Raw genomic sequence first — 72,089 nt, 5'->3', positions numbered from 1 at the left:
AACATATCAAGAAAATATATTCTTGATAGTTCTATTCTCAGTGATTCTGGTAATTTGATAAATCAAATCGTGCTATAATGTTATTTCTTGTTTAAAACATTAAATTCATTCAAAACTCCATATCTACGAATTCTGGACCATCACCAGAGATGTCCAATCATAAAAAGAAGAAACGAAGGGACAAAGCTCCAAAAGAAATAGAAAATTGGAGTATAAATCGCAGCAAAATAGGAGAGAACATTAACTGTGGATGACAATGATTATAGAAAATGGAAGCAGGGATTTCAAAACATAAAGGGGAATATAAAGCTCGATAACAACACATAAATTACAAACCGTGTATATCAATGTTTATCGCAACATAAAGATACGGGAGAATTAAAAAAACATTATAACCCCAAGGGCGAAGTAGAAGAAAATAGATTCCTCCTGTGGTAATTGGAAAAGGAGAAGGATTGTTGCGATAGTGAGGATAAGAACAAGAATCAGAACTGGATTAAGCATTTTCACAATCTTTTGGATGTATGAACTAAAAAAGAAAGTATAGGAATGGTGAGAATAATGGAACGGAAGAAGTTTAATTTATAATGGAAATATCAGACCGAGTAATCGAGGCAGATCACCGTATTTAATTATAAAGATCTTAATCTCCTTATTTACCGAAGGGTCAGATCTTATAGATTTCGAAGATTTTCTTTAAATCCCTTGAATTCCGGAATTCAAACCAGGACAACGTCAGAAGTTAAGATGCATCTTATTTTCTAAATTCAACCATGACTACATCAAAAGTTATGACGAAACTTATTTTCCTTAGTTCACTATTTTGTGATAACTTCACTCATACACTTCGAATAATCGAATTGTTTTATCTGTAATTCTCAATAATGATAAAACTCTATTTATCAACTCATATGCGTCATGAAAACATTTTTATTGTTAGCCATGACCACCTCACTCAAATTTCGGGACGAAATTTCTTTAACGGGTAGGTACTGTGACGACCCGGAAATTTCCGACCAAATTTAAACCTGATCTCTATATGATTTCGACACGATAAGCAAAGTCTGTAATGTTGAAGTCTCAAAAGATTTGAAACTATATATATGAAATCAATTACCCTTTGACCGTGCTCGACAATTCACGAAAATTATGAATAAATAATTATGTAACTATAATTATATATATATATATATATATATATATATATATATATATATAAATATAATTATAAGTGTATAGATAATATTAAAATTGACAAAGTACACTTAATTAATTGGAATTAAAAATATAAAATAATAATTATAATAATTAAATTACTATTAAGATAATTTATGTATAAATATATATATAGATATATATGATATTATTATGAATCTATATATGATTTCTACTAATAATTATTAATATATTATAATATATAAATAATATTTATTCAATCAAAGATACTATATAATCTATTGTATGATATTACATAATTAATAATATATAATATAAGTTAAAATATAGTTATTAATATTATTATTATTATTAAGATAAATATTAATATTACTATTAGTATTAATGGTATTATGATATAAATATGAAATTTGATTTATGCAAATTGTCATATTTTTATTATTAATATTTAAACTTATCTTTTATTTTAAACTTCCATTCTTAATATTATCATATCAGTATTATATTATGTTATTTGATAATATTATTATTTAGAATTATTATTATATAATTGTTGTATTATTATTAGAATATCGATATTTTTATTATTAATAATTTTATTATTTTAATACTAATAACATTATCAACATTACTAATACTAAAGTTTACAAATTATATACATACATAATCAAATGTATAAACAAATATATAAACACACACACACACACACACACAGACACACACACACACATATATATATATATATATATATATATATATATATATATATATATATATATATATATATATATATATATATATAAATATATATATATATATATATATATATATCTAAATATATATAAATAGATAAAAATGTATAAATACTAATAAATAAATATATAATTATATAAAAATATGTATTATACAATTATACTCTTAAGATCCTAAAATTAGTATTATATCACTAAATTCAGTTCCTAACCTGTAGCAAACGTACCAGATTGTTGAATTTAGATATCTGTTTTATTTTTTTTACATTTACTAATTATTAAAATTAAATTTAAATTAGGAATGATATTACAGAATCAAATTCTTTGTTTAATGTCACGATCCAACTGTTTTAATCCCTTGTTTTTATCCCTAATTTGTTACCAGTCTTAATCCAATCCAGCATATAAAATTCAATTTTCATCAGATAAGTTAAAATCTGTTACAAGTCATATAATACTTTTAATTTTTTTATTGTTCCTGATTCTGATTAAAAATGGTGTCGAGTCAATTACACTATCAAACAAGTTACTTTAATTGTAATTATATCTGTAAACATCTATATAACACACTGCTAATGCAATCGATTGAAAACAACATAAATCAAAATGTATTTTGAAGAACCCAGTTTTTTTTTCTCTGTTTTGGTTCCAATTTTCAAAAGCCTGAATAATAGATGAATTACAAAAAGTAGAATTGCATATTTGTTGTAAACTATATTCTTAAACTATCTGGAAAGTTACAAACCCCACTTGTTTATAACGAATCCAAATTTTGGAGTCAAACATAATTCTTAAAAAGTCAACAAATCTGTTCTTGATGAAAATTCAAGTTTGATTTTATGTTTTAAGTCAAATTGATGATTCAGTTAGTTTCTAGGAAGGAAGTGCAAACCTTTTCATGTTATAAGTTTTATCTCAAACAAACTAGAAATTAAATTTTGAGTTTTGGATTTGGAATGTTCATCGTGAATGATACAGTAGGTTTCTTTTATTTTTTTAAACGAACCAATATTTGTTGCAGATGTATTACAACTTAAATTCAAACCTTATTTTAAAAAAATATTGAATATTTGATTGAGTGTGGGATTTTCTTTCTGGTTGATTAATCAATCTGAGAAGAAGAGAAGAATTTTAATCAGAAAAAGACGAGTTATATAATCTGAGTATATATTCAAATCAGAAAGACGTGGTCAGTTCAGTGGGTTAGGGACATGGTGTGTGAGCGAGTGGTCTTGGGTTCGAGTCCTGATCGCGCCATCTTTTTTTCTTAAGGGCTTCTTAAAGGTAGTTTTCTATATCAAATTATTATTATCATTATTGTTATTATGATTATGATTATTATTATTATTATTATTATTATTATTATTATTGTTATTATTATTATTATTATTATTATTATTATTATTATTATTATTAAGTATTAGAATTATAATCGTTATTAGTATTATTATTATTAACCATTACGAACATTTGTTATTATTATTATTATTATTGTTACTAATACAAAGTATTAGTTACCCTTTATTATAATTATTATTATCATAAATCTAGTTACAATTACGATTATTATTGTGATTATTGTTATTACTAATATTAATATCATTATAAGTAATATTATTTCATTAGTATGATTATTAATAATATCATTATCAATAAGATTTCTATTATTATTATAAGTTTTATTATTATTATTATAGTTATTATTAACATCAGTATTATTACCGTTATCATTAATACTAGAAGTATCATTATTATTAATATTAAAAGTATCATTAAAATTATCAATTTATATAAAATTATCATAATTATTATTATTATCAAATTTAATAGTATTATTACTCTTACTTTAATATTTTCATAAAGATAACTAACAAATGATATCCAGATAACAATATACTTAGTACACATCATAAAACTATATTAATATCTTATTTATTAAAATATATAAAATAAATATACTTAATAAGATATATAGTCTATTAATATAAAAATTATATCACTAATAATAATATATATATTTATTACGATTATATATTAATGAATACACAAATGTTATAGGTTCGTGAATCCGAGGCCAACTCTGCATTGTTTAATGTCGTAATATGTATTTTTACTACAAAATACAGTATGGTGAGTTTCATTTGCTCTCTTTTTACTCATTACATTTTTTGGGCTGAGAATACATGCAATGTTTAAATAACTGTTTTTGAAATATTTATATGCGTGAGTTTCATTTGCTCCCTTTTTACTCATTACATTTTTGGGCTGAGAATACATGCAAATGATTTAGTAACTGTTTTACAATAATTATATGCGTGAGTTCCATTACTCCCTTTTTAAATGCTTTTGCAATATATATTTTTGGGACTGAGAATACATGCGCTGTTTTTATAACTGTTTTACGAAATAGACACAATTAATTGAAACTACATTATATGGTTGAATGATCGAAATCGAATATGCCCCTTTGTATTAAGTCTGGTAATCTAAGAATTAGGGAACAGACACCCTAATTGACGCGAACTCTAAAGATAGATCTATCGGGCCCAACAAGCCCCATCCAAAGTACCGGATGCTTTAGTACTTCGAAATTTATATCATGTCCGAAGGAGGATCCCGGAATGATGGGGATATTCTTATATGCATATTGTGAATGTCGGTTACCAGGTGTTCACCATATGAATGATTTTTGTCTCTATGTATGGGACGTATATTTATGAGAAATGGAAATGAAATTCTTGTGGTCTATTAAAATGATGGAAATGATTATTTATGTAAACTAATGAACTCACCAACCTTTTGGTTGACACTTGAAAGCATGTTTATTCTCAGGTACGAAAGAAATCTTCCGTTGTGTAATTGCTCATTTAAAGATATTACTTGGACTCATTCATGCCATATTTCAAAAGACGTTGCATTCGAGTCGTTGAGATCATCAAGATTATTATTAAATCAATTATAGTTAGATATATTATAAAATGGTATGCATGCCGTCAACTTTCGTTGTAATGAAAGATTGTCTTTTCAAAAACGAATGCAATGTTTGTAAAATGTATCATATAGAGGTCAAGTACCTCGCGATGTAATCAACTGTTGTGAATCGTTTATAATCGATATGGACTTCGTCCGGATGGATTAGGACGGGTCTCTACAGATCTTAAAGATCCTAGACTAGAAAGTCTAGATCTAGTGTTCTTAAGTTAAACCCTAAGTTATAGAACTTGGATCTTTACTTTAATAAAACCATAAGTTATGAAACTTAGATTTTAGTCTTGTAGAATGTATATAAGCTTATAAGCTTTTGTTTTAGACAAAATTGGAAGACCATAACCTATAGAAACTTAGATCCAACATAAGTGTATGAAGTTATAACTAGAAAGTTTAACTTCCATGTTCTTGAACTTACAAAGTTTAACTTTAGTTTCAAGAAAAATGAGATCAAGTTTAACTAGTAATACTTGACCAACATATATAAATCATGAATTTAAAAGAAAGAAAAGATGAAGAAATAAACTAAGTACAAGTAACAAGTTCATGTTTATTTCATACATAAGAAGATTCAAGCCAAAGCTTGGACCTTAAGAAAATAAACCTTGAGTTTACAAAACATGAACACAAGTAAGATCTTAAAGCTTATGAACTTTAGATCTTTATAATATCTCAAGTGTAGAACCATAAGTTAACAAGCTTAGATCCTTGTTCTTGGTTCTTCATCAAAGCAAAGGATGGAAGAAGCAAGATCCATGAAGATACAACTAGAAAGTTTGATCTTTAACAACAAACAACAAACTAGTAAATTGATGATGATACTTGGTATTTTTAAAGGAAAAAGAAGAAAGAAAAATAAAGTTGTTACTTACAATTTAGAGAGAAAAAGAAAGAGTGAAAGTAGTGTAAGAATGATGTGTGAAAAATGAAGTGTAAACTAGCAAATAAGTAGCAAAAAAAAGAAATGGAGCTCACTCCCCTAGCCCCTAATGCCGACGATTTGGAGCTCCAAAAAGGGGTGGTCAACTTGCTCTTTCATGTGTGGGAAGATGGTGCATGCTAGGAAGAGGTATAAAGTTAAATGCATGGGAAAGTGATCATGCATGCTTGAAACATTTGTATCCTCACTTAACTTAATTAATCCTTGTTTAGCTTAATGTATCATTAGCATAAAGATGGGCTCATTAAGTTGTCCATTAAGTGATGTAGGTTGGGCTTGATAGTCCAAGTCCATTAATATAAGCCCAAGTATAAGTAAGCAACAAATTAGTAGAATGCCCAAGTAATTAACTACTTACATTAGTTAATTAGAAATAATTAATAACAATTAATTATGAACGTAAATAATATTCAAAATATTATTCATGAAAAGCATGTATCGAAAAGACAAGTCGGGACATGAAAAGTCAAATACGGTAACAAGTAAAATGTATAAGCATACATTTATTAAAGCGCAAGTATTAATAATAAATATTATTAATATAAGTTGGAAAATCCAGAGTCGTTACATTCTCAGCCTAAAAATATATATAAAAGGGGAGCTATGAAAACTCACGATACTGTATTTCGTATTTCGTAGTAAATATGTGTATGATGTCACTGAACAAGTGCAGAGTTGTCCTCGGATTCACGAACCTATATCAAGTATATATATTAACACATATACTTTTAATCGAATAAGTTTATATATATTATTTCACTTGTTATATATTTCTATATATATATATATATATATATATATATATATATATATATATATATATATATATATATATATATATATATATATATATATATATATATATTCTATGTATAAGTATTTGTTTGATAAAATGACTTTAATAATATTAATGAATAAAGAGTTGTATTATTTTGTAATAACAATAATAATACTAGTAGTAAAAATGATAGTAGTCATAATAAGGTTTTAGAAATAATAATAATAATAATAATAATAATAATAATAATAATAATAATAATAATAATAATAATAATAATAATAATAATAATAATAATAATAATAGTAATAATAATAATAATATAGTTTTGATGATAGCAAAATGTTACTTTTTGTAAAAATGATAATAACGATAATAATTCTAATAATAACAATACTAATAATAATAATTATACTTATGTTTAAAAGGATAATAATAGTATTATTAATTATAAAATGATACTAATACTAATATTAATAAATTGTGTTATGTTCATAATAATAATAATCATAATTATAATAATGATAATAATATTTAAAATGATAATAATGATAGTTTTAATAATAATACTAATAATCTTAATGATACTAATAATAATACTTATAATGATGTTAGTAGTAATAATAATAATAATTATAACAATAATAATAACAATAATAATAATAATAATAATAATAATAATAATAATAATAATAATAATAATAATAATAATAATAATAATAATAATAATAATAGTAATAATAATAATAATAATAATAATAATAATAATAATAATAATAATAATAATAATAATAATAATAATAATAATAATAATAATAATAATAATAATAATAATAATAATAATAATAATAATAATAATAATAATAATAGAAATTGAACTACCTTAGAAAGCTTTTTCTAAAAAAATTGCCCAAGACGGAGCTCGAATCCATGACCTCTTGCTAACCCATCAATAACCAAAACCATCACACTGCTGCTATTTTTCTCTTTTATTTTATAACCCAATTTTATTTAACTTGTATCTTTCTGTTTCAGTTTTTCATCTTCTTCTTCATATTTAGATCGAACAGACACTTTAATTCACCAATACAACCATTTGAAATTTGGTTTTAGAATTCGTATTGGAACAGAAACAACTCGTTATAGATTTATTGAATTAATCAGTGAAGGAAAAAAATAAAATTTAAAATTGAGCTCGCTGTTTTTGAAAAAAAACTTAATCATTGATTTTGATTTTAAAAACATTTTAGGTAATGATTCCTATATGAAAAAGTTTGTAAATGATTCCAAGAAACTAATGGATTCATCAATTTAACTTGAAACATCACAACGAATCCGAATTTCTCGATGAACACTCATTTGACTTTTTTAAAAATTAAACTTTGACTCTAAAATTTGACTTTGATTTTGAGAATTAAGAACTGAAACTTTGTAGATAGTTTGAGTAAACGATTCCTAACAAGGCTGCATTTATAGATTTTGAAAAATGATTCAGATTCAGGGTTTTGGTAAATTAAGTCAAGAACAGGGTACCGTTTATTTATTTATTTATTTATTTATTTTCTGTTTTAATTCAACAAATGCAGTAGGATTTATATGATCAACTAACAATACTTTGTTTTTATATCTTAATTAAAGTCGATAGGGACCAGCATTCGAATTAAAAATATAAAGCAGATATGAAATTCAATGATGGTTTATAAAAAAATTAAAAATAGATACGATTTATATAAAAGATATAGATAAATATATAAAAGAACTATGAGGATCAGATACGATTTAATTAAAATAGTAAAAGCAGATTTGGAAATCATGATTCAATAAAAATAAAAACAGACCCAATTTTAGGTATTTGTCTGTACATTTATTTTATTTTTTTATAAATAAATATAATACTAATAATAATAATAATTATTATATTAATAATAATAATACTTCTAATATTATTAATAAAAATAATAATACTGTAGATAGTAAGAATAATGATATTTTACAATAATATTAATAATAATATTTTTTAATAATAATAATAATAGATAAAGATCATAATAATAATGATAATACTTATAATAATAATATTAATAACAAGGTTAATGATAATTATTAATAATAATGTTGATAATCATAACAATATTATTAATAATAAGTTGTATTAATTTATCAATAATGATATTTATAATAATTTTAATAATTTTAATGATATTTATAATAATCTTATCACATTTAGTGAAAGTGATAATACTAATAATATTAATGTTATTAATAATTATTAATAATAATAACATTAGTAATAATTGTAATAATAATACTTGTACATGATAATGATGAGTGATAATAATAATATTAATATAACAATTTAATATTATTACATAATTATTTACAAATAATGGTTCGTGAATCGACGGAATTAGTTGAGGTTAAATGAAATCATATAAGAATTAGGTTTAAATTTAGTCGGAAATTTCCGGGTTGTCATATAAATCAACCGTTAGATTAAGCGATTGGACACCATGATTACGATTAATGTATGGCATAAAGCTTCTGATAATTTATGCCATAGAAAAAAAGAGTAACTCTAAAACGATATAACCAAATAACATAAATAACGGAGGTCTCTGTTTCTTTTACCAACCCCCTAATGTAATAACCTAACGATAACAAACCCTAAAAAATAAAGCAATCAGATACATACAAGGTTTCAAAATTCGCTATTCTAGGATTAATCGATCAGGACTTTGAAATGATTAATCGGTAATTCGGGGATTAATCGGATTGTACTTTATACATTAAATATTAAATTTCAAAAATTATATGTGTAAATATAGAAGAAAATCATAAACATAAACATAAACTTTAATATAATTGTCTAAATTTGTTCATTTTATTTAAAAACTATAAATTTCTAATTTAAATTCATGTTAAAATGTTGATCAATCTCGACTTTGACCGAATTTGATTACCAAAATCGATTTTGACTCATTAATTGACGTTGACCAATTAATTATATGGATTTTGGAAAATCGGAACGCATTGCTCTTAAAATTGATTAATCAAGGATTACTCGGCGAGTGATCGGATTTTTTACAACATTCGATACACATACATTCATACATAACCATTACACTCCTGATTTCTGAAAATGATAAAGAAACTAATGTCAATAACAAAACCAACCAATAATATTGCAGAATAGACATACAAATCAATCAGAAATAATCAATATACAGGGGGAAGTGCCTTATGATTTCCCAAATCGTCACAATTTATAGCACAAGCTTTATATGGAAAATTGAATTAACATTTGCAAAAAACATATTCATCCTTTTAAGAAATAAAAAAAAATCAAAAAAGTTTATAGAACACATTATGAAGTAGTGCTATAAAAAATGCTACTGTTAATTTTCAACATAATGGCTAACATAAACATTGACACCGATTATGAAGTGGTGTTATATAACCATTATCTTAATATAAAAAAAGAGTAATGATTTATCTTCTACTTTTTAGTAAATTATTTTTTCCTTTTCATAATAACAACTAAATAATTATTTCGTATTATTTTATAACGAACGTGATTATCTTTTACATCATATCTTATTCTTTTCTTTTTTTCAATCATAACAACTAAATAATTTGTTTGACTATAATGCCAAGCCACTGGCTGATATTGTGTGATATATTTGTGTGGTAATAACAAATTTCTTATAACATACTTAAAATAAAATTTCTTAAACACAACAAAATATCATTCATTAGTCAACTTTTTAAACACAAAATATCGAATCACTTTTTAAAATAATTAAATATCTTATCATAAATCATAAATAAAATTAATAATAATCAAATTTTAATTTAGTCAACTTACAATAATTATTAACCTAAAATAACGCTACACTTACATTCTTCAAATTTTGAATCCATTCTATAAAAACAAAAAACACCTACAATCTAAAAAATCAAGTGGAATCGTGATTAATAAAAAAATCAAGTGAAGGAAGACCGATGAAAAACACGAAGACCGTGGTTGACAAGAAATCAAGGGAAGGAACACAAAAGAAAGAAAACAAAACCAATGACAAGGAAAAGGTTAGTCATGATATCGTTACTTTCACCTACTCACAAATATATATATATATATATATATATATATATATATATATATATATATATATATATATATATATATATATATATATATATATATATATATATATATATATATAGTAGAGGGATCAAATAAGAACTTTTTTGTGTGAGAACCCTAAGAACTAAAAAATACACTGAAATTCGAGTAAAAAATGGAAATTCGAGCAAAAATAGGACACGGGCGAACAAAAAAAGAGCAATTTGAGCAAAAAATGGGACAAGGGCGAACAAAAAACGAGCAATTCGAACAAAAAATGTGATATTCGAATAAAAAAAGGCGGGGGAACAAATTTGTGTTCTACATTTTTGATAGTCGAACAAAAAAATGTAGAACACACGGGTAGTCGAACAAAAATACTGATATTCGAACGAAAATGTGTTCTACATTTTGAAATTCGAACAAAAAAAAAATTTGCTCGACTATGAATTTTTTGTTCGTCCTTGTTTTTGATTTTTGCCCGAATTTCTTTTTTTTGCTCGCCCGTACACCTTTTTTGCTCGAATTTCAGTGTATTTGGAGTGTTTTTTGAGTTCCTAGAGTTCTCACACTAAAAAAATTCTCACTTGATCCTCTCCCTATATATATATATATATATATATATATATATATATATATATATATATATATATATATCATTTGTTTAGAAGCTTATCAATTTCATACATTTATATTATTCATTAATATCTTTAATTACCTTTATAGATATTCTATCAACATCATGAACGTGGAAAATCTACGCATATTGTCGTGTATCTATCTATAGTATCATATAAATCTCTAAAATAATCATGTCATGAATAAGGATTATCCATTCTTAAAAAAATTCAAAAATAAAGAAAAAATTATAAGCCCCTCACCTCATGATGTAATTAAAATAATTAATTATATTTAATAAAAATATTAACATGTTCATTGTATAAAGTATGAAGTATTATGTATAACATTATGATAGAACACACTCATGACTATATATGCAATATTTGAAGCATTATGTACAACTTTATGGCAAAACACATCCATAACCATATGTACTGTAACGACCCGGCAAAAGCGTCATTGACAGCGTCGTTAACTTAGGTCCCGTTGCGTGGTCATAGTCCCTAAATGAGACGCGTTTGATCAAAATTATGTCACATTCATTTGAAATGTGCAAGACTTACAAAGTTTAGTTTACCCAACGGTTCGACAACAAGTTTAAGTTTACAAAAGTTATAAAGTATAAATGAAATAACTTGCGACATAATTAGTTTAAAATCACGGTTGCTATAAATAGCGTAAGTATGTATGCTTTAAGTTTGAATCCAAAGGTACTATCATTAGCGTATGCATGTATGCTTGACCCCAAGAAGTAATCAAAGTGTGCGGAAGCATGTATCAAGTAGCCAAGTATGAACCTGAGAAACATATAGAAAACTGTCAACGAAAAACATTGGTGAAATCATAGGTGTATTTGTAAACGTTGTTTTTAAACCACAAGAAAGTATAAAGTTGATTATCTAAATCGTTTGCATTCTAAAAGTTGTTGTTTGTATCACGAGCACCCAATTATCAAGACTTAACTGTTTTATACCCAGTTACGTAGTGTTAGAACATACACTATACTCGAAAATATATTTCAACCGCTAACGGTAGCGAACAGTCCGAATGAGGGCTCGTCAAGCCCATGTGATCACATAACATAAGTTCACGTTTACACCCTGCAAGTGTAACTAATGATAATTGAATTGAGGCTTTTTTGTTCTAACTCGCACGTGGAATATTTGTTTTCGTACTTGTTGTGACGACCCAAAAATTTCCGACCAAATTTAAACTTAAATTCTTATATGATTTCGACACAATAAGCAAATTCTATAATGTTGAGTCTCAAAATTTTGAACTGTTTTCATATATTAATTTTCCCTGTGACTATTTTCGACGATTCACGAACCTTTAATTATAAACAAAAAATGTATATATAAATAATTATATATGTAAAAATTTATATAATAAATTAAATATATTAATGAACTAGTATATGATTTAGTTATTATAAAAGATAATTTGAAATAACTAAAACTTGTTATGTTAAATATATAGAGTATACTGAATATAAATGATTTCGAACATAATCTGTCAACGTTAACAATGTATTAAATGTATAATATTATACTTTGTGTTATTTGTTTCAATATATACAATTAATATATTTATCCAAGTAATAAAAACTGGATATTTAAAACATAATTATACATAGTAGTTTGAATATGTATGATTTCTATACATAACTATTACCATATGTATATTGTTAAAATATATAAATAAATACATATAATTTATAATTAATAATACATAATATTAAGATAGGTAATTACAAATTAAAATATAAATGTTACATTAATATTATTATTATTACTCTCATTATTATTAATAATATTATTATTAATATTAATATCAGTATACTATTATTTTAATATTATATATAGTTGTAAATTTGTTATATTTAGTTTGTTATATCATTATTATTATTATAATTAATAGAAAAATTATAATGTTAGTTATTTTTATGATTATTATTATTACTAAATATTATTTTAAATTATCATTATTATGATTTTTATTATTTTTACCATCATTATGGATATTACTAGTATTATTTGATATTAATATTATTATTACTAATAATATTGAAAGTATTATTATTATTTATATAATTATATTTATTAATTACTAATATTAATTATATTATATATATATATATATATAATCAAAGAAAAGGATCGAAATTCTGTTTAACGTAGCTATCAAACTTTTTCATAAATTGATTAATGTCTGTAATCAGGTACAAATTGATTCCAAATCTAATTAATCACATTACAAAACAAAAATCTGTGTGGAGTCGATTTCATATTTATTTATTTTTTTTGATATTTCACTTTCTTATTCTTGTCTGATTGAAAATTCTATCGACATCCCATAAAATGATCAGTCTAGTTGTTAAACACTTCAAATGATTTTCATTCTTCATTACCATTCACACAATACAATTTAATCAGAGTTAATTGATGAATTTATCAGAAAAGTCTGAAGAAGAAGTTTCAGTCCTCTGTTCGTGCTCATTATATTCAATCCTTCTAATTCTTAACAATTTTAAAAATATTTAAATGCAGTAATGTCATTAATCCATCGTTCAAACTATCTGGAAAGTTTCACTTTCCAATTTCTAAAAACGAACTTGAATTTTAGAGTCAAAGTTATATGTCAAAAAGTCAAACGATATGTTATTGGTAAAATTCGAAGTCGTTTTTGAGTTTATGGAGAAATTGACGATTTGTAAAGTTTCTATTAATGATTTAAAACATCTTTTATGTTGTAAGTATGAGGTAAAACATTCTTAAATTCGAAAAATGGAATTTAGTTCTTGACGGGTTCACAGCTATATTTTTTTCTGTTCTTTTCTTTTCTGTAAATCCTACCCACTTCAAATCAATGTTTATGTTTCGTTTGGTTAGTCCTAAATCTAAATATTTAACAAGTTGATATTTGATCTGATTTACTGGTCGAATTGTTTGTGAAGATGAAGTAGAAATAGAATAACAGAATAAACGGGTTAAGTAGATTATGGGTGAGTATAATTTCAGAAAAACGAGTCAGAGCAGATGGTTTGTGGTGTTTGTGTGTTAACGAGAGGTCTCGGGTTCGAGCTCGGTTCGGGGCGTTTTCTTTTTGGAAGAGCTGTTGAGGTAGTTTCAATTTTTTTAAAAATTATTATTATGATTGTTAATATTATTTTTATCATTGTTATTATTGGCATTAAAATTATTATGCTGTTGAGGTAGTTTCAATTTTTTTTAAAATTATTATTATTATTACTATTATTATTATGATTGTTAATATTATTTTTATCATTGTTATTATTGGTATTAAAATTATTATTGTTAGTAATATAATTATTGTTAGTATTAGTATTAAGTATGATAAATCCTAGGGTATTATTAAGATTATCATTATCAATTATTGTTATTATTACAAGTAATATAAGTATTAATACTATAATTATTACTAATATATGTATCACTGTTATTGTTAATATTAGTAGGATTATTATTAATATTATGATGAAAATAATAAAAGTTATTATTAGTTATATTAATGTTAGTACTAATATCATTTTTGAATTATTACTATTATTAAGCATTATGATAAAATTTTCATGATTATAAATACAAGTATGAATATTATTATTATTATCACTAATGGTTGTATTATTATTATTATGATTAGATTAGGATTATTATTATTATTATTATTATTATTATTATTATTATTATTATTATTATTATTATTATTATTATGATAAACAATAAAAGTTATCATTTTTTTCATTAATATTAGTATTAGTATCACTTTTGTAACTACTAGTATTATTATTATTATAATTATTATTATTATTATTATTATTATTATTATTATTATTATTATTATTATTATTATTATTATTATTATTATTAAACAAAAGTATTATTATTAACAATATCATTATTATTATTATTAATATTATCATTTTTAATAAAGTTATTATTATTATTATTATTAGTAAGTCATTAATATCAAAACTATCATTTTTTAAACAAATAAATATTTTTGTACATAAAACATGCTTAATATATATGCTACAAATATATTAATATTTCATATAACTATATATATATAAATCATATTAACATTACTTATACAAAAACTTACATACAACAAATTAGGTATTTTTTAATATAATCCTAAATATATATAGATATTAATATAACTATATTAATCACTTTAAAAACATATACAAGATAAATACATAAAACATATAATTTAAGATATAACATAAAGTATATGTTTTTAAATAAAATCTAGTATAAATTTTATATAACTATAAAATATATATAAATAATATATATTAATAAATGAAATTATGATATTTCTATTATATGTTTTAATAGAAATGCAATTAATATAGGTTCGTGAATCCAAGGCCAGTCATGCATTGTTCAATGTCGTCATATGTATTTTGACTACAAAATATAGTATTGTGAGTTTCATTTGCTCCCTTTTTAAATGTTTTTGCAATATATATTTTTGGGACTGAGAATACATGCACTTTTATAAATGTTTGACGAAATAGACACAAGTGATCGAAACTACATTCTATGGTTGAATTGTTATACCGGATATCGCCCTTGTTGAACTTGGTAGCCTAAGAATTGGTGTTTATTATAATTGCCACCAATTGACGCGAATCCTAAAGATAGATCTATGGGCTTTGACACGCCCCAGTCAGAGAATTTGAACTGCTTTAGTACTTCGATGTTTATATGTTCGGGGATATTCTATATGCATTTTGTTAATGTCAGTTACCAGGTGTTCAATCCATATGAATGAATTTTAAACACTTATGAGTGTATGATTATTGAATAAATGAAATCTTGTGGTCTATTAAAATTATGGAAATGATTGATTATGATAAACTAATGAACTCACCAACCTTTTGGTTGACATTTTTAAACATGTTTATTCTCAGGTATGAAAGAAATCTTCCGTTGTGCATTTGCTCATTTTAGAGATATTACTTGGAGTCATTCATGACATATTTCAAAGACGTTGCATTCGAGTCGTTGAGTTCATCAAGATTATTATTAAGTCAATTATAGCTGGTTATATTATGAAATGGTATGCATGCCGTCAACTTTCGATGAAATGAAAGTTTGTCTTTTAAAAACGAATGCAATGTTTGTAGAATGTATCATATAGAGGTCAAGTACCTCGCGATGTAACCAAATGTAATGTATTCGTCCAGATGGATTAGGACGGGTCCTTTCACTTGTGTTCAAAGCATAAAAGTATGATACGTATATGTTTCTCATCCCATGATTTAAAAGTATAAAAGTTGTTGAAAGATAGGACTATGATCTCACCTCGAGTGCACGAGTATAAAGGTACTTCACAAAGTAAACGTGTGCATGAAAGTTGTTTAGTCTTGACCTAAACAAGTAAGTTATATCAATACCGGGTAACACACAAGGTCGGTCAAAATGTGTTCAATTAGTCCTATGGCTCGTTACAACTCGATTATATAGCATGTGAGTCACGTTGTCAGGTTTCATGCAAGAATTATATATATATAAGAAGATTAGAACGATTGCATAAGTATTTGGTTAAGTTTGACTAAAAGTCAAACTTTGGTCAAAGTCAACGAAAAAGTCAACGTATTCGGGTCGGGTCTCGGACAAATTTTCTGAGCTTCATAATCATATATGAGCATGTTAGAACAAGTTTCATGTTAATCGGAGGTGCGTAGCATAGTTAGAATTAAACGAAAAATTGCAAAATTGGACAGCCCGCTGAACAGGCTTAATGCGCACCACGCATAAAAGTGCGCACCACGCAGTTGTACATAAAAAATAAAAGTGCGTACCGTGCATAAAAGTGCGCACCGCGCAGTTGTACACAAAAAATGCTGTTTACTGAAAAGTCAAGTGCACGAACCAAAACTCTTTCAATCACAACTTATGAACCGAAAATACTCAAAACACGTATCTTATATCGTTAGAAATGTAATTTAACGAGGAATACAACTAAACACATATCATCAATCAAATTCATCATTTACAATAACCGAAATATTGCCGAATGATCATTATTTAACGTTTCAAGCTTAAATGCGAATGGTGATTCGAGAATCCAATTTACACATACGATATACCGTTTCGAAGGTAATTAAACATACATTGCAACTAAACACTTATCAACAATATTAACAAGCATTCAATGCATCAAAAGTTCGTTTTAAGTCTATCAAACTCTAACTAAAAATCATAAAATCAACAATCATGCTAACGAAGTTTTTCTAAATCAACCTACATACCAAAACGAAGCTAACGATGCTAGTAACACATTTAATACGTGAACTTTAACATTTAAATAACATTTAATCATCCAAAACTCAATTTCAAGTTCATGCTAGTTTATGCAAAACAACAAGATCGAGCAAATAAATCACATATTCATGCTAGACTCGAGCCATAGACACTAACTAACACCATTTCAAGTCTATAAAACGAATTTAGAGAAATCTGGAGTTTTAGAAAAGTTACCCAAAAGTGATGAAGTTAGTATCAAAATGTAGAGGATGAAGAGAGGATTCCAAAAGTACAATTTGTTTTGATGTTTGCTTCCTTGAAATGATTTAGATGATAATTGAATGAATTGGGAGTTTGAGAGCAAAAACGGAAGTAGTGGAGATATTTGGGAGGTGGAAATGAATGAGTGGTAGAAGGGATAGGTTGACTAGTTCAACTAGTCAACATCTAGTTACATGTTTGGCCACTTGACAAAGTTAGTCCCTCGAGTTTAAAGGCGGGTGCGTGAATTAACCAAACGAATTATTTTAAATACGCTAGAGTAAACGAGCGATGTTATAATTAAATAACAAAAATTTTAAAACGCTAGTCAACGGAAGATACAAATTTAGATAACGAAAGATATTATCAAAAAAAAAAGACGGCGTTAAAATAAATTAACGGAAAAAGGCGGGATGTTACATGTACAATATTTGAAGTAATATGTACAACCTTATGATAAAACATCCACATGACCATATGTACAAACTTTAAAAAAAAAAAATTATACAATCTTTTACAAAAGACTCCATTAACACATGTACAAACTTTGAAACATATTATACCATCTTCATATAATAATTGTAATTCTTAAATTTTTTTGAAAAAATAAAGAGACATTTGTTATAACTAATAATTATTATTAAAAATATAAATACTCAATTTTAGAGAAAAATTTATTATTATTATATTATTATTATTGAACTATGAGTTTTTTTTTACGGGATTAATTGCGTTACATATGTATACAAAATACACATCTCAGTAAAATATTGTAATGTAGACTTTTATGACAAGGAAAATAGCAATTGTGATGAAAATTGAAAGAAGGTCGTGGGAGAATAAATGTAGTTCATTTATTCTGACCAAGTTAAGTATATCAATATGTTTGTAAAAACAATGACAATTTCTTAGTCGGAATCTGTGGTTCCACGGGTCATTAAACTAAATGACCTTAACATTTACGTTCACTTAATACCTAAAACATATCATTAAACTATTTCATTAAAATAAACCCGTAGTTTCACAGGTCATTTCACTAGTTAAGTGATTACCTTCCAAAAGAATACCAAATTTAAAAGATTGAAATTAAATCGTTTTACCAAAAATTGAGAATGGGTGATTTATACCTAAAGAAAGTTGAATAAATGTAATGAAGTGATTATCTAGCAAAACGATATGCAAATAATCCATCAATTGAGGCGTTTTGGATTCTTGATTTTCGTTACGATTGGTTACAATCGTCGATCTCCGATAATCGATTAAATGAACGGAAAACCTTTAAGCGAGTTCAAGCAACTACGGCATTTTGGAATACTGATTTTCGTAATCATCAGTATGAAAAGTGGACCTCCGCCAACCGATTTAATCACTCGAGTAACTTCCGACGAGATAAAAAAGTGGGTATGTTATATGAAATTTATATAGTTGTGTGTATAAAATTCTGACAGAAAAATTAGGGCTACCGGCGGCCTCTTTTATGGCGCCATGAGGTCATAATCTCCGGTTTGAAGGATGTGGTTTTTCTAATTTTGAAGTTAGAGATAGGGTTTGTTAAGCTTTTGTGTGTTTCTGGTTTTTATTAGTCTAAACGCTTAATCAAAATTATAGCTGGGCCACGTGTATTTTCTCGTAATTAACTAAAATAATCTTGATTAAATGATTGATTAACACATGGATTAGATAAAGCAAAGTGATTGGCAGCCTGCCACGTCAGTTGTAATTCACTTGTTTTATGTGACGTAAAGATTAATGATACATAACCTTTGAAAAATCAAATAAAGAACTTACAATCAAGTACATCTGCTATTCTCTCTCTTAAATAATTTCTCTCCGTACAATACACCACCACCAACCTTTTTCATCGGAATTTCTTCAAAAAAGGGTCTCCTTTTCATCTAGATCCTTTTTCCGTTTCTATATCCTCTGCCGGTTTGCTATCTTCTGATTCTTAGACTTCACCGGCCACCGGCATCTCGTGGGTGGTTCGGTTTTAATGCTTTTTTTGTAATAAGTTGTTTCGCCGCCGTTTCTTCCTTCTCCGGTGACGTGATTCTCTGTTTCGGCTTCCCCGTTCGTTTTTCGGTCTCCAGGCGACGATTCCGTGATGTTTACTCTCGGGATTTGGAGTTCGGTATGGTCTGGGGTTGCAGGTATTAGGGTTCCGGCGTCAGGGTTGTGGGGTCGGTTTGCTGCCATCTCTTGCTTCTTCCTCTCGTCGTTGATGGTTGCTCTCTGATGGTGTGGGTAGGCGACCAATTCCGTTGGAATTCTACCTTTCACTTTTGGTATGTTTCTGTTTTCGTTTTGTGGTTTTTAGTCGATTGTGGTTGTTAGGGTGACGATGGTGTGTTTTGTGTTGAAATCTGTTGGATTCCGGCGGATTCCGGTTTTTCGGTGGAATCTGGTGGTTTCCGGCGGCTGTCTTGCCGCCTTCTGCCGCTAACGGCGGTTAAAGAGGTGGTTGTGGATGTCTGCGGCCTTGGTGTCTCTAACAATCACAGCCGGTCCTCGGCGGCTGCTATTAGCGGCGTATAGTGGTAGGTTGGTGATTGTGTGCTGCCTGACGGCTTCTTGTGGTTGCCAGCGGCTGAAGATAATTCAGGTTATCTTCTGGCTGTTGGCGGCCATAGGAGGCTATCGGCGTCCTGCGAGCGCCGGAATCCGCCAGCTGGTGGTTGTTGGTGACTGTTGTTTGGCGGTCGCTGGCGGGTGTTGGCTTCTGGGGTCCACGGATTTGTAGATCTTTCGAAAAATCGGTGATGATGGTTTGGCTTCTATTGGTTTGACTTCGCGATTTGTACGGTTTGGTTGCTACTACATTGCTGTGCTCATACTTTTCTCGTAGTCGAGTCTGTTCGGGTAGACTCGGTGTCGTTGCCGACGTGTGATGGCTTAGTTGACCTCGAAAAATTGATGTTTATTGGAGTGGTTCTCTCGGGGTCCTTTTTTCCATTCGAACGGGGATTTGATCTTATTCGACGAGCTTGTGGTTCTCTGGTTTCGGAGTTACTTTGGGGGTTTTCGGGTACAAGAGGTTACTTTGATTTGCAGGCCTCGGGTTAGGTGCTGCTGGAGTGCCCGACGTTCATTTTAGTGTGCAGCTTTGAAGTGGTGGAGATTGTGGCGTTAAATACGAGCCCTATTTATGTCATATTTAGAATTAGGTTTGGTGGTTATACGTTTGTAGTGTATTTACATTTTCAATGTGCTCGCTCTCTTTCAATCATTGTATTCGTCCTAGGACGATAAGAGCGAGCTCTTTCAATTTCAATCATTGTCGTTTGTATGTTCCACCGGATCTTTACACAAACCTAATTCTATATATATATATATATATATATATATATATATATATATATATATATATATATATATATATATATATATATATAGGGGCAGGTTCAATGGGAAAGTAACCAATCGGGAGGAAGCGGGGGAAAGCAAAAAAAAAAATTTTCGTTTTTTATGGAAACTTTTTTTTTGGCATCAAGATCACACGAAAATATGAACATTTAGAAGAGACACTTCGTGATGAATGTTATTATTTAGGCGGGAAAACGATCGACAAAAATAACATTCAAGATAATATTATTCGTGAAGAATATGAACTTTTTTTCATGTTTTGTGAAGTAAAATTTAGCCCGATTTAGAGTTTTGGGTTTGGTGTTTTGGGTTTATTCCATAAACCCAAAACACCAAACCCCAAACCCTAAACTCTAAACCGTTCGTGTTAAAAACCCAATCTAAATTCTAAATCTAAACCCTAAATCTAAACCCTAAACCCTAAATTTCTAAACCCTAATATCTAAACCCTATAAACCCTAATATCTAAACCCCAATATCTAAAACCTCAATATACGCTCGAAAAACACGATAATTGTTATATATTACTTCTTCGAGCGTTTTCTCGCCAAAATAAAAACATTTATCACAAAATGTCTCTACTAAATGTTCATATTTTCATCTCATCTATAATGTTCGTGAACAAAGTTTTTTCAAAAAACGAAAAAAAAAAAAAAAAAAAAAAGTTTTTGGTTCCCCCGATTGGTTACTTCTCTCTTTGATTCTACCACTATATATATATATATATATATATATATATATATATATATATATATATATATATATATTCGCCGGAAAAAAAAAGTACATCTACTATAGACAATCATGAGCGAAGCAATAACCACATAAAAACTTAGCGAACACATCAAACTTGTAGATAATCCAGGTCCAAGGGTTCTCAAAAGATGTATCCTTTAACATAATACTCCATAATCAACAACCATATGATTAATAACCACTAATGCAAAATCAACTAGATAAAGATAATACTGAACTCAAATCAGAAACTCGATCCTAAACAATGGCATTTGCAGCACTGGCAATCCTTGGCCACAGATCAGCACACTCCTTACCAATAGGTCCGGTGATGGCAGATCCTTTCATTTCTCCTTTAGGATTCACGATGACACCAGCGTTATCTGCAATAAATAACACACAAGTATCAAAAAGAAGAGGGGGTCGAAAAACATTGAAATTAATACATAAGTTCATTAACCACATAAACTTTTACATGCTACTGATAATCACAATTGAGTACAGAACAGCACATATGAAAAAAGAACTGTCAAAGAGCTTACAAATTTGTAATAGCCACATATTAGCTGCTGAAAAGCATCTAATATGTAAAATTAGATAGATCCACAACCAAAATATACAACTTAAATGCATATACATGCAGACAGGTAACAAATTCAAAAAAAAAAGATTTTCATGCTTTTAAAAACTGGTTCATATCTTGTGCAAAAGGTTACGTTCCAGAAACCTTAGCCGCCCACACCGAGACAGTCCCATGCCCAGAACATGAGGTAAATCGAGCTAACCTAGCTGCAAGGCGACATTATTTGTGAACGAGATTTGAACCGGGGCCATTTGATTTGTGCACAGAGCCCAGTGCCCTAAACTAATCAGGCTACACAACTGGTTCATCTCTTGACTTATGCGTCATTACTAAGAATGAGCATCTAATTAAATGTCGATAAAGTATACTTCACAGAAGCAACGATAACTTAGATAAAACTACATTCTAAAATCCTACAAGAAAATCAAGCCTTACAGATACATACACAATACCAGAAATTCACAGATCATTAAAATCGAAAAATCGATTAAACAAGTAAAATATAAATTCTGATATGAATAACAATTCAACAAATAAAAAGGATATATTCATAAAGCCACATCAACTCAAACATTTAGCAGATTAACCTAAACAATACTAATCAATAATCATACAGACAGCATCTCATACACAAAAAGATCAACATGAGATGTAGTTTGATTATATAAGTAACTTGAAATATCTGACCTTCAAAGTACATGAATACACCGTCCTTTCGACGCCAAGGTTTACGTTGACGAACAATAACAGCAGGCATAACCTTCTTCCTAAGATCAGGCTTTCCTTTTTTCACAGTAGCCATAACCATATCACCAACACAAGCTGATGGAAGACGATTAAGTCTTCCTTTGATTCCTTTCACTGAAATGATGTATAGATTCTTAGCTCCAGTGTTATCGGCGCAATTCACCGTCGCAGCCACCGGTAAACCGAGTGACATACGAAATTTGTTCCCGGCGGAACCACCGCGACCTGAAAAATTAGCGAGAGATCATGTCAGATTTGCATAATTGATTGATGATATTGGATTCGACAAGGGTGAATTACGGTTCGGAATTGATGAAAATACCTCTTTTCGACATTGTTGATCGCCGTTGTTTGTTGATGCGATGGAAATTAGGGTTTCTAGGCTTTTATATAACTGTATTGTGAAAGCTCTGCTTGAGTTCAATAAAGTTTTGGGCTAAGCCCGTCTAGGTTGAATAAAAGGTTAGGGTAACTACAATTATGTTTATTTACTAGCGGCTAGATAATGAATTCGAAGTAGGAATGGCATCGAGTCGGGTTTAGGTCCGGGTTTAGGTAATCTGATTAAAAAAACCGTCCCAAGTAGAACCCGCCGTGTCTCTATTTAGTTATCAACTAGTGGATAACGGGTTCTCCACAGGTATCCGGGTCCCCATTTACTTACGAACTATCGACTAAATGGTTTTTCCCACGAGTATTCGAGTATTTTTCGAATAGGCAGGCCAGTTAATCGGGTATACGGGCCGAGTAATCGGATATATGGGCCCGAGTATATGGAATAGGGTCTTTTTTCGAGTGTACAGGTCTGGTAATCGAATTTGTGTCTAAAACTATCTCCGGACCCGCGAAAAATTTAAAAACCATCCTCATACCCCACCATATACCGTTTACCCGGCTCGAGCCTGACCCGAAATATCGGATTTCGAATTTCCCCATTGAGTACGGGTTTTTTTGCAGTCCGTAATTCGAAGAGGGTTTCTAATTTTTTCTTCAAAGATAGTTATATTTGAAAGCGTAGTGTTTAACTCTAAAATCTATAAATCTTAAAAATATGTGAGTCATATAGTTAAATTTATAAGTTTCCTATACAATTTAAAGATATATTTGTAAAAAAATATTGCAAAATAGTGGTGTTACTTGACTCCCGGGCTTACTCGTAGTCTTCAGCATTGTTTCTTTTATTTAATTTTCAACTTTTTGTTACTTTAAAAAAAAAAATGTGTGCATCAATAATAAATTATACTGGATAAATTCATGGTTGATCTATCAGTAGCCTTTTGAAAAACTCTTCAACAACCCAACCCTCGAAGCTCCTATGTCGTATCCTAGCTGAACGATCATAACAATGATATCATGACCATGAACCAAATCATCTCAAGTTTCAAGTTTGTTGATATGTACAGGTGTTGGTTAAATTTTAATACTCCATGTATTTTGTAACTCTACAACTATGAATTACACCAAAGGTAACATTGTCTAACTTATTATTTCATATTTTATGATTTGTAGTTAAAACACCTTCAAAAATACGAAGTGAAACGATTATTTTTGCTAACCATTTCTTTTATGTCGGCTTTTAAGTTACAGGATCATTGATCACAAAATTTGGTGTTTCAAATATCAATCACAGCAAAAAGTCGAGCTCGGATTCTTTGTCAATTAGCTTTCTAATCATTGGGTTTCTTGTTATGATGTAATGGAGTTGGGAGTCAGTTTGCTCCTAAAAATAAAACATACAAATAAACATTCAACAAGTTAAAGACACACCACGCACCCATGCTTGTTGTGGATGCGTGCTGCTGAGATATTGACCGAGACAGACAATTTTCATCGCGAACACGCACCACGCACCGTGTGTGGTGCTTGGTGCTTGTTGGGCAAAAAGCTTGAATGGCCGTATCTTTTGACTAGTAGCTCCGATTTAGTCACCATTTATTTAAAATCGTGTATTTTATCGAGATGTATCCGTTGGCAAACAACCAAAGGCGGTTTGTCCCAAGTTTTTTTTCGAAATTCAACCACAAAGACCTTCACTTTTGACGTTTTTGTTCGTTTCGACTTTTTCCCATACTTAACCGCTTATAACTTTATATAGAACATTCTAGTTTGTGATCCGTTAAATTTATCACTAATCTTGAATAAAAGTACATGAAACCACTCAATCAATTTGAATAGTCACATTTCGCAAATCGAGCATTATCAAGGTTAATTAAAAAAATCGCAATATCATATAAGGTCTGACTGATTTCAAAATTATTTTTGCCACTTTAGAAGCGTTCCAACGGACAGATCTCGAAAAATACACGATTTCAAAAAATAAAAGGCGACTAAATCGGAGTTACGAGTCAAAATGAAACAACCCAACCCGTAATTAATCCGGCCCATATTTTTTTTTCTTTTTAGCGTAATAATATTAACGACTTTTAGGTCCCAATTATGTTTTCAAAAACATCTCTAATATAATAATAAGTTCAATAACTTTAAAACATACAATATACGAATTAAGATTACAAAATACAAGTTTCGACCCATATGAGTTTAAGTTCCAAACAACTACGAGCATGATGTTTGGGGATAAACTACCCAATCCTAGGTCAAATCCAAAAATAATACAAGCAAGCATCAAAAGGGAATTCATCTAAGTCCCGAGCATACCCTTGCCAATCCGCTTCCGAACCTAAAAATGTAAACAACGAGAGGGTAAGCTAATGCTTAGTGAATGTGATGCGTAATTATGACTTTAAAAACGCAATTTAGAACAAGCTTTCTTCACTTAAACAGATCTGAACACAAACCCCCAAATTGTAACAGCAACAGCCCCAAAACAGAGTATAAAACTCTGAAATAAGAACACAAAGGATAGAGAATCTAAACCCTTAATTGATAAAGATACCACCACAATTAGAGATCTAGAAACACTCCAAATCTTCAACTACAACTGATAAAGATTCCACCACAACTATAATATCATATATGAAGATTTGGATTTCACCACAATGTTTGATAAAGTAACACCACAAACACTGATAAAGAAACCACTCTTAGCCACCGGAATCAAAGATTCGTAAAGACACAGAGATTTTGTAAATAGATAAGCTCTATCAAACTTTTCATTTAATCATCAACCAAGTTTTACAATTACAAGAACTCTCTATTTATAGAAGAAGCTTAACAGCTATTTTCTAAATAAGACAAAAACATAAAAAGAAAATGGAGACAAAAAAGGACAAACAATTACAATTTAGCCAATAAGGATAAAGGACACAATCTGCAAAAAGCCTGCCATTTGTTAGTGCTCCTTCCATGATAAAAAGTATCCAATGATAGATGGAAATCTTCCTTGGACAGCTAACATTCTTCTAGAACAGTCGTGCACGTGTTAAGCACATGACCTGACCGGTTTATTGAAATGCTAAGTAAACTTTGAATCGCATCAGCAAGCTGGCCCTTTAGAAAGAAAATAGCATCGCCTGCTGGTTGAACTAAGTTTCATGTGCTGGTTGAACTTAAAATTCTTCAGCTGGTTGGACTAGCTGGTTTGTCTAAGTATAACTTTGCTGGCTTGATTTGCTGGTTACCCGACTGAGTGAATTAAAGCTATACTGACTAAACTAAGCTCATTTGCTGGTCCGGCTAGCTGGTTCTTCTTAATTGCTGGCTTGCCTTCAACTATCAAAAACTTTATTCATTAAAACATAACTACTTCAGTTTAAGGACTGAAGTAGGGTCACCCCTGAGCTTCTTGAACCAGCTCCAAAAACACTTAGATGGTACGAAATAGATGGCAACACGACCATTGCTTGGCCTGATTCGGGTGTAACATCTTTTGAGCTCGTGCTGGCTGTGTTGCTGGTTACATTGCCCAGCTCACCCGCATCATCCTCCCCCTCTAAAAATGAACTTGACCTCAAGTTCTCGAGGTTGTCATCTTCCAAGTATGGCATCAAATCACCCACATTAAATGTGCTAGACACAGCAGCATCACCAGGCAGCTCGACTTTGTAAGCATTATCACCAACTTTTCCCAACACTTTAAATGGACCCTCAGCTCTTGGCATCAGCTTGTTCTTCCTTTTTGCTGGAAACCTTTCCTTCCTTAGATGAATCCAAACAAGATCACCAGGAATAAAAGTGGGCTGCTTTCTGTGTTGGTTAGCCTTAGCCTTGTATTGCTGGTTGGTCTTCTCAATTTTGGCCCTCACTTGCTCATACAGCTTCTTTATTTCTTTGGCCTTTGCTACTGCATCCACACTTGCCTTAGGCTCAATTGCAAAAGGAATCAAATCAATGGGAGTGAGTGGATTTGCACCATAGCAGATTTCAAAGGGTCATTTTCCAGTGGAGTAATTAGGTGCTCTATTGAAAGCAAATTCAGCTTGAGCAAGCTTCAAATCCCACTCCTTCAAACTTTTCTTTACAAGTGCTCTCAGCAGCATTCCCACAGTTCTATTGGTAACTTCAGTTTTGACCATCAGTTTGGGGATGGTGAGAAGTGCTGAATAAAAGCTTTGTTCCAAGCAGCTTCCATAATGTCTTCCAAAAATAGCTTAAGAACTTTGTATCTCAATCAGACACAATGGTTTTGGGAACTCCATGAAGACGAACAATTTCTTTGAAGAATAAAGTAGCAACAACAGTAGCATCATTGGTTTTGTTGCAGGCTATGAAATGAGCCATCTTTGAAAACCTGTCAACAACAACCATAATAGAGTCTTTGCCTCGCTGAGTCCTTGGTAAAGCAACAATGAAATTCATGCTCAAATCTTCCCATGGCTGGTTGGGAACAGGAAGAGGAGTATATAAAACCTTGTAAAAAGTTGACTTAGCTTGAAAGCAGGTAGCACAACGATTAATCACAGCTTTAACATCTTTATCCATACATGGCCAGTAAAAGTGTTCATTTAGCATCTCCAATGTTTTATTAACCCCAAAATGACCAGCTAAACCACCTCCATGTGCTTCCCTAATCAGCAACTCCCTGATTGAATCTTTTGGGATGCAGAATCTGCTGCCCTTGAATAGAAAACCATCTTGCTCAACATAATCCCTTTTGGACTCAGCAGGAGAACAGTTCAAAATAGGAGCAAAGTCTGGATCAGCTTCATATAACTCCTTAACAAATGAAAATCCAAGAACTCTAGCTTCCAGAATTGACAACAAAGAATATCTCCTTGAGAGAGCATCAGCAACAACATTAGAAGTACCAGCCTTATGTTTAGACACAAAGGAGTACATCTGCAAGAATTCAACCCATTTTGCATGCCTTGGATTTAGTTTGTGCTGACCATTAATGTACTTCAAAGCTTCATGATCAGAAAAGAGAACAAACTGCCTTGGCTTCAAATAATGAGACCAGTGATCAACAGCTCGAATGATGGCATAAAATTCTTTATCATAGGTGCTATAATTTAGCTTGGACCCACTTAGCTTTTCACTGAAATAAGCTACTGGCCGTTTTCCTTGCACTAGCACAGCTCCAATGCCAACACCACTTGCATCACATTCAAGTTCAAATAGCATATCAAAATTAGGCAAAGCAAGTATAGGTGCTAAACTTAACTTTTCTTTCAATGATTCCAATGCTGATTGAGCAGAACTAGACCATTCAAACACCCCTTTCTTCATACAATCAGTAATTGGAGCAACAAGTGTGGAGAAGTCCTTGATAAATCTTCTATAAAATGAAGCTAAACCATGAAAACTTCTGACTTCAGTGATGGAAGAAGGACTAGGCCATGATCTGATTGCTTCCACCTTAGATGGATCCATTGAAATGCCTTCTTCAGAAACCACATATCCAAGAAACACTACTTTGCTGACAAAGAAATCACACTTCTCCAGCTTTGCATATAACTGATTCTGCCTTAATAGCTCAAATACTTTCCTCAGATGATCCAAGTGTTCTTCTTTAGTTTTCGAGTACACTAGGATGTCATCAAAGTAAACAACCACAAACTGACCAATAAGTGGCCTGAGCACTTCATTCATAAGTCTCATGAATGTGCTGAGTGCATTAGACAACCCAAAAGGCATAACCAACCACTCGAATAATCCACCTTTGATCTTGAAAGCTGTCTTCCATTCATCTCCTTCTTTCATTCGAATCTGATGATACCCACTTCTAAGATCAACTTTGGAGAATACACAAGAACCATGCAGCTCATCTAGCATATCATCTAATCTAGGTATGGGATACCTATATTTGATGGTGATGTTGTTAATAGTTCTGCTGTCTACACACATTCTCATAGAACCATCTTTCTTTGGAACCAGCAAAGCTGGTACTGAACAAGGACTCATGCTGGTTCTAACATACCCCTTTGCAACCAGCTCATTAACTTGCTTTTCTAATTCTTTTGCTTCATGAGGAGAACATCGATAAGCTACTTTGTTAGGAAGGACAGATCCAGGTACAAGATCAATTTGATGTTCAATACCCCTGATTGGTGGCAAACCAGTAGGTAACTCAGTAGGAAACACATCATCAAATTCAAATAACAATGGCTTTACCCTAGCTGGTATTTCATCATGCTGGTTCAACTCATCACTTTCAACTATCAGCAATAAATAAGCACCAGTACCACCCTTTAACTCAGTATCAACTTCAGCTTGAGTCATAAACAAAGTTTTATCATTCTTAACAGTAGGGTCAGCTCTAGGTATTTCACTAGGCTTTAAAGAAGTGAGGGTGATCTTCTTTCCATTCACATACATTGAATAAGTATTTTGGTGTCCATTATGATAGACATACTTATCAAATAACCAAGGTCTACCAAGCAGCAAATGACAAGCATCCATAGGAATAACATCACAAGTAATCTCATCCTGATAAACAGTACCAATTGAAAATGGAACAGTAACTTGGCGAGTAACCTTTACCTCGCAGCCTTGGTTAAGCCATTGAAGTTTGTATGGATGAGGATGCTTCTTTGTAACCAGCTCAAGTTTTTCCACCATGTGAGTAGATGCTGCGTTTACACAGCTGCCCCCATCAATAATCAGGCTGCACACTTTGCCTTTGACTGTGCATCTTGAATGAAAGATGTTTTCACGCTGGCTCTTATCTTCAATAGTTTCAGCTGAGTGCATTACTCTTCGAACTACTAAAAACTCTCCAATATCAGCAGCAACAAACTCTTCACTATCAGACTCATCATATGCTGGTTCAGTTTCAAAACCCCCTTCCAAATCTTCAATCTCCTTTAGTGTAAGAGCACGCTGGTTAGGACATTGAGCTTGAAAATGCCCAAATCCATGGCACTTGAAGCATTTCCTTCTATCATCTTTAGGACCAGCTACAACCTGCTCTTTGCCTTTAGATACTTTGGATGCTGCCTCGTTATGCCTAGGCAGCATAGATGATTGACCCTTCATAGGCAGCACAGCTGGCTTGGAATAAGACTTAAAATTAATTTTCTTCTTTGCTTGTTTCTCTACTTGAATAGCCAGCTTGCAAGCACTCTCAAAAGTCCATATAGGTTACATTTCAACTTGATCAGCAATAGAAGCATTTAAGCCTCCAACGAATCTTGCTATAGTGTGTTCTTCAGCTTCTTTAACATTTGTACGAATCTTGAGCTGCTCAAACTCTCTGATGTAATCAACAACATTCATGCTGCCTTGCTCGAGCGTATTCATCTGGATATACAGCTCTTGCTTGTAAGCTTGAGGAACAAACCTCTTTTGCATACACTCTTTTAACTTGGACCAGGTTTTGATTATTTTCTTCCCTTCATATTGTCTTTCTTTTTTTAGATTATCATACCACATTGAAGCATACTTCTTTAATCTGATTACAACAACTTTAAAGGCCTTTTTATCATCGTAGCCTTTAACCTCCATAATTCTATCCATGGCCTGAACCCATTCAAAGTAATCTTCAGGATTAGAGGACCCTTCAAAATCAGGTGGATCTATCTTGATATCTTTCAAATCATCAGCTTTTTTCTATGCCTTCTTCTTCTTTGTGAAGAAGCATGAGATCCATCAGTAGATCCATGGCTACCATCCTTAGATTCAGTACTAGAAGACACAATAGTTGTATCTCCATTTTCAGATCTAATTCTATTTCTTCTTGGAACACCATCTTCCAACAAGTTAACCATTCTTTTCATCTGATGTTGTAGAGCTTCAATAGCTCTATCTCTTCTAAGATTATGGGCTTCTTCAAGAGTCATATTCCTTGAAATATCAGCCATTTCAAATATCAGATCTGAAATAAACCTTCAGTAACAAATAGAAACCCAGATCTGAAATAAAGCTTAACAGCTCTAAAACAGAGTATGAACTGAAACAACAATAAAAATGATAAGAAAGCTTCGATTTGAACAACCTAATCTCTGATACCACTTTGATGCGTAATTATGACTTTAAAAATGCAATTTAGAACAAGCTTTCTTCACTTAAACAGATCTGAACACAAACCCCCAAATTGTAACAGCAACAGCCCCAAAACAGAGTATAAAACTCTGAAATAAGAACACAAAGGATAGAGAATCTAAACCCTTAATTGATAAAGATACCACCACAATTAGAGATCTAGAAACACTCCAAATCTTCAACTACAGCTGATAAAGATTCCACCACAACTATAATATCAGATATGAAGATTTGGATTTCACCACAATGTTTGATAAAGTAACACCACAAACACTGATAAAGAAACCACTCTTAGCCACCGGAATCAAAGATTCGTAAAGACACAGAGATTTTGTAAATAGATAAGCTCTATCAAACTTTTCATTTAATCATCAACCAAGTTTTACAATTACAATAACTCTCTATTTATAGAAGAAGCTTAACAGCTATTTTCTAAATAAGACAAAAACATAAAAAGGAAATGGAGACAAAAAAGGACAAACAATTACAATTTAGCCAATAAGGATAAAGGACACAATCTGCAAAAAGCCTGCCATTTGTTAGTGCTCCTTCCATGATAAAAAGCATCCAATGATAGATGGGAATCTTCCTTGGACAGCTAACATTCTTCTAGAACAGTCGTGCACGTGTTAAGCACATGACCTGACCGGTTTATTGAAATGCTAAGTAAACTTTGAATCGCATCAGCAAGCTGGACCTTTAGAAAGAAAATAGCATCGCCTGCTGGTTGAACTAAGTTTCATGTGCTGGTTGAACTTAAAATTCTTCAGCTGGTTAGACTAGCTGGTTTGTGTGAAGACCCGTCCTAATCCATCCGGACAAAGTCCACATCGATTACAAACGATTCACAATAGTTGGTTACATCGCGAGGTACTTGACCTCTATATGATACATTTTACAAACATTGCATTCGTTTTGAAAAGACAAACTTCCTTACATCGAAAATTGACGATATGCATACCATTTAATAACATATCTAATTATAATTATCTAAATAATAATCTTGATGAACTCGACGACTCGAATGCAACGTCTTTTGAAATATGTCATGAATGACTCCAAGTAATATCTTTAAAGTGAACAAATGCACAGCGGAAGATTTCTTTCATACCTGAGAATAAACATGCTTTAAAGTGTCAACCAAAAGGTTGGTGAGTTCATTAGTTTAACATAAATAATCATTTCATAATTTTAATAGACCACAAGATTTCATATTTCCACTTCTCATAAACATACGTCCCATGCATAGAAACAAAAATATCATTCATATGGATTGAACACCTGGTAACCGACATTCACAATATACATATAAGAATATCCCCATCATTCCGGGATCCTCCTTCGGACATGATATAAATTTCGAAGTACTAAAGCATCCGGTACTTTGGATGGGGATTGTTGGGCCCGATAGATCTATCTTTAGAGTTCGCATCAATTAGGGTGTCTGTTCCCAAATTCTTAGATTACCAGACTAAAAGGGGCATATTCGATTTAATAATCCAACCATAGAATGTAGTTTCGATTACTTGTGTCTATTTCGTAAAGCATTTATAAAAGCAGCGCATGTATTCTCAGTCCCAAAAATATATATTGCAAAAGCATTTAAAAAGGGAATAATGAAACTCACGCATATAAATATTCTAAAACAGTTATTAAAACATTTCATGTATTCTCAGCCCAAAAATGTAATGAGTAAAAGAGAGCAAATGAAACTCACGCATATAATTATTGTAAAACAGTTACTAAAGCATTTGCATGTATTCTCAGCCCCAAAAATGTAAAGAGTAAAAGAGGATCAATGAAACTCACCTAATGTATTTTGTAGTAAAAATACATATGATTACATTGAACAATGCAGGGTTGCCTCGGATTCACGAACCTATATTATTCATATATTTATTAAAACATATAATTGTAATCGAATGAATTTACATATTATTAGTGATATAATTGTTATTTTAATAAATTATCTGTTTCATTACTAACTTATTTAGATATATTTTTTTATATACTTTAAATAGATAATTAATATTTATTACAAAAATATTAATGTGGTTATGTTTTATGTTATAAATATATTTTTGTATAGAAAATCTTGATTTGATATATTAATAATACAAATAATAAATAATGATGAAAATAATACCAAAATCTTGATACATCTAATAATAATAATAATGTTGATTAAAAAAATGAAAATACTTTTAATATTAATAGTAATGATAATACTACTAAAAATAAATAAGAATGTTATATGTTAATAACAATAATAATATTTGTGATAATAATAATGTTAATGATATTAATAATAATAATACTTTTACTAATAATAATACTAATAATGACAATAATAATGATAATAATAATGAGTAATATGTAAACTACCTCAAAGAAGTAGCTCTTAAAAATAATGCCCATGTCCGGGTTTGAACCCGCGACGTCCCGCTAACGTCCTTAACCATATTTATCAAGATCATCATTATAAACGTAATCATAATCATACTCTTATAAACCGCCATCTCCATCTTTACGCATCATTATCAATATCTTAATCATACTCTAATTCTAAACATCATCATCATACACAAAATCACCATAACATCTTCAGTCTAATCCCATTATTTCTCGGCCAAATAAATTAAAGAAGTTGTAGCCTCACAATCACGTCTTAATGGATTCATTTATCAAAAGCTTCAAGTATATCGGCCCAAATAACAAATGGACAATTTTATTTCAGCCTCATATTAGCCAAACCGATTTGAGTCCAACAAACTCTAGCTAGTTAGCCCAAGAACACTAGTTCACGTTTCAAATGAAAAGCCAGGATGTTTTGGTGAAGTTCTGGGGTCTTCACAACTTTACTGTCATTATCATCTAGTGATATTATCTTAATACACCTACATTTAACATGATCATTACTAACCTCATCATCATTATGCATTTATCATCGTCATTTTTATCCTACTCATCTCCATATTCATTCAACAAAATCGGGTAATCATCATCATTTTTATGATCATTTAGCATACTCGTATCATCATGTATTCGTTCTTTTCATCCAACATACGTGTCTATTACTATCAAAGTGAAAACGCACCCACTCCCCATTAATTACTTCGATGTATAGTTCCTCAACACTTCTTTCACCTTTATCATTAAATAATCTCCCCCATCACCCATTATCATTGTTAAATATTATGATCATATGCATCACTTAAATAAAAAAAAATAAAGTGTCCTTACTTGGTCGCCCACCATGAGTAATCTATCTCAAAAGTTGATTAGGTGATGCATTATCATTTGATTGAAGCTTTTAAAGGACCCAAATAAAGTTTCCAAAATAATCTAACTTTTTTTTAAAAAAAAATTCCATCATGAGAATATGGCAAGTACATGAACGATTTCCATCATTTTCATTTAACTATTCAGAAAAGAAAATAGCAGCGATAGAATAGTATAGTAGCAGTAGGAATTGAACAAAGAAGATAAATGGGTCGATGGGTGGTGATGGTAATCGTATAAGTGAGTGGTAGCATCTTGTCATCAGTTATCGAGGTGTTTGTTTGTTGTGATGATTTGTTATGATGTTTTGTGGTGTTTAAGAAGTGGTGAAGATGGTTGTAACCGTATAGGAGAAATCAAAGAAAGTGGTGAATTCGGCGGTGGTGGTCATGGTGTAATTATGATGTCGAGGTGGTGGCGAGTGTGTAGGGTTGGTGATCAAGAAGAATCATTGGTAGTGATTATGAGGTGGTGATGGACTTTGGTTATGGTGTAGAGTTGTGGAGGTGACCGGTTGGTGAAGGTGATAGGATGATGGTGTTTTTCTTTGATTATCGAGTTGTTCATGGTGGGTGATCCGTGGGTGGTGATGATTATATTCGGTGTTGTAAATAACAAGAAAACTAGTTAGTTTGATGGCGGTTTTTGGATTGTTTTCGAGCAGTAAACAATGGTTCATCATGTGGTGATCTTGATTGTTTTGGGTTCAAGAACCAGGAACAACTTGTATCATTTTTCTCTTTATTTTCTGTTTTTAATTCTTGATTTGCAATAACAGATAGCAGTATATATTGAGATTAATCAAATCATTGGGCAGTACATATGAATAGATCGATTTTTGTTTTTGTGTAGACAATTGAGGTCTACTTTTGAAATTAAGGAGATAAGAAGTACCAAAGTTATGTAGCAGGTGAAATAATGGTACAATTGAAATAGATGGGTAACAGATTTGGAGATAAGAACAAAAGTTTAACACAGCTTGATTGCAACCAGTATCTAAATCTGATTCGTATATATCTATATCTGTTTCTGAATATGATATGTTTTTGTTTATAAATATAATACTGATTACTAGTATGTATTTGTATATATTTATATATACATCAGAGTATAGATACGTATTTATACATGTATCTGAATATATCCTGTATAAATAAATATATACTTGTATTAATAATAATATTAATACTAATAATAAGTTCATAAATAATAATAATAATAAAATTAATAATAATGATATTAAATATGATACTCATTTTAATAATAATAATAATAATAATAATAATAATAATAATAATAATAATAATAATATTAATAATAATACAAATAATAATATTAATATCAATGTTAATAATAATTATAATGAGAGTAATAATGATATTGATAAACTTGTAGTAATACTTAATATATTAATTTTACACACTGATGTTCGTGAATCGTCGGAAGTAGTCAGAGGTCAAAAGTATATATATGAACACAGTTCAAAGTTTTAAGATTCAACGTTACAGACTTTGCTTATCGTGTCGAAACCATATCAAGATCAAGTTTAAATTTGGTCGGAAATCTCCGGGTCATCACAGTACCTACCCGTTAAAGAAATTTCGTCCCGAAATTTGAGCGAGGTGATCATGGTTAACAATAAAAATGTCTTCATGACGAATATGAGTTGATAACTAGAGTTTTATCATTATTGAATAATACAGATAAACTAATTCGATTATTCGAAGAGCACGAATGAAGCTATCACAAAAGAATGAAATGAATAAATGAAGTTTCGTTTTAACTTTTGACGTAGTCTTGGTTGAATTCCAGAATTCAAGGGATTTAAGTAAATCTTCGAAATCTAAAAGATTTGATTCTTCGGCGAATAAGGAGATTAAGATCTCTATAATTAAATACGGTGATCTGTCTCAATTACTCTGTTTAATATTTCCACTATAAATTAAGCTCTTCCGCACAATTATTCTCACCATTCCTATACTTTCTTTCTTAGTTCATACATCCAAAAGATTATGAAAATGCTTAATCCAGTTCTGATCCTTGTCCTTATCATGACTATTGCCACAATCATTCTCCTTTTCCAACTTTCATCGGAGGAATCTGTTTTCTTCTACTTCGCCCTTGGGGTTATAGTGTTTTTGATTCTCCCGTGTCTTTATGTGGCGATAACCATTGATATACACGGTTTGTAATTCCTATGTTTGTGATCGGCTTTATATTTTTCCTTTATTTTTCGGAGCTCCATGCTCTTGTTTTCTTTTCCCGACTCCAAGTCAAACGAACAATGATCCAGAATTCTTAGATATAGAGTTTCAAATGATTATAATGTTCTAAACATGGTGGAACGTGATAGCACGATTTGATTTTCAAATTTATCAAAATTACAGAAGATAGAACTATCAAGAATATATTCTTCTTGATATGTTCGGAGGTTATGTAGAATGAAAGAGTTATGTAACATGACACATGATGACGTTATGGTCTGTGAATCATCACGTTTCATTAGAACTCAGCATGACTTACTGTAATATAATCACGTTGATCAAGTGTCATTATATTATACTAACTCATGCATCAGTTCCCAACATCACTTCAATAACATTCATATTTTAGACTCGAAAGTTTACAGAATATAGAAACTAACAGTTTCTATATGATGTAACACTGATATCAGAAATAGATTAATGATTTCAGATAAGAATAGTTATGAAAATATCTTCAGAAATATGGAGGATATTTATAATGAAAGATACGATGATATCTTGGAATTTCTAATATCGAAGGATGATGAAGAAGATTTATCCGTAAGGGTTTAGATTCGGAAACAAGGTATTCGTTAAGGATTTCATCATAAACAGAATCATTTGGATTCTTTGAAGTCAAACTTATTCTTTGTGATTTATCCACGGCTTCCTTCATAGTTTTGCATAATCCTCTTTTCGATACTAAATTTTCTATTGAATGTTTCTAATATAATGATACACAAGAAACACGAAGAGGTATATAATTTCGGACGAGAATATTTATAAAAAAATATCTTCAGAAATATCGAAGATATTGATGATGATATTTTGGAATTTCTAAGTTCGATGGTTGATGGAGAAAGACTTTCTGCATGACTTCGGAGCAAGATATTCTCTAAAGATTTCAACGGACCCAGAATTATCTGGATTCTTTGAATATAGGGTATGGTCCTTGTATTTGTCCTTGGTCTCCTTCATGGTTAACTCTATCCATTTTCCAGTTTCAATGTTTCTGAGCTTTTCCAACATATTATTCTTTATCATGAAACTTTCGACGACTAAGGTCGTTTACGGTTGCCTTCAGTTTTTGCTGCTTCATTTAGCTTTTTCAACATTTAGAGTATCGATTCGTAAATTGGGTGCCTTTTCAAAATTTCAGATTTGAAGATCGTAATTCTAGGAGATATTTGTTATATGTATACATATAACTATTGATGTAGAAATACTGTGAGTATTCAAAGTACTGATTGCCGATTCCTCTACATTTACTGCTACCATAACTGAATCATTAGTTATCGATCCGAGGTGATTTTAAGAGAATTGTGTTTTTAGTTGATTAAACGCTGACGGTAATATGGTGGAATATAAAAGGTTCCCCGGTAACAATAAAAGAACATACATATAAGTCAAGGTGATAATAAGGTTGTGTCGAACGAAAAGTCGAAGTTGATTTGCTGAAGCTGTGACAAAATTTGCTACTTTGAAAAGGGATCGCAAAGTTATTTTTGCTAATAAATGCCAAAGGATCTGACGCGGCTACGTGTTAAACTTTTACTCAGTTACCGAGAGTTTCTCAGGTGCATAACTATATGCATAAATCTTTCCTTCCGTAGATGAAGTGCGGTTGATTCATCCTATCGATTGAGGTGTTTTCAAGAATCATGAAGGTTTGAACGCAGATTGTAATCGTCAAGATACAAATGAGGTTTAAGATGAAATCAAGTGACAACTTGAAGAAATGTTTAGTTTCATATGTTATAATCAATATTTTAATTCATTTTAATTGTCCAATGTTGGTAGACCTCAGTCGATAATTCACAGTTAACAGTCCAATAATTTATATATAATTTAATATATAATATTCGAATAATACGTGTCGTGACCCGTATACGTCTCAGACTCGATCACAACTCAAAGTATATATATTATTATAGAATAAACCTCAACCCTGTATAGAGAACTCGATCATTACTGCATATAGAGTGTCTATGGTTATTCCAAATAATATACATAGATGCGTCGATATGATATGTCAAAACCTTGTATACGTGTCCCGATATTTAAAGTGTGTAAAATAAATACATAAATTAAATGACAATTAATAAAATGCGTAAAGTAAATAACAGAAATTAAATGACGATAAATAAAATTGCGAGAATATAAATTGCGATAAAATAACTGCGATAAATAAATTGCGATAATTAAATGGTAATACGAAATTAACAGTTAGCTAGGAACAGTTAGCTAGGATTTTGTTAGCGTGGATTCTTAATAGAATTTCATATTGTTAATTAATCTGTTTCTAATCAATTTTTATTGTGTCCATTATTTCTTCGTTATGCCACTTGATGGATTCTGATAGATCAAAATCCAAAAATGTAATTGTATGAATATGGTTATTCTGTGGTGAACGGATTTGTATATCGGTGGATGTAAGTAGGATAGTATATGACTTGTCGAAACAGATTCGAAGAACGTACAATGTAACTTATTAATGTGAAATTTAAATAGTCCTCGGGTATTACCTACTCGTTAAAATATTTTCACCATTAACAGTTTGTACAAGAGGATTTTTAATTACAATCTTTATGAAAACATATATACATATATATTTTCTTCAGATGTATTCATGGATTTAATGAGTTAATATGATATTAAACTCATTTGCTTTTCAGTTGGAACAAGAATAAATAATCTCTAAAACTTTAGAGATTACATATTCGCCATGTCGAACGAAGATAAATGAGGTAGAATGATACGTAGAACGAAGATCATACTCAAAGTACATATGATGATATTGAAGCATGGATTGTTGATGGTACTGGTGCTGTTATTGATTGTACTGTTGGTTTCGGTGATGTTGCTGAAGCTGGTACATTTTGCACCATATTCTCCGATTTGATTATTCGAGCGCGAAGTTCGTTGACTTATTATTCCAGGATGATTGTCGGTAACGAGCGAATAAATAAGGTTCATAATTGTGGATAGAATATAATATTGTCGAGTTACCCTGGAAATGAGACTAAAAATGGTGTCTCGAACAGGTTCGCCAGTAAACACTTCAGGTTCATTGTCAAGAGATGAATTCGGTTGGTGGAAGGGATATTTCTATTAATTAAGTCGACTACGAACCCATCAGATTAATTGATAATGGCTGATTGGTTGATTCATGCCGATGACGTTGTTTTCGGAGCTTAGGTGAACATCTATGTTGGAATAGCTGTCGGAATAACTATCGGAATAGTTATCGAAATCTGAGGGACTCGAACTGGTTGCAGAATTCATCTCGTACGATCAGATGAAGGATTTTCGATAAGAAATAGATTATAGGATGTAGATTAGTACCCTGTAATACATAATTTATATATGCATATAGAATACTAAAATCCCATAAGTTACGCAGGAATCTACGGAAGTTGTCAGGCAAAGTTACAGTAACAGATACGCTAAGATATGAAGTAGTAGATACGCTAAGATATGAATTTTTTTTATACACTATTCATGCAGTCAATGCAGTGAAACGTGTCTAGACTAAGAATGATAAGCAGGTAATTTTCAACACGAAATGATAAGCAAAACTTTTGACATGCAGACACGGTCGAAGTCCAGACTTACTAATGCATCCTAACGACTTATCAGTTAGACACACCAATACAGACCTGGTTCACTAAGACCACCGCTCTGATACCAACTGTGAAGACCCGTCCTAATCCATCCGGACAAAGTCCACATCGATTACAAACGATTCACAATAGTTGGTTACATCGCGAGGTACTTGACCTCTATATGATACATTTTACAAACATTGCATTCGTTTTGAAAAGACAAACTTCCTTACATCGAAAATTGACGATATGCATACCATTTAATAACATATCTAATTATAATTATCTAAATAATAATCTTGATGAACTCGACGACTCGAATGCAACTTCTTTTGAAATATGTCATGAATGACTCCAAGTAATATCTTTAAAGTGAACAAATGCACAGCGGAAGATTTCTTTCATACCTGAGAATAAACATGCTTTAAAGTGTCAACCAAAAGGTTGGTGAGTTCATTAGTTTAACATAAATAATCATTTCATAATTTTAATAGACCACAAGATTTCATATTTCCACTTCTCATAAACATACGTCCCATGCATAGAAATAAAAATATCATTCATATGGATTGAACACCTGGTAACCGACATTCACAATATACATATAAGAATATCCCCATCATTCCGGGATCCTCCTTCGGACATGATATAAATTTCGAAGTACTAAAGCATCCGGTACTTTGGATGGGGCTTGTTGGGCCCGATAGATCTATCTTTAGAGTTCGCGTCAATTAGGGTGTCTGTTCCCTAATTCTTAGATTACCAGACTAAAAGGGGCATATTCGATTTAATAATCCAACCATAGAATGTAGTTTCGATTACTTGTGTCTATTTTGTAAAGCATTTATAAAAGCAGCGCATGTATTCTCAGTCCCAAAAATATATATTGCAAAAGCATTTAAAAAGGGAATAATGAAACTCACGCATATAAATATTGTAAAACAGTTATTAAAACATTTCATGTATTCTCAGCCCAAAAATGTAATGAGTAAAAGGGAGCAAATGAAACTCACGCATATAATTATTGTAAAACAGTTACTAAAGCATTTGCATGTATTCTCAGCTCCAAAAATGTAAAGAGTAAAAGGGGATCAATGAAACTCACCTAATGTATTTTGTAGTAAAAATACATATGATTACATTGAACAATGCAGGGTTGGCCTCGGATTCACGAACATATATTATTCATATATTTATTAAAACATATAATTGTAATCGAATGAATTTACATATTATTAGTGATATAATTGTTATTTTAATAAATTATCTGTTTCATTACTAACTTATTTAGATATATTTTTTTTATATACTTTAAATAGATAATTAATATTTATTACAAAAATATTAATGTGGTTATGTTTTATGTTATAAATATATTTTTGTATAGAAAATCTTGATTTGATATATTAATAATACTAATAATAAATAATGATGAAAATAATACCAAAATCTTGATAAATCTAATAATAATAATAATGTTGATTAAAAAAATGAAAATACTTTTAATATTAATAGTAATGATAATACTACTAAAAATAAATAAGAATGTTATATGTTAATAACAATAATAATATTTGTGATAATAATAATGTTAATGATATTAATAATAATAATACTTTTACTAATAATAATACTAATAATGACAATAATAATGATAATAATAATGAGTAATATGTAAACTACCTCAAAGAAGTAGCTCTTAAAAATAATGCCCATGTCCGGGTTTGAACCCGCGACGTCCCGCTAACCCGCTAACGTCTTTAACCATATTTATCAAGATCATCATTATAAACGTAATCATAATCATACTCTTATAAACCATCATCTCTATCTTTACGCATCATTATCAATATCTTAATCATACTCTAATTCTAAACATCATCATCATACACAAAATCACCATAACATCTTCAGTCTAATCCCATTATTTCTCGGCCAAATAAATTAAAGAAGTTGTAGCCTCACAATCACGTCTTAATGGATTCATTTATCAAAAGCTTCAAGTATATCGGCCCAAATAACAAATGGACAATTGTATTTCAGCCTCATATTAGCCAAATCGATTTGAGTCCAACAAACTCTAGCTAGTTAGCCCAAGAACACTAGTTCACGTTTCAAATGAAAAGCCAGGATGTTTTGGTGAAGTTCGTGGGGTCTTCACAACTTTACTGTCATTATCATCTAGTGATATTATCTTAATACACCTACATTTAACATGATCATTACTAACCTCATCATCATTATGCATTTATCATCGTCATTTTTATCCTACTCATCTCCATATTCATTCAACAAAATCGGGTAATCATCATCATTTATATGATCATTTAGCATACTCGTATCATCATGTATTCGTTCTTTTCATCCAACATACGTGTCTATTACTATCAAAGTGAAAACGCACCCATTCCCTATTAATTACTTCGATGTATAGTTCCTCAACACTTCTTTCACCTTTATCATTAAATAATCTCCCCCATCACCCATTATCATTGTTAAATATTATGATCATATGCATCACTTAAATAAAAAAAAAAAAAAGTGTCCTTACTTGGTTGGCCACCATGAGTAATCTTTCTCAAAAGTTGATTCAAAAGTTGATTAGGTGATGCATTATCATTTGATTGAAGCTTTTAAAGGACCCAAATAAAGTTTCCAAAATAATCTAACTTTTAAAAAAAAAAATTCCATCGTGAGAATATGGCAAGTACATGAACGATTTCCATCATTTTCATTTAACTATTCAGAAAAGAAAATAGCAGCGATAGAATAGTATAGTAGCAGTAGGAATTGAACAAAGAAGATAAATGGGTCGATGGGTGGTTTTGGTAATCGTATAAGTGAGTGGTAGCATCTTGTCATCAGTTATCGAGGTGTTTGTTTGTTGTGATGATTTGTTATGATGTTTTGTGGTGTTTAAGAAGTGGTGAAGATGGTTGTAACCGTATAGGAGAAATCAAAGAAAGTGGTGAATTCGGCGGTGGTGGTCATGGTGGTAATTATGATGTCGAGGTGGTGGCGAGTGTGTAGGGTTGGTGATCAAGAAGAATCATTGGTAGTGATTATGAGGTGGTGATGGACTTTGGTTATGGTGTAGAGTTGTGGAGGTGACTGGTTGGTGAAGGTGATAGGATGATGGTGTTTTTCTTTGATTATCGAGTTGTTCATGGTGGGTGATCCGTGGGTGGTGATGATTATATTCGGTGTTGTAAATAACAAGAAAACTAGTTAGTTTGATGGCGGTTTTTGGATTGTTTTCGAGCAGTAAACAATGGTTCATCATGTGGTGATCTTGATTGTTTTGGGTTCAAGAACCAGGAACAACTTGTATCATTTTTCTCTTTATTTTTTGTTTTTAATTCTTGATTTGCAATAACAGATAGCAGTATATATTGAGATTAATCAAATCATTGGGCAGTACATATGAATAGATCGATTTTTGTTTGTGTGTAGACAATTGAGGTCTACTTTTGAAATTAAGGAGATAAGAAGTACCAAAGTTATGTAGCAGGTGAAATAATGGTACAATTGAAATAGATGGGTAACAGATTTGGAGATAAGAACAAAAGTTTAACACAGCTTGATTGCAACCAGTATCTAAATCTGATTCGTATATATCTATATCTGTTTCTGAATATGATATGTTTTTATTTATAAATATAATACTGATTACTAGTATGTATTTGTATATATTTATATATACATCAGAGTATAGATACGTATTTATACATGTATCTGAATATATCCTGTATAAATAAATATATACTTGTATTAATAATAATATTAATACTAATAATAAGTTCATAAATACTAATAATAATAAAATTAATAATAATGATATTAAATATGATACTCATTTTAATAATAATAATAATAATAATAATAATAATAATAATAATAATAATAATAATAATAATAATAATAATAATAATACAAATAATAATATTAATATCAATGTTAATAATAATAATAATGAGAGTAATAATGATATTGATAAACTTGTAGTAATACTTAATATATTAATTTTACACACTGATGTTCGTGAATCGTCGGAAGTAGTCAGAGGTCAAAAGTATATATATGAACACAGTTCAAAGTTTTAAGATTCAACGTTACAGACTTTGCTTATCGTGTCGAAACCATATCAAGATCAAGTTTAATTTTGGTCGGAAATCTCCGGGTCGTCACAGTTTATCTAAGTATAACTTTGCTGGCTCGATTTGATGGTTACCCGGCTGAGTGAATTAAAGCTTTACTGACTAAACTAAGCTCATTTGCTGGTCCGGCTAGCTGGTTCTTCTTAATTGCTGGCTTGCCTTCAACTATCAAAAACTTTATTCATTAAAACATAACTACTTCAGTTTAAGGACTGAAGTAGGGTCACCCCTGAGCTTCTTGAACCAGCTCCAAAAACACTTAGATGGTACGAAATAGATGGCAACACGACCATTGCTTGGCCTGATTCGGGAGTAACATCTTTTGAGCTCGTGATGGCTGTGTTGCTGGTTACATTGCCCAGCTCACCCGCATCAGAATGCAACACTTATACATATACATATATAGTTTACCTACGCGCATCCACCTACCAATACCATGCAAACAAAAAAAATGCATAAACGAGCTATTATCACCAAAATACAACTAGCAACAACGTTAGTATATAAATCACCACAATTATAAACTAAACATAACAAGGCATAAACATGCTAACCGTTCTCCCGCTTTAGTACTACCGACTTGTAGTCAACCAATGACGTCGAGTCTCACTCGTATGTTGTCACCGACTTGTGACTCATCATATGGTGTCACCGACTTGTGAGTCACCAAAAGGTGTCACCGACTTGCGAACCACCCACTAATATGCATGGGTCACCGACTTGTGAGCGCCATGTGGTATCACCGACTTGTGAAGCACCACTAAGTGTCACCGACTTGTGAACACTATGAAGTGTTACCGACTTATGAATCACTTCACCGACTCATGGTGTCACCGACTTGTGAATCACCATTAGGTGTCACCGACTTGTGAATCACCTACCGAGACACTACCGACCCGTAGTTCCCTTCCCGCATACCAACTAAATAAGTCACCGACTTGTGGCACAACACCAATACCAACAATGAGTCACCGGCCCGTGACACAACACCAATACTCACGATGTGGCACCGAAGACCCACATCGCGTACGAGTAAATAAACTACATACATACATGTATAAATATTCCACTCACCTTGATTGATTGAAGAACGTAACCCTCGAGCTTGAACTTTCCAATCAACCACTCGTAAATCACCTAAGCAATTTACACATACAAATAAGCTACTACTCTAGCTTATACATCAAACATCACAAGTGCAATTTCGACCCATTTATACTTGCTTCAACTTGACTAAGTCAAATTTCACCCAAACCACCCATAATCACAACTAATTAGTGATTATGTTCCAATAACTCAATAAACACCATGTTTGATCTTTCAAAACATTTACTAGCACAATTCATACAAAAACCCATTTTAACACTTAGACTTATAATTTGGTCAAACTTTAACCCATTAACAATCTTTCATCAATACACAAGTGTATTAGTGATTTAACAACACATTTAACACTTACAACACCAAATCACATGACCAAACCCTATATTACAAGCCTTAGGGTTTTATTACACCAATTTAACCCAAATTCACCCATTTAACCCCCAAATGGGTCTTACATGTCACACATGAACAAACCCTAGCTATAAACCAAATTGAACTCAAAAACTCGGAGTTAGAACTTACCAATACTATCACAACGTAGCTAGAGACGTAGGGAACAACTTTAAAACTCGGACTCAAGCAAGATTTGGTCTTCTTCTTCCCCAAAACAAGCTTTCTCTCACTAAAACTCCAACTCTCTCTCTAGAAATTAATTGGTGAAGGTGAAAGAGTTTTTAAAGTGCTAAGGATAAGCTTGGATCAGCCTTTAAGTCCCCAAAATCGGTCACAAGGGAAAAGACCAATACACCCCCAAAAGATGCCATTAAAATGGACTTAAAAGTCATTTCAGCGACATTTGTCGTATTTCGCGACACTTCGTCGCGTTTCGCGACACCAGGACGTGATAAACAGCACTCAAACGCGACAAAGTGGACAGAAATCACCATCAGAAGTTGTCGCGTTTTGAGCATGTTTGTCACGGATCACGACGCACAAGAACGCGACAAACCACCTCCGAACTCGACAGTTTACCTGATGTACTCCAATTTCACTTTTAAAACATCCCAAAGTCAAACGTGGTCAATGCATTACATCCAAACTATTAAATAATCGTTCTTGGACTTCAAATGACGCCCCGAGCGTCATTTTAGATAAACGGGGTGTTACACAAAAGATACGGTCATTCAAAGTTCTTACACAACAAGCACCACACACCACACATGGTGCGTGGTTGCATGAAAAATTGGTTGTCTCGGTCAATATCTCGGCAACACGCATCCGCACCAAGCACCAAACATCGGTGCGTGATGCATGATCAGTGAACCTTTTTGCAATTACGATTTTTAGATGGCATATTGTTAAACACTTTTGCAAATGAAAGCATTTTGACCAATTTTCCATTGGTTTTAATGTCATTACTTCATCAACAGTCACTCTTTGGATGTTTTTGAGGCTTTGTATTCAGTGATGATTTGATTAAGAAAAGTGATCTACTAATTCTATTAGACTATGTACTTTTACTTAGCTTAGATACATGTAAAAATGTATTTAACTAAAACTCTAGTTGTTAATTCCATCGTAGTGTGCCATCTGGCATCTGGAGTTTTTTTTTTTTTTTTTTTTTTTTTTTTAATATAACATTCGCCGTTAAAAAAAAAAAAAGCTATACTACTAACTTAAACACTAATGTTAGGAAGGTTACAAGTGTTGGGAAGGTTTTTTGGTTCCTTCAAATCTCCTGTTTTGGACCCTGGTTCTAGTGTTAGGAAGGTTACAAGTGGGCTCGTGAGTAGTCCAGTTCGATCGGCTGATTTCGGGTCGAAGTCTGTTCATGATGCGGGTTCAAAAGAGGATATGGATGTTGTTCAGGAGCCAAGTAATGGTTCTGTCAAAAATGCTGCTTGCTGTCAAGATGAAGTCAGGCCAGTTAGTGGGCCAAAGCATGGCCCAGTTGCAGCTATCAGGACAGTTAACGGGCCAAATCATGGCCCTGCTACAGCTACTACTTCTGCTACAGCTACTACTTCTGTTGATTTTATCAGGCCTGATCTTGGGCCTGGGCAGGGCTCAGAATGTGTAGTTCTTGCTGCCTCTCCTGAAAATTTAGACTTAAATGACGATAACATCACGTTTGCAGAACGATTGTCTCGTTTGAAGATGGAGAAGAAGAAAAAGGAAGAAATAAAGGCAACTCGAAAGGATGAAACGAATGAAGATAGGTCGTTACTGGTTTTGATCGGGCGTAGCGGAAGAGAATATTGCGATTGTGAAGACCCCACGTGCGAAGGTTTTTGCAAATCGTGGTACGTTTTGAATAGGAATGTTCCTAGAAGTCAACTCGGAGACGTGAACATGAGGCCGAGTAGGAATGTCGCTTCCACATCGGGTTCTTATAAGCTCATTGATCGAGATGATGATTTGGATTACGGGGATGCTATTCAGAATTTGTTTATGGGTGGCAAGGTGATCAAGAAGAGCGGTTTTGCGGAGTCAAGTAAAGGTGGTTCATCGGCTTTGGAGAATGAAAAATGACCGAGGAGGCTATGGCGGCTTTTGATGCCATGATGACGAAAATGACCGAGGAGAGCGAACTGGTTAATGCTACTCTTGTTAATCATAGTGAAGTCCCTTGTGTGCCGTTAAAAAACAGGTATCAACAAAAGGGGAAGAAGAAACAATTGGTTCAGGGCGCTGAAATGAAAAAATTCGGCGTGTTTATCAAAGATATTTGAGTCGGTTTGTTCATCGTCGTGTTTCGTAGTGTCTTTCGGGTCTATGTTTTATTTGTTGTTTAGCCCCAAGTTGTTTAGATTTTTGGTTCGATGAGGCTCGGTAGATAATCTGTATGTTTGTCGCTTTCTAGGTACGAGCCTCATCGGGGTTTCTCTATTGTATCCTTTGTTGAAGACGTTTTATATTCGAAAACGTTTTTCGGTTTTATTTAAGTATTCGTTTTTTCGCCAAAAAAAAAAAAAAAAAAAAAAAAAAAAAAAAACTAATGGATGAAAACATGGGGGTTACAACATGATTCTCCATCTTGCAGATCTGATCTCCGTTCTAATAAATATTATTATTAGTGATGATGATATAAACTATTATTGTCTACACAGTTATAATTCTATAAAAGTTATCCCCAATATTTGCACTAGAATTACCACCCCTCTGCGCAATCGGGTAGTAGTGTTGTTGCTAACAAGAAGTACGATATACATATGAAACTAATGTACAACATACTATGAAACAAGAACTTGTACACTTTGTTGTGAGGATGAAAGTGTCTCTCTATTGTGACTTTGTAAGAGCGATTCATGGTTAGAATCGGTAGGCATTACGGGTCGAATGTTGCCCGGATTTAACGGAAACAAGAACTTGTAGTAACCATCCATCATTGCTTCAAGATTGCAAGTCTCTGCAACACCAGGAATCTGTACCAACAACAAAAAATGTGCAACTACTTTCAGATTGTGTTCAAAATGCATCTTTTCAACACATGACTACCAAAATCATATACAAAGCAAGGTTGCAAAAGTCTCTACTTGGGAAGTAATCGGTCAGGACTTCGGAGGGAGTAATCAACAATTCAGGGATTTATCAGGGATTAATCGAAATGGAGTTTTTATTTAAAAAATAAATTTCAAAATTATAAGTGTAAATATAGAAAAAAAACCATAAACATAAACTTTAGCATAATTGTCTAGAAACATAAATTTAATTGTTCATTTTGTTCAAAAACTCTGAAATTTCAGCTTAAATTCATGTTAAATTGTTGACCAATTTTTACTGTGACCAACAAATCCGATTTTCACCCATCAACCAACGTCGACCGGTTAATTAAACGGATTTTGAAAAATCGGAACAGTCTGTTTTTAAAAAGTAGTAATCGGGGATTAATCAAGAGTAATTGGGGTTTTCTTTACAATAGTGATACAAGGTATGGTTTACTGGTAAGTATGTGAGTTGTGCAGTTCCATATACAAAATATATATATATATATATATATATATATATATATATATATATATATATATATATATATATATATATATATATATATATATATATATATATATATATATATATATATATATATATATATATATATATATATATATATTTATTTAATTTTTTTTTTTTTTTTTTTTTTAGTATGTATGTTGTGCAATTCCATTTACAAAATATAATATGGATTGTTTTGGAAATTAATAGGTACCTGATAGATATCGCGCATATAACCATACAGGTTTGGATATTCAACCACCTTTTTCTTTGAACACTTGAACATGCAATTGTATACAAGATCAAACCGGATCAAAGTAGTAAATAAACATACGTCCGCTAGTGTAAGTTTATCTCCACATAGATATCGTGAACCTTGTAAATGATCATCCACTTTGTCCAATGCACTAAACAGGTCATTTACCGCAGTATCATATGCTTCTTGGCTCTGTGCAAACCCACATCTGCAAATGATTTGGATAGACGTCTATAAATCCAAGCTATAACTTAATATTAATAGATACAATGAATCTAAATTCAAACATTAATGTCAGCTAGTGGTGGCAAAATGAGCGGGTCGGATGAGTTAGTTATCCATATAAGGTGACCCGGATACCTTTTTGTTTCCCAATTATGCATACAATTGAAAGATTTTGTTATTACAGTAACAGTAAAAATTAGTAAAAAGTAAAAACTAACATCATATATCATATATTCATATGCATTAAAAATTATATATGGTCGACCTTTAACCAATCCAACCAAGTTGACACTCACTTTTACAGCAAACATGAGACAAAAAAAAAACACCCATATAGAATTATTAATTAGTAATCTGATTGAAATTGCAGCCTCTAAATTGTCAGCCATTAGTATGTATATCTCTTCCGTTAATCATTTATATTTAGTTTATGTTTATTCGCTATTCCTTAGACAAGCAAAGTCTCCTGTTAGGATTGTCAGTCATGAAAATTATACATCAAAGACGTGGTATAACGATATGACTCTTATTATGTATACAGTATAAGTATATAAATGTTATACACAAATGCAATAGCTTACATTAAACGCCAGTAAAGTCTAAATTGCGCATTTGCGCTGCATTCAAATGACATTTACCTTGTTCTTTGAAGCAATAAAACAGTATCTGCACTCTGCATTCTCATCTAGCATGAGAATATAAAATCTCACAAATTTTTACCTAATGGTGTATCCTAGGAGATACACGCATAAAAACATCATTTTCATACAAAAAACTCGATCAAAGAGCACAAGACATAATGAAATTTGGCAGTTTTCAGAGTTTGCCGCCCAGCGTTTATCAGGCCGCCCAGCGTCAAGCGTAAGCCCTGCAGGCAGCTTCTATGCATAAGCCCTTTAACTCAGCGCGTGAACGGCACGTAGCCACGTCAGCACACGCCACCTACATTCAGGATACTTCACGTAACAGAACCATTCAGTGATTGACACGTGTATCCCGTGAATTTCGGACATTCTACGCCTATAAATAGACCCCCTGGGTCACCACATTTCACATCATTTTGATCTGAACTTCAGTCAGAGAGAAGTACACTTTCTCTCTCACACAGTTCTTTCTCACTCTAAAACATCATTAGCCGCTTAGCAGCAGTACGCTAGACGGATCATTACACATTGATCCACAGATTGGTTGAGGCCACCCCACAGATCTTATATCTGTGTTCCGGGTCTGCAGAGATTATTTCTCGAGGGCAAACAACAATCAACAGTACAAGGTTTAAAAAAACGGAAACGCGCCTCGAGGCGTTTTCTCTTTGTGAGGCGAGGCGTACGCCTCAAGGCGAACCGAGGCGTACATTCGAGGCGGAGTTAAAAAAATACATATAAAATTATAAGTTCATTATACTATGGAGCATATGAGGCATTTGTGAAAAATATATTATTATTATAGAGCATATGAGTAACAGGACTCTTCAATATTATTATTATTATACACTACGTATTATATATATGTTGTAATATATGTTTTAAAAAGTGTAATATAGTGTAAGGACTTGCTTGCAAATTTAGCTAAACCAAGAGGATATGCTTGCAAAATCTAGCCAAAATATGATAGAGTAGGTACAGATGAGATTGGACTTCAAAAGATATTAAATTGCAATTTACTTTTCTTCTTTCCTTCATTCTTCTCATCGGTTATCTCTTTTCTTCTTTATCCTCATCTCTTTTCTCTCAATCTTCATCTTCCTCCTCTCTTTTCTTCTATTTCATTCAATCATGTTTCTCATGTCAAAAACAGAAGGATTCAGCTGCCCTAATTTTGCCGCCACCAATTTTCCAGCTATTTTTTCTAAGGGGCGTACGTTTTTTCTAAACAATTGAGGCGTACGTTTTTCGTAGTGAGGCGTAGGTGTGAGGCGTACGTTTTTATTCAGCAATGAGGCGTGCGTTTTGAAACGGTCAATTGCAATTTCGTAGTGAGGCGCGCCTCGAGGCGTACGTTTTTTTAAACCATGCAACAGTATACGCCACACGCTGAGCAGCTAATTTTCTGTACTAGTACCTTAAAGCCGCTATACGGAAAATCGTACTAACATTACCCATCGGTTGTGTTATGACAAATTTTTTATTTATTTAAATTTTTTTTTTTTAAGGCTGCGGCCATGAGGATTGAACCATGACAGATGTAAAATAGATATGGATATTACAAGAATATGACGGATGTGAAATAGGCTGTGTTATAACAGTCTGATAGCATGTTCTTACCTTCTTAGGATTTGCAATAACCTATTGATAGGGTATGCAATAACTCAAGAAATGCAACATAATTATTGCGATTTTGAACAAAAACAATTACTTACTGTTTGGATTAAATTTTGTGATAAATGATCATATTCAAATCAGCAAGGAAGGGAGGTCACCGGTGAGAATATCGAATATCATGATCAATGTAAACTACATAACTATCCATATGGCTTCAATCAACTGAGTATCTAATTTCATGCTATGCTAAGCTCAATAGCAACTCCTAAATGGTAGCCAAAAATCTAATTTGAACCACAAAATGAATTTGTTTAATGGAATAATGTTACGTCCCACATCACTTCAAGCACATTTTGAGCGTATACAACCATGAATTCAGGTCTGAAACTACACATCATCTTGAGATCAAGTAATCAGCTTTCCAATACGGGTTAAGGATTAATACAAATATCTACCATATACTCCGTAATACTTTCTATTCAGGATACAAAATACCAAAAAACTAAGATAATTGATAAATCTACTACTTTATGCGAAAAGAAAAATATTACCTATAAACACCATTGTTGATACTCGGATAAATTAAGCTATTCCATTCATCAATCTGTCCCTTAAGCTCCGGTGGAGCCAAATCCAAATCCGGATTCTTTGCCACGTCATTCAAACCCGAATTAAACAACTCTATTATATCATAACTTTCATTACAAACAACTTCTTTTTTCTTTACATCCCAAAGCATAGGAACAGTACACCTTCCATCATACCCACCAGCTCTCATTTTATAAATCTCCCTAACACTTTTTGCCCCGTTTGCCTTATCATTAGTCGGAATATAAACATTATTATTAGTTAAATTCCCAGTCGGGTTAGTTGGGAAGACCCATGACCCGTCTAATCCGGGTAAGGGAATGGAAACGGGTATGGCGTGTTGGAGGCCTTTAAGGGCACGAACGATGAGGGTGCGGTGGGCCCAGGGGCAAGGAAGGGCGGCGTAGAGGTGGAGGGAGGTGGGGTTGAGGAGTTTTGGGTTGGGGTTACGGAATTGGGAAGTGGGCCGGGTGTAGGATCCGGATGGGTCAGATGGAGCGAGTTGGGACATCATGAGAAGCCAGATGGTGGACCAGGTGGTACGGACGGTGGAGATTAGGAGTTGAGGTGGGAGAGATTTGCCCCATAGGATGTTTGTTATGGAAGTTATGAGTTGTGTTGGGTTGTTGTTGTTGATGGACATTCTTGGTGTGGAAGGACGGTGGTTTGTGGTGGTGAAAGATGGTGGTCGGAGGGGGGTGGTGGTGGTGGTGGGTCGGAAGAGGAGGTGGGGAGTGGTGAGGAGTGACATTCTTGTTGAGTCACTTCTGATCTCTATCTTTGTTACTACGTACCATATTAGACTAGTCTATAACTTTAACAGGGAACCGGAAACCTTATGGTTTTTAGTGGTAGAATAAGTGAAAGTCATTAGTTCGATCATTAAAATGTCCTTGAGTGTAAATTGACCCTCTGGCTAACCTATGTTTAAAGGGGGACATGCGTTAGGGATTGAACTCATGACCACTGTATGCTGCATGTCCCCAATCACTAGGCTACCATCGTGAGGACTTGATTCTTTTTTCTTTTTTTTTACGAGGAACCCCACTATGGGCTAGAGCACATTGACTCCCCCACCGCAGATAAACCCCGGGTAAACGACAAGCCAACCCTCCACCGCTACCGGGTAAAGCATCCTCCAGCTTTGGTCATTAAATGCGGGCACCCCTTGGAGTTGAACCCGAGACGAGGACTTGATTCTTTAAACTAATTGAACACTAATAGTGTTGGTGTATATTGACCTTATAGGAAGGTTTTACTGGCCCGCTCAATGGGATAAAGGCTCGACCACATGCCCGTATGGATTGTGGTTCGATGTCCCCTGGTTGGTTCGGGTTTCTGCCCAAACGTATGCGTGGGTGACAAATAAGAGTATTAATAAAATGGCCGTATTGAATATATTTGTACATGAAATGTATATTAATAAAGGTCAGAAAAAATGGCCGTTGGCTCTCAAAATTTGTTAAAAATTACACGTATGAACGTACTATATATTTTTAACTAGAAAAAATTCGACTGCGCGTTGCTGCGGTTGTGTTCAACGCGCGGTCATATTTGTATATACGTTGTTTGGTACCTAATATATCTAGTAGGTTGGGTTGTTTGTTGGACGTGTACGTATATGTATGAAATATAGCTCGAAATATTTAGTGTTTTTTTGACGATGTCCGTTTCGCGTATAGTTAGTCGCGTTGTGTTCGTAAAATAATATCGAGTTGAACGGTGGTCTCGGTAAAATTTAGCTCGCACCGAGCGAGAATATAGGGCCCGTTATTTAGTGTTTTTTTAACGATGTCCGTTTCGCGCATAGTTAGCCCCGTTGTGTCCGTCTGATTTTTTCGAGTTGAATGGTGGTCTCGGAAAAATTTAACTCGGACCGAGCGAGAAGATAGGGCCCGTTAAAAATACGGGTGGAATCATTTTCTTTTGTTTTTTTTAAATTATATATTTACGCTTTTTACCCCTAAAGAACTAGAAAGTTGGGGGGTCGTTTTGTATATGAAGCCGAATTTGAGGGGCCGTGAACGTAAACTCAAAAATAACAAAAACTCAAAAATAACAAACGGTAATCTAATTCCGTCCTCTGTGGGTCGTAAATAACTACTAGTATTTTTGTCTTTTTATTATTTCTCCTTGTAAACTTCGATCTCTTCATTCATGGTATCAAAATCACAAACCATAATTTCTTTATAAACACTAATATGACAACATTTACCCAAATCAATAATCACCAATAACAACGTATACAATAAATCATGATCAATAACAATGCGTTTAATAAACCATAAAAATAATTTAAATTTTACGTAAAAATACAAAAATCTCGTACTTTTGGACGAGATTGTCAAATTTTAATCCTTAATGGCATAATAGGTTGAAGTAGTCTTTTATAATACAACAACAACAAAAATCAATACCACATAAGTGGTGTATGGAGGATGTGATATGTAGACAATCATTCCCCTTATTCGAGAATAAAGACAAGTCATTTCTCCACCCAGAGTGAAACACTCTCAAGAGCAGAGAAAGTCATCCATCTCTTCCGAGAGGACCTACGGCCTTTAAGTAGGGAAAAGTTTTAAAAAATTAACATAAAACACTAAAATAAAAATAATAATAGACATCATGAAAATAGTAGAATCAAATTTCCACGAGTTTTAAATTTTGCCTGAAATTTAAGTAGTCTTTTATAATGGCTTTGATAATCGTGATATACATTAATTTTGTAAATTATATAAATTAGTTATAAGTTGTTATTTCTTGTTTATATGGATGACATTCGTGAACGACTTACAAACCCTTTATATCAACGATCCACCCATAATTACTTATTACTTATTGGGGGATGGGGGAATGTACATAAAGAAGAATAAATAAGTGGGTCGTATAAGTCTTAGTAATTATTAAAGTGAGCTACGTATATAAACGTGTGGGTCATAAGAATCAATAATGGTGTTTAAACTCCTCTATGGATCAAGTTGTAATATATTTCTCAGGTTGTATTTGATAATAAACCTTATTGTTTTTTCTGTTCAGTCTTTTAGATTCTGAATAGAGCTATTGTCGTTGAGTCCGAAATGATTCTGAATAGCGACATTATCCCCTCGTTTATCGACGTAGGAATCATAAGCATACATACATTAGATATCCCATTTAACATTGCGTTACAAACATCTTAAAACAGCTATCTCCACCTCAAAAATTGACCGAATTATATATGTGATTAAACTAGAGTAGATGGTTTATGATAATCGGTTGTTAATAATTCGAAAAAATTGCGCCTTTGGTCCTTATATGTATCAAACAACATAGGTGACTTTCTTCTTGACTCCGTTGACCTCCATTTTATCAATTTGTTTTACAGTTGACCTTGAAACTAACGCCCGTTAAATATTTTCGTTACAAGTGGTCTTATGTCTAGCACAAGAGGGTACTTTCGTCTTTTTATTCTTTCATTCCTTTTATCTTCTAATTACACCCACATTCTTCCATTCAAAACTTCAACTTCCATCTTTAATTTTCAAATTCAATCACCTAATTCAAATCAAATCACTAATAAAAATCTTCAATTCTCAAATCAAATTAAATACAGTAACAAATAATGGTCCAATAACCGTTTGATAGTAGCAACGAAGCGACAACAATTAGTTTGTTAGGATTTAGGACCCAAACAAGACAAGTGATTGATCATAATCACTAACTCACGAACGAAAAATGAATAATTAAAGCAAAACGATAAATAAACGACACATGATTTAACGTGGTTATATCCCAACTCCAAAACACGGAGAAAGGTTTAGTCCACGGGCGCAAACCAGAGATTTTTCACTATTAATTTCGTGCACATATGTTAGGGTTACAATAGAGTGTTTATATAGGAAAATCTAAACAAGGAAACAACTTAAAAAGCAAGAAAACGTGTTTTTCCTCGTCAGGCTCCCGGATAGGCTTAAGCCGCGCCGCGGCTGGTGGAGTCGCGCCGTGGCTTAAAGCATGATTTCAAAACTAACAGCATTGCCACCTTCGAACATCAATCCAAGTGTTGAGCCATGACGCACCTTAATGAGCCACGGCTCGCCTTAACACTAAACACACTTTTCATGTTGTTTTGATATCCTTCACACATCCAACAATCTCCCACTTGAAGGATGATCTAAACACAGCCCATTTTATCAACCCATAGACGATCATGTATCTCGACTTCATTGAACCTACCCATCTATACCGCCAAGAAAGCTTCTTGGGACACGCACATTCCAACTACTCGAGCTGGCAGCTTTCGATAAAGAACACTTCAACTAAACTCGCCAAAACGTAATCAACGCGCGGTCATATTTGTATATACGTTGTTTGGTACCTAATATATCTAGTAGGTTGGGTTGTTTGTTGGACGTGTACGTATATGTATGAAATATAGCTCGAAATATTTAGTGTTTTTTTGACGATGTCCGTTTCGCGTATAGTTAGTCGCGTTGTGTTCGTAAAATAATATCGAGTTGAACGGTGGTCTCGGTAAAATTTAGCTCGCACCGAGCGAGAATATAGGGCCCGTTATTTAGTGTTTTTTTAACGATGTCCGTTTCGCGCATAGTTAGCCCCGTTGTGTCCGTCTGATTTTTTCGAGTTGAATGGTGGTCTCGGAAAAATTTAACTCGGACCGAGCGAGAAGATAGGGCCCGTTAAAAATACGGGTGGAATCATTTTCTTTTGTTTTTTTTAAATTATATATTTACGCTTTTTACCCCTAAAGAACTAGAAAGTTGGGGGGTCGTTTTGTATATGAAGCCGAATTTGAGGGGCCGTGAACGTAAACTCAAAAATAACAAAAACTCAAAAATAACAAACGGTAATCTAATTCCGTCCTCTGTGGGTCGTAAATAACTACTAGTATTTTTGTCTTTTTATTATTTCTCCTTGTAAACTTCGATCTCTTCATTCATGGTATCAAAATCACAAACCATAATTTCTTTATAAACACTAATATGACAACATTTACCCAAATCAATAATCACCAATAACAACGTATACAATAAATCATGATCAATAACAATGCGTTTAATAAACCATAAAAATAATTTAAATTTTACGTAAAAATACAAAAATCTCGTACTTTTGGACGAGATTGTCAAATTTTAATCCTTAATGGCATAATAGGTTGAAGTAGTCTTTTATAATACAACAACAACAAAAATCAATACCACATAAGTGGTGTATGGAGGATGTGATATGTAGACAATCATTCCCCTTATTCGAGAATAAAGACAAGTCATTTCTCCACCCAGAGTGAAACACTCTCAAGAGCAGAGAAAGTCATCCATCTCTTCCGAGAGGACCTACGGCCTTTAAGTAGGGAAAAGTTTTAAAAAATTAACATAAAACACTAAAATAAAAATAATAATAGACATCATGAAAATAGTAGAATCAAATTTCCACGAGTTTTAAATTTTGCCTGAAATTTAAGTAGTCTTTTATAATGGCTTTGATAATCGTGATATACATTAATTTTGTAAATTATATAAATTAGTTATAAGTTGTTATTTCTTGTTTATATGGATGACATTCGTGAACGACTTACAAACCCTTTATATCAACGATCCACCCATAATTACTTATTACTTATTGGGGGATGGGGGAATGTACATAAAGAAGAATAAATAAGTGGGTCGTATAAGTCTTAGTAATTATTAAAGTGAGCTACGTATATAAACGTGTGGGTCATAAGAATCAATAATGGTGTTTAAACTCCTCTATGGATCAAGTTGTAATATATTTCTCAGGTTGTATTTGATAATAAACCTTATTGTTTTTTCTGTTCAGTCTTTTAGATTCTGAATAGAGCTATTGTCGTTGAGTCCGAAATGATTCTGAATAGCGACATTATCCCCTCGTTTATCGACGTAGGAATCATAAGCATACATACATTAGATATCCCATTTAACATTGCGTTACAAACATCTTAAAACAGCTATCTCCACCTCAAAAATTGACCGAATTATATATGTGATTAAACTAGAGTAGATGGTTTATGATAATCGGTTGTTAATAATTCGAAAAAATTGCGCCTTTGGTCCTTATATGTATCAAACAACATAGGTGACTTTCTTCTTGACTCCGTTGACCTCCATTTTATCAATTTGTTTTACAGTTGACCTTGAAACTAACGCCCGTTAAATATTTTCGTTACAAGTGGTCTTATGTCTAGCACAAGAGGGTACTTTCGTCTTTTTATTCTTTCATTCCTTTTATCTTCTAATTACACCCACATTCTTCCATTCAAAACTTCAACTTCCATCTTTAATTTTCAAATTCAATCACCTAATTCAAATCAAATCACTAATAAAAATCTTCAATTCTCAAATCAAATTAAATACAGTAACAAATAATGGTCCAATAACCGTTTGATAGTAGCAACGAAGCGACAACAATTAGTTTGTTAGGATTTAGGACCCAAACAAGACAAGTGATTGATCATAATCACTAACTCACGAACGAAAAATGAATAATTAAAGCAAAACGATAAATAAACGACACATGATTTAACGTGGTTATATCCCAACTCCAAAACACGGAGAAAGGTTTAGTCCACGGGCGCAAACCAGAGATTTTTCACTATTAATTTCGTGCACATATGTTAGGGTTACAATAGAGTGTTTATATAGGAAAATCTAAACAAGGAAACAACTTAAAAAGCAAGAAAACGTGTTTTTCCTCGTCAGGCTCCCGGATAGGCTTAAGCCGCGCCGCGGCTGGTGGAGTCGCGCCGTGGCTTAAAGCATGATTTCAAAACTAACAGCATTGCCACCTTCGAACATCAATCCAAGTGTTGAGCCATGACGCACCTTAATGAGCCACGGCTCGCCTTAACACTAAACACACTTTTCATGTTGTTTTGATATCCTTCACACATCCAACAATCTCCCACTTGAAGGATGATCTAAACACAGCCCATTTTATCAACCCATAGACGATCATGTATCTCGACTTCATTGAACCTACCCATCTATACCGCCAAGAAAGCTTCTTGGGACACGCACATTCCAACTACTCGAGCTGGCAGCTTTCGATAAAGAACACTTCAACTAAACTCGCCAAAACGTAATCAACTTCACCTGTCAATTGTGTTAAACACCCACAGCAACTCTAGATTACCCGATTATGGAACTCCATTTGAACGCTGCCGAATAAACACCCGGGACACGCCACACTTCCACGCCATGGGAAGGAAGACTTTCGAAACTCAAACACCCGTGTAATAATCTAATATTCGTTGCTAGCTTGGGTCATCTCTCGATTTTCGCGCCACCATCTTCTAACACGAAGATCATCTTCATACAGGAGAAGACCAATTGAAGTATGCGACTCTTCAATTGTAGGATTCTTCATGAGATTAAACCGCCTTACCAATCACTCTAGACATGTCCAATCCTGAACACACATGTCCATGATTACCCTCGTACAGGATTTCACCGTCTATCTATGATTTTCCTTCCCAGCAATCAGAAAATTCAACAGACGCCCTCGTAGATGAAAGGACCCGTTCATACCGATTATAAACGATTCACAATAGTTGATTTCATTGCGAGGTATTTGACCTCTAAATGATACATTTTACAAACGTTGCATTCGTTTTTAAAAGACAAACTTTCATTACATCGAAAGTTGACGGCATGCATTCCATTTCATAATATATCCAACTATAATTGACTTAATAATAATCTTGATGAACTCAAGACTCGAATGCAACGTCTTTTGAAATATGTCATGAATGACTCCAAGTAATATCTCTAAAATGAGCAAATGCATAGCAGAAGATTTCTTTCATACATGAGAATAAACATGCTTTAAAGTGTCAACCAAAAGGTTGGTGAGTTCATAGGTTTATCATAAGCAATGGAATTCATAATTTTTAATAGACCACAAGATTTTAAATACAGTACACCTATCTCGTATATGAAACCATTTTTCATAATGCTTAGCAGAGTAGGTTCGTATCCTTTTCTTCCCCGTAGGTTGCCTCGCGATTTTTAAATAACCGTACACATATCTCGTGTACAAAATATAATACACATAACCTGTGTATAAAAATCATTCTCTCGATACATAACATTCACTTTGATTTCATTGCTCAACATGGTAACCGACCTTAACATATAATGCGCATCAATAATATCCTAAAAAACAGAACATCTCGTCTGTATAATATATAAACTTCGAGGTACTAAACACCACGCCCACTAGCTCTTCCGTCTAGTGAACATTCTGGGTGGGGGTGTTAAACCCAGTAGCTACCTTTAGGATTCGCGTGAATTAGGGCCATACCCGTTTCTAATTCTTAGGTTACCAAGCAATAATAATCAGGGAAAAAATATTCACAACAATTAGTGGCAATTATCACGTCCAACTAATTCAATAATAATCAACAGAACTTCTGTTTGCATAATAATTCATTCGAGGAATGTTTTGCTTGTGTCTATCTCGTCAAACATTTATAAAAGCATTTCATGTATTCGCAGTTCAAAATATATTTCAAAAGCATTTAATAAAGCAGTTATAGAAATAGCACATGTATTCTCAGTCCCAAAAATGTAAAGAGTAAAAGAGAATCAAATGAACTCACGATACGATATTTTGTAGTAAAAATATGCATACGACGGAACTGAACAATGCAGGGTTGGCCTCGGATTCAAGAACCTATATCATTTATATGTATATTAACACATATAATGGTAATCTAACAAATTTAGGTATTATTATTAATTGTTATTTTAGTAACTTGTACGTTTCATTAATAACTAAATTAACTATATTTATTTTTATATACATTAAATAGATAATTAATATTTATTATAAACATGTTAATATAGATATGTTTTATGTAAATAATATATTTTTATATAGAAAATCTTTATTTGATATATTAATAATTAATAATACTAATAATAATAATGATAAAAATAATAATATTAGTGCTAGAAATAATAAAAATAATAATGATAAAAATAATGATAATTCTAATAATAATAATAATGATAGTTCTAATAATAAAAATGATAATTTTTATAAAAAATTTAGTTTCAATAATAATACTACTTACATTAAAAATGATAATAATAATAATAATAATAATAATAATAATAATAATAATAATAATAATAATAATAATAATAATAATAATAATAAAAAAATGAGTAATAAGTAAACTACCTCAAAGAAGTAGTCCTAAAAAAAATGCCCAAGTCCGAGTTTGAACCCGCGACCTTCCGCTAACCCAATAACATCCTTAACCATTCCTTCTGTCTTACTTTTCTGATTAAATCTCATCTTGATTCTATATAACCCGTTTGTTTTGGCCTAAGTTGTAGTACCATTAAAAGATTAAGTGACCCACTAATTGACTAGCCCAATAGCCAAAAACGAATTACAACCCAACAAGTTAGGATCCAACAACTAGAAACCATCGATGCTTTCTAGTTCATCAACGAAATCAGCCAAAAATAATACGCTGCTATTCTTAATCATTTCATAATCATCATAAATTCTTTACCATCATTCGTTCATATCCTCATCGTCCCTACAGCTCATCATCATTATAAACATAACGACATTATCATGTGACCATTATCATCATCTTATGATCATACCATAACATCATCATCTAAGTAGTATCATCTATCACCGTATTATTTCCATTATGAAATCATTATCACAATCATCATCAGCATCGATCATCTTCTCCATACGTAATCATTAATCACGTTTTCATCAAATTCATCTTAATTGCATCATCTATTATCATCATTAGTTCGTTTAATATCATTATCTTTTATCATTATCACAACACGATCATAATCATTATCATCTTCTTTTAAATACAGTATTACAAACTAACCCTAATTATCATTATAATCATCATCATTATCATTATTATTAATTGTTTATCATCACCAACACTCCTTAACAAACCACCATCATCATTCAATCGTTTTAGCAGTAGGTACCAATGGAGTCTCGGCCCAATTGGAAAGACCGAAGCATAAGCCCAACAGAAGGAATAAATCACAACCCAAAGGAATGAAACCAATACTCCGTAACATATTCCTGAGTGGGGTTCATTATTTGTAATTGTCGGTTATGAATACAAATATAGTACTCCTTTATCTGTTTAAAAAAAAAGCAATAATATATAAGGTATGCAAGATAGTGGTGTCGGCCACAAGAGAAAAGAAAAGGGGTGCAATCATCAACCTTCTTTATTTAATCCCTTCGGTTGCTGTTGATTTAATGAAGAGAAAAAAAAATATCGCAGGTTTCCTCAACCTTCTTGAGGGTTTCGATTAATAGAAACAAGGCAGAGAAGTAAAAGGAGTTGCAGTGGTGTTTCTATGGAGTTGTAAACAAAAAAATATGAAGGTGGTCGTGTGGTTTGGCATATACAGAAACAAAAGAGAAAAATAATGGTGGAAAGGGTGGTTGATCGTGGTTGTTTGGTTTTCGATTAAGCTCGACAGAAAAACAGAAGTTAGCTGCTGTAGCAGTCCATGTTAAAGTTTTAAATGGTGGTTTAAGTGGTGAAGTGGAACAAGAAAAAGAGAAAGATATAAAGTGATCGATACATGGTGGGTTTCATTAGCTGTAGGTTTGTTGAAGTTGTGTTTGGGAGGACGTGATTGTGGGTTTGTGAATGTGGTGTCAAGATGGTGATGTTTTCGTTTTGGACTGGAAACATAAATAAGAAATAGAAGTGGAAACGGTTGTGATCAAGAAAGAAGAGAAGTGGATCGTTCTTAAGTGAGTTTTAGCAACAAGAATTAGTAGCAGAGGATTAAATGGTGTAGTTAATTGGTTGCTGTAGCAACTAATTGATGGAGATTGTTTTCTAGTAAGATGGTGGTCGACAGCATCTTCTTGATCAAGAGGAACAAACCAAAAAAATATAAAGCTGATAAAGACTTTAAAATGAATCTGATTGTATCTGATTATTAAATACGTGATTTGGAATTGATTGGTACGAATTAGCATAGAGGAATCTTCCATCAGGAAAAAGAAAAAAAATATATAAAAGTAGATTGTGACTTCAAACTTATTTTGTTTGAAACTATGGACTGGATTCGATACAAAGATAAGAAACAAAAATCAGTACAGTTGATGTTGAAGAAAAATGGATTCTGTATTTTTATTTGATATATTGATTAATATTAGTAATTATTAAACATAAAATATTAATAATAATACTTTCAACATTATTAATAATAAAAATAAATAATAAACTTAATAACAAGTATAATGATAATTATTAATAACATTGTTAACAATAATATTAATAATAATAATAATAATAATATTGATAAGGATAATAATAATAATAATAATAATAATAATACTAATAATAATAATAATAATAATAATAATAATAATAATAATAATAATAATAATAATAATAATAACTATGAGGGTAATGATAAAAGTAAATCAGATAATGATAATAATAATTTTTGTAACAATAATATTATAACAATTTAAATGTATAAACTTTCCTATTTATATATATTATTATATATAGTAATACTATTAATACTGATATTAATATTAATATTAATGAAGTAATAATAATAATAGTATAACAACTATATTTATAATTAAATTTAAATTTTATATATTAATATTACATATTATTAATTATGTAATACTTAATAATTATATAATATATTTTAAATAATAACAAATATTTAATATTCAATATTTTTACATAATATATATTATAATATACATACAATCAATAATTATGTATATCAATCATATATATATATATATATATATATATATATATATATATATATATATATATATATATATATATATATATATATATATATATATATATATATATATTCCAACTACTACATATTTAATCATGTTTTAAATATCAAGATTAAGTTTTCTTTCTAAATTACATAGTAGTTTATTAATATTTTTAATTCAAAATATATAATTATTTACATGTATAATTTATATATATATATATATATATATATATATATATACACACACACACATTTTTATTTACGATTAATGGTTCGTGAATCGTCGAAAATAGTCACCGGGTAATCAGATATATGAAAGCAGTTCAAAAATTTTGAGACTCAACATTACAGACTTTGCTTATCGTGTCAAAATCATATAGAGATTAAGTTTAAATTTGGTCAGAAATCTCCGGGTCGTAACAGTACCTACCCGTTAAAGAAATTTCGTCCCGAAATTTGATCGAGGTCGTCATGGCTAACAATAAGAATGTTTTTATGACAAATATGAGTTGATAAATAGAGTTTTATCATCATTGAGTAATATAAATAAGATAATTCGATTACTCGAAGAGTACGAGTGAAGCTATCACAAAATAGTGGTATGAGTAAATAAAGATTCGTCTTTTGACGTAGTCACGGTTATTCTTCCGGTATTCAAGGAATTTAAAGAAATCTTTGAAATCCACATAAGATATGATTCTTTGGTAATTAAGGAAATTAAGATCTTCTTTGGTTAAATGCGATAATCTGTTTTGATTGTTCTATCTGATATTTTACTATAAATCCACCCCCTTCGTTTCCTTTATATTTTGGAGTTCCATACTTTTATTTTCTCTTCCCGACTTTAGTTCAAGCGAATAATGGTCCAGAATTCGTAGGTGCGAAATTTGGAATGAACATAACTAATGTTCTGAGAGAGAAATTGTAATAGCACGATCTTGATTTGTTTAATTTACCAAAATTCAAGAGAAAGGATAGAACTATCAGGAATATATGTTTTCGATATATTTGAACATTAGGTAGAATGTAAGAGTCGTGTAACATGGCACATGATAATGTTATGATCTGTGAATCATCACGTTCCATTAAAAACTCAGCATGACTTACTGTAATATAATCACGTTGATCAAGTGTCATTATATTATACTAACTCATGCTTCAGTTTCCAACACTACTTCAAAAACATTCATATTTTGAAATTCGAATTTTCCAGAATTTAGAAACTAAATAGTTTCCTTTCTGATGTAACACCGATATCGCCAAGAGATAAATGATTTTAGATAAGATTAGTTATAAAAATATCTTCAGAAATATCGAGGATATTTATAATGAAAGATACGATAATATCTTAGAATTTCTAATATCGATGGATGATGATGAAGATTTGTCAAATAAGGTTTAGAGTCAGGAGTAAGGTATTCGTTAATGACTTCAGCAGACACTGAATCATTTGGATTCTTTGAAGGCAGGTTTAGTCTTTGGATTTGTTCACAGCCTACTTCATAGTTTGCTCAAATCGTTTTTCAGTATCAAAACTTTTGAGATTTTTCAGTATGTCGCTCTTTATTATCAAACTTTTGACTGTTTAAACAGTCTTCAGTTTTTGCTGCTTCATCAGCTTTTTCAGAACTCAGAGATCTGATTCATAAGCTAGAGTGCTTTTCAGGAATTCAGAGATTCCGAATTAAAATTCATCAGTCCAGAAGATATACGTTATATATAAATATATAACCGTTGACGTAGGAACGCTGTGAAATTCGAGAATTAATGATTAATGCTTCCCGGTATTTGGTATGGCAACTATCGTTACAATATGTCGATGAGTACATGATAGGGTTTCAATAAATAAGTATAGCAATTTTTCGGAGAGATTTAAGCCAAGGAGCAACGAGGTTGCTGGTACATCTGTTGGTAATATAGCAGAATATAAAAGGTTTCCCGGTAACAATAATAATGACAACGTATATATCAAAGTTATAATAAGGTTGATTCGAACGAAAAGTCGAAGTTGATTTGATGGAGCTGTGACAAAATTGGCTAATTTGGAGAGGGATTATAAAGATATTTTCGGTAATAACAACGCCAAAGGATCATAAATTCATTTTAAACTTCTACTTAGGTTCCAAGAGTTTTCCAGGTGCATGACTGTAGATAACATGTGGTTGTATCATCCTCTCGGTTGAGGTGTTTTCAAGAATCATGAAAGGTTTGAACGCAGATTGTAATCGTCAAGATACAAATGAGGCTTAAGATGAAATCAAGTGGCAAACTTAAAGAATTGTTTAGTTTCATATGTTATAATCAATATTTTAATTCATTTTAATTGTCCAAGGTTAGTAGTCCACAATTAGTAGTTCAACAATTCATATATAGCTTAATATATAATATTCGAATTAATTAATACGTGTCGAGACCCATTATATACATGTCTCAGACTCGATCACAACTCAAAGTATATATATTATTTAGAATCAATCTCAACCCTGTATAGCTAACTCGAGCATTACTGCATATAGAGTATCTATGGTTATTCCAAATAATATATATAGATGCGTCGATATGATATGTCAAAACCTTGTATACGTGTCCCGATATTTAAAGTGCGTAAAATAAATAACAGAAATTAAATGACGATAAATAAAATTGCGAGAATTAAATTTACAATAAATAAATTGCGATAAATAAAATGTAATAAGGAATTAACAGTTAGCTAGGTACAGTTAGCTAGGATTTCGTTAGATTGGATTCTTAACAAAATTTCTCATAGTTAATTTGTTTGTTTCTAACAAATTTTATTTTGTCCAATGTTTTCTTCATTATGCTGAAATGTCCCGTTCTTATTGATTAAAAACGTTCCATATTAATTGATTTCGTTGCGAGGTTTTGACCTCTATATGAGACATTTTTCAAAGACTGCATTCATTTTTAAAACAAACCATAACCTTTATTTCATAAATAAAGGTTTAAAAAGCTTTACGTAGATTATCAAATAATGATAATCTAAAATATCCTGTTTACACACGACCATTACATAATGATTTACAATACAAATATGTTACATCGAAATCAGTTTCTTGAATGCAGTTTTTACACAATATCATACAAACATGGACTCCAAATCTTGTCCTTATTTTAGTATGCAACAGAGGAAGCTCTTAGTATTCACCTGAGAATAAACATGCTTTAAACGTCAACAAAAATGTTGGTGAGTTATAGGTTTAACCTATATATATCAAATTGTAACAATAGACCACAAGATTTCATATTTCAATACACATCCCATACATAGAGATAAAAATCATTCATATGATGAACACCTGGTAACTGACATTAACAAGATGCATATATATAAGAATATCCCCATCATTCCGGGACACCCTTCGGATATGATATAAATTTCGAAGTACTAAAGCATCCGGTACTTTGGATGGGGTTTGTTAGGCCCAATAGATCTATCTTTAGGATTCGCGTCAATTAGGGTGTCTGTTCCCTAATTCTTAGATTACCAGACTTAATAAAAAGGGGCATATTCGATTTCGATAATTCAACCATAGAATGTAGTTTCACGTACTTGTGTCTATTTTGTAAATCATTTATAAAACCTGCATGTATTCTCATCCCAAAAATATTAGATTTTAAAAGTGGGACTATAACTCACTTTCACAGATTTTTACTTCGTCGGGAAGTAAGACTTGGCCACTGGTTGATTCACGAACCTATAACAATATATACATATATATCAAAGTATGTTCAAAATATATTTACAACACTTTTAATATATTTTGATGTTTTAAGTTTATTAAGTCAGCTGTCCTCGTTAGTAACCTACAACTAGTTGTCCACAGTTAGATGTACAGAAATAAATCGATAAATATTATCTTGAATCAATCCACGACCCAGTGTATACGTATCTCAGTATTGATCACAACTCAAACTATATATATTTTGGAATCAACCTCAACCCTGTATAGCTAACTCCAACATTCACATATAGAGTGTCTATGGTTGTTCCGAAATATATATAGATGTGTCAACATGATAGGTCGAAACATTGTATATGTGTCTATGGTATCTCAAGATTACATAATATACAATACAAGTTGATTAAGTTATGGTTGGAATAGATTTGTTACCAATTTTCACGTAGCTAAAATGAGAAAAATTATCTAATCTTGTTTTACCCATAACTTCTTCATTTTAAATCCGTTTTGAGTGAATCAAATTGCTATGGTTTCATATTGAACTCTATTTTATGAATCTAAACAGAAAAATTATAGGTTGATAGTCGGAAAAATAAGTTACAAGTCGTTTTTGTAAAGGTAGTCATTTCAGTCGAAAGAACGACGTCTAGATGACCATTTTAGAAAACATACTTCCACTTTGAGTTTAACCATGATTTTTGGATATAGTTTCATGTTCATAATAAAAATCATTTTCTCAGAATAACAACTTTTAAATCAAAGTTTATCATAGTTTTTAATTAACTAACCCAAAACAGCCCGCGGTGTTACTACGACGGCGTAAATCCAGTTTTACGGTGTTTTTCGTGTTTCCAGGTTTTAAATCATTAAGTTAGCATATCATATAGATATAGAACATGTGTTTAGTTGATTTTAAAAGTCAAGTTAGAAGGATTAACTTTTATTTGTGAACAAGTTTAGAATTAACTAAACTATGTTCTAGTGATTACAAGTTTAAACCTTCGAATAAGATAGCTTTATATGTATGAATCGAATGATGTTATGAACATCATTACTACCTCAAGTTCCTTGGATAAACCTACTGGAAATGAGAAAAATAGATCTAGCTTCAAAGGATCCTTGGATGGCTTGAAAGTTCTTGAAGCAGAATCATGACACGAAAACAATTTCAAGTAAGATTTCCACTCGAAATAAGATTGTCATAGTTATAGAAATTGAATTAAAGTTTGAATATGATTATTACCTTGTATTAGAAAGATAACCTACTGTAAGTAACAAAGGTTTCTTGATCTTGGATGATTACTTGGAATGGATTTAGAAAACTTGGAAGTAAACTTGCAATCTTGGAAGTATTCTTGATTTTATGAAACTAGAACTTTTGGAATTTATGAAGAACACTTAGAACTTGAAGATAGAACTTGAGAGAGATCAATTAGATGAAGAAAATTGAAGAATGAAAGTGTTTGTAGGTGTTTTTGGTCGTTGGTGTATGGATTAGATATAAAGGATATGTAATTTTGTTTTCATGTAAATAAGTCATGAATGATTACTCATATTTTTGTAATTTTATGAGATATTTTATGCTAGTTGCCAAATGATGGTTCCCACATGTGTTAGGTGACTCACATGGGCTGCTAAGAGCTGATCATTGGAGTGTATATACCAATAGTACATACATCTAAAAGCTGTGTATTGTACGAGTACGAATACGGGTGCATACGAGTAGAATTGTTGATGAAACTGAACGAGGATGTAATTGTAAGAATTTTTGTTAAGTAGAAGTATTTTGATAAGTGTATTGAAGTCTTTAAAAAGTGTATAAATACATATTAAAACACTACATGTATATACATTTTAACTGAGTCGTTAAGTCATCGTTAGTCGTTACATGTAAGTGTTGTTTTGAAACCTTTAGGTTAACGATCTTGTTAAATGTTGTTAACCCAATGTTTATAATATCAAATGAGATTTTAAATTATTATATTATCATGATATTATCATGTATGAATATCTCTTAATATGATATATATACATTAAATGTCTTTACAACGATAATCGTTACATATATGTCTCGTTTAAAAATCATTAAGTTAGTAGTCTTGTTTTTACATATGTAGTTCATTGTTAATATACTTAATGATATGTTTACTTATCATATTATCATGTTAACTATATATATATATATATCCATATATATGGCATCATATAGTTTTTACAAGTTTTAACGTTCGTGAATCACCGTTCAACTTGGGTGGTCAATTGTCTATATGAAACATATTTCAATTAATCAAGTCTTAACAAGTTTGATTGCTTAACATGTTGGAAACATTTAATCATGTAAATATCAATCTCAATTAATATATATTAACATGGAAAAGTTCGGGTCACTACAGTACCTACCCGTTAAATAAATTTCGTCCCGAAATTTTAAGCTGTTGAAGGTGTTGACGAATCTTCTGGAAATAGATGCGGGTATTTCTTCTTCATCTGATCTTCACGCTCCCAGGTGAACTCGGGTCCTCTACGAGCATTCCATCGAACTTTAACAATTGGTATCTTGTTTTGCTTAAGTCTTTTAACCTCACGATCCATTATTTCGACGGGTTCTTCGATGAATTGAAGTTTTTCGTTGATTTGGATTTCATCTAACGGAATAGTGAGATCTTCTTTAGCAAAACATTTCTTCAAATTTGAGACGTGGAAAGTGTTATGTACAGCCGCGAGTTGTTGAGGTAACTCAAGTCGGTAAGCTACTGGTCCGACACGATCAATAATCTTGAATGGTCCAATATACCTTGGATTTAATTTCCCTCGTTTACCAAATCGAACAACGCCTTTCCAAGGTGCAACTTTAAGCATGACCATCTCTCCAATTTCAAATTCTATATCTTTTCTTTTAATGTCAGCGTAGCTCTTTTATCGACTTTGGGCGGTTTTCAACCGTTGTTGAATTTGGATGATCTTCTCGGTAGTTTCTTGTATAATCTCCGGACCCGTAATCTGTCTATCCCCCACTTCACTCCAACAAATTGGAGACCTGCACTTTCTACCATAAAGTGCTTCAAACGGCGCCATCTCAATGCTTGAATGGTAGCTGTTGTTGTAGGAAAATTCTGCTAACGGTAGATGTCGATCCCAACTGTTTTCGAAATCAATAACACAAGCTCGTAGCATGTCTTCAAGCGTTTGTATCGTCCTTTCGC

General features: G+C 31.7%; 2 protein-coding genes across 2 annotated transcripts; both read right to left on the bottom strand.

The window, feature by feature from the left end:
- Positions 1–22,276: 22,276 nt before the first annotated feature.
- LOC139841369 (large ribosomal subunit protein uL14-like) lies at positions 22,277–23,792 on the bottom strand. Its single transcript, XM_071831591.1, has 3 exons — positions 23,671–23,792; positions 23,220–23,573; positions 22,277–22,401 (listed from the first exon to the last, which is right to left on the bottom strand). The coding sequence occupies exons 1-3, from the start codon at positions 23,681–23,683 to the stop codon at positions 22,277–22,279; spliced, it is 492 nt and encodes a 163-aa protein (XP_071687692.1). The 5' UTR covers positions 23,684–23,792.
- A 25,382-nt stretch (positions 23,793–49,174) lies between these two features.
- LOC139843256 (uncharacterized) lies at positions 49,175–54,198 on the bottom strand. Its single transcript, XM_071833325.1, has 3 exons — positions 53,348–54,198; positions 50,269–50,518; positions 49,175–49,483 (listed from the first exon to the last, which is right to left on the bottom strand). The coding sequence occupies exons 1-3, from the start codon at positions 54,133–54,135 to the stop codon at positions 49,292–49,294; spliced, it is 1,230 nt and encodes a 409-aa protein (XP_071689426.1). The 5' UTR covers positions 54,136–54,198; the 3' UTR covers positions 49,175–49,291.
- Between the last annotated feature and the right edge of the window lie 17,891 nt (positions 54,199–72,089).

Source organism: Rutidosis leptorrhynchoides, chromosome 4 (assembly GCF_046630445.1).
Source record: "Rutidosis leptorrhynchoides isolate AG116_Rl617_1_P2 chromosome 4, CSIRO_AGI_Rlap_v1, whole genome shotgun sequence".
NCBI lineage: Eukaryota > Viridiplantae > Streptophyta > Magnoliopsida > Asterales > Asteraceae > Rutidosis > Rutidosis leptorrhynchoides.
This window is presented reverse-complemented; position numbering and strand designations above follow the sequence as displayed.

Excerpts from the sequence above, each read along its gene's own strand:
- LOC139843256 (XM_071833325.1), bottom strand. The coding sequence starts at position 54,135 with ATGTCACTCCTCACCACTCCCCACCTCCTCTTCCGACCCACCACCACC. Across the intron at positions 50,519-53,347 it reads ATCAACAATGGTGTTTATAG|ATGTGGGTTTGCACAGAGCC; the intron begins GTAATATTTTTC and ends AATCATTTGCAG. Across the intron at positions 49,484-50,268 it reads ATATGCGCGATATCTATCAG|ATTCCTGGTGTTGCAGAGAC; the intron begins GTACCTATTAAT and ends TTGTTGGTACAG.
- LOC139841369 (XM_071831591.1), bottom strand. Across the intron at positions 22,402-23,219 it reads CTTTTTGTGTATGAGATGCT|ATAACGCTGGTGTCATCGTG; the intron begins GTCTGTATGATT and ends TATTTATTGCAG.